The sequence below is a fragment of the Oncorhynchus clarkii genome, chromosome 7 (genome assembly GCF_045791955.1).
Source record: "Oncorhynchus clarkii lewisi isolate Uvic-CL-2024 chromosome 7, UVic_Ocla_1.0, whole genome shotgun sequence".
NCBI lineage: Eukaryota > Metazoa > Chordata > Actinopteri > Salmoniformes > Salmonidae > Oncorhynchus > Oncorhynchus clarkii.
The window spans coordinates 87345637-87417725 of record NC_092153.1 but is presented as its reverse complement, the minus strand read 5'-3'; the positions used below and the strand labels follow the sequence as shown (position 1 = coordinate 87417725).

At 43.7% G+C, this 72089-nt stretch overlaps 1 protein-coding gene across 2 annotated transcripts; it reads left to right on the top strand.

The window, feature by feature from the left end:
- Positions 1 to 34029: 34029 nt before the first annotated feature.
- LOC139413954 (histone deacetylase 11) lies at positions 34030 to 70652 on the top strand. 2 transcript variants are annotated; one of them, XM_071161846.1, is made up of 10 exons: positions 34030 to 34210; positions 39993 to 40138; positions 40522 to 40622; positions 47011 to 47127; positions 57064 to 57106; positions 59627 to 59703; positions 60256 to 60318; positions 62297 to 62393; positions 68778 to 68956; positions 70038 to 70652. In XM_071161846.1, the coding sequence occupies exons 1-10, from the start codon at positions 34197 to 34199 to the stop codon at positions 70302 to 70304; spliced, it is 1104 nt and encodes a 367-aa protein (XP_071017947.1). In that variant the 5' UTR covers positions 34030 to 34196; the 3' UTR covers positions 70305 to 70652. The 2 variants fall into 2 exon arrangements, with proteins under 2 accessions (XP_071017947.1, XP_071017946.1); XM_071161845.1 differs by having other exon boundaries at positions 39990 to 40138.
- The last annotated feature ends 1437 nt before the right edge of the window (positions 70653 to 72089 follow it).

Below are 72089 nucleotides of genomic sequence, written 5' to 3'. Positions count from 1 at the left end.
TTTGACATTTCACATTATTAAAATAAAGTGGTGATCCTAACTGACCTAAAACAGGGAATTTGTACTAGGATTAAATGTCAGGAATAGTGAAAAACTGAGTTTAAATGTAAACTTCCAACTTCAACAGTATATACACACACACACACACACACACACACACACAACATACATAACCAGTCAAAAGTTTGGATACCTACTCATTTCAGGGTTTCTTTAGTTTTACTATTTTCCACATTGTAGAATAATAGTGAAGACATCAAACTATTAAATACCCTATGAAATCATGTATTTTTCTTAAATGCATTAAGAATTAAAGAGATTCCACAAATGAACTTTAAAACAAGGCACACCGGTTAATTGAAATGCATTCCAGGTGACTACCTCATGAAGGCAGTTGAGAGAATGCCAAGAGTCTGCTAAGCTGTCATCAAGGAAAAGGGTGGCTACTTTAAAGAATCTCAAACACTTTTGTTTACTACATGATTCCATATGTGTAATTTCATAGTTTTGATGTCTACACTATTATTCTACAATGTAGAAAATAGTCAAAAGAAAAGAAAACCCTTGAATGGGTAGGTGTGTCCAAACTTGACTGGTACTGTATTTTGATATTAAGCACTATTATTAAAATCAGCAAGGGATTCCTGCATAGCTATAAAATCTGACTGAAGTTTTGACAGCCAGAATAACAGTCAGGGTAATAGCATACGTAATATTATCATCCACATATAGATGAAGTTTACAATTTAACACCAATATGTTTATATAAATAGTGAAGAGAACATGTCCCAAAATCTACCTTTATGTATGTCAAGACATTCTGACTTAACCCCATCAATCACAATGGCCTGAGTTCTGTCACTAAGATGATCATGAAATCAAGAAGGGCCTCCAGAGCTCAGGCTTATCGAGGACAACTTATTCAATAAAATAGCATTATCAACAGTATCAAAAACTTTTGAAAGGCCCACAAACATAGCAGCACATTTTATTTTAGTGTCTAATGCATTGACAAGATCAATAACCACTAAAGTGGTTGCTCTAATAGTGCTATGCCCAGGCCGAAACCCTGATGGAATGCCCAGGCCGAGACCCTGATGGGAATGCCCAGGCCGAGACCCTGATGGGAATGCCCAGGCCGAGACCCTGATGGGAATGCCCAGGCCGAGACCCTGATGGGAATGCCCAGGCCGAGACCCTGATGGGAATGCCCAGGCCGAGACCCTGATGGGAATGCCCAGGCCGAGACCCTGATGGGAATGCCCAGGCCGAGACCCTGATGGGAATGCCCAGGCCGAAACCCTGATGGGAATACCCAGGCCGAAACCCTGATGGGAATACCCAGGCCGAAACCCTGATGGGAATACCCAGGCCGAAACCCTGATGGGAATGCCCAGGCCGAAACCCTGGTGGGAATGCCCAGGCCGAAACCCTGGTGGGAATGCCCAGGCCGAAACCCTGGTGGGAATGCCCAGGCCGAAACCCTGGTGGGAATGCCCAGGCCGAAACCCTGATGGGAATGCCCAGGCATTCCAGGAATGCCTACTCAGGCCGAAACCCTGACTGTTGAACATTCAACATACATCTCAGATTTTTTTTTAAAGAACAAAGTTGTACATTTACCAAGAATCTTAACTAGAAAAGAAAGCCCTGAAATAACATCACTTCTATCCCACCCTTATGGAGGGGCAGCACATACCTTTGAAATATTTACTGATAAAGTTAAATAAATGTAAAAAAATTTGGTTTTCTTTGAGCCAACAATGATGGGCACTGCACACTTGACAGACTAGGAGCCAATTGGCCAATCCTTGTGGATTTCTTGTTGTCAACTGCTAGCAAAGCATCCAGGACCTCTTTCTCTGTAAATATCTATACTTTCATCCTTCAGCAAGTTTTCCCCTGTCAGCATCCAGCCCAATTTCATTGTAAATAGAATTAGTTCTTTCAAAGAGATAAATAAAATGGTAATTAAACTCATCAACGATGCATTTTTCCCATAATGAGGCCAGTGTTTGAATTAATTTGTTGTTGCAGATAGTAGGAAGTAGAACCATTCAGGGATTTGACAGTTTTCCAGAATTTTGCCAGGTTTCCATTACAAGCAGTTACATAATCAGATTCAGGCCTTTCTGATTTGTCTTCCACAATGTTTTTTATATCACCTTTATTTAAGCAGGTAGGCCAGTTGAGAACAAGTTCTCATTTACAACTGCAACCTAGCCAAGATAAAGCAAAGCTGTGTGACACAAACAACCACAGAGTTACACATGGAATAAACAAACAGTCAATAACACAAAATAAAAATCTATATACAGTGTGTGCAAATGTAGTAAGATTAGGGAGGTAAGGCATAGTGGCAATAGTGCTGAAATAATTACAATTTAGCATTAACACTGGGGTGGTAGACGTGCAGAAGATGAATGTGCAAGTAGAGATACTGGTGTGCAAAGGAGCAAGAGGAGAGTTTACAGTCCAACCAGACACCTAGGTATTTGTAGTTGTCCACATATTCTAAGTCAGAACCGTCCAGAGTAGTGACGCAAGACGGGCAGGCGGGCAGCGACCGGTTGAAGAGCATGCATTTAGTTTTACTTACATTCAAGAGCAGTTGGAGGCCACGGAAGGAGTGTTGTATGGCATTGAAACACCCCATAGAGACTGCCAGAGGTCCGGACAACAGGCCCTCCGATGACACACTGAACTCTATTTGAGAAGTAGTTAGTGAACCAGCGAGGCAGTCATTTGAGAAACCAAGGCTGTTGAGTCTGCCGATAAGAATGCGGTGATTGACAGAGTCGAAAGCCTTGGCCAGGTCGATGAAGACGGCTGCACAGTATTGTCTTGTATCGATGGTGGTTATGATGTCTTTTAGGACCTTGAGCGTGGCTGAGGTGCACCCATGACCAGCTCGGAAACCAGATTGCATAGCAGAGATGGTAAGGTGGGATTCGAAATGGCTTTCGAAGACTTTAGAAAGGCAGGGTAGGATAGATTTAGGTCTGTAGTAGTTTGGGTCTAGAGTGTCTCCCCCTTTGAAGAGGGGGATGACCGCGGCAGCTTCCCAATCTTTAGGGATCTCAGACGATACGAAAGAGAGGTTGAACAGGCTGGTAATAGGGGTTGCAACAATTGGGGCAGATAATTTTAGAGAGGGTCCAGATTGTCTGGCGCAGCTGATTTGTAGGGGTCCAGATTAGAGGTCGACCGATTATGATTTTTTCAACACCAATACCGATTATTAGAGGACCAAAAAAGCCGATACCGATTAATCGGCTGATTTTTTTATTTGTAATAATGACAATTACAACAATACTGAATTAACACTTACTTTAACTTAATATAAACATCAATAAAATCAATTTAGCCTCAAATAAATAATGAAACATGTTCAATTTGGTTTAAATAATGCAAAAACAAAGTGTTGGAGAAGAAAGTAATATGTGCCATGTAAAATGTGTGCCATGTAAGAAAGCTAACGTTTCAGTTCCTTGCTCAGAACATGAGAACATATGAAAGCTGGTGGTTCATTTTAACATGAATCTTCAATATTCCCAGTTAAGAAGTTTTAGGTTGTAGTTATTATAGGAATTATAGGACTATTTCCCTCTATACCATTTGTATTTCATTAACCTTTGACTATTGGATGTTCTTATAGGCACTTTAGTATTGCCAGTGTAACAGTATAGCTTCCATCCCCCTCCTTGCCCCTACCTGGGCTCGAACCAGGAACACATCGACAACAGCCACACTCAAAGCATCGTTACCCATCGCTCCACAAAAGCCGTGGCCCTTGCAGCGCAAGGGGAATAACTACTCCAAATCTAAAAGCGAGTGACGTTTGAAACAGTATTAGCGCACACCCAGCTAACCATTTCACATTGGTTACACCAGCCATTAGGCTGATAGGCTTGAAGTCATAAACAGTGCTGCGCTTGCGAAGAGCTGCTGGCAAAACACACGAAAGTGCTGTTTGAATGAATGATTACGGGCCTGCTGCTGCTCAGTCAAATCAGCTCAATCAAATCAGACTTAATTATAACATAATATAACATAATAACACACAGAAATACGAGCTTTTGGTCATTAACATCATACCAGAAACTATCATTTCGAAAACGTTTATTATTTCAGTGAAATGAGAAGAGGACTGGCCACCCCACATAGCCTGGTTCCTCTCTAGGTTTCTTCCTAGGTTTTGGCCTTTCTAGGGAGTTTTTCCTAGCCACCGTGCTTCTACACCTGCATTGCTTGCTGTTTGGGGTTTTAGGCTGGGTTTCTGTACAGCACTTTGAGATATCAGCTGATGTACGAAGGGCTATATAAATAAATTTGATTTGATTTGATTTGAAATGCGGAACTGTTCGGTATTTTATCTAACGGGTGGCATCCCTAATTCGAACTATTCTTGTTACATTGCAACCTTCAATGTATGTCATAATTACGTAAAATTCTGGCAAATTAGTTCGCAATGAGCCAGGCAGCCCAAACCGTTGCATATACCCTGACTCTGCATGCAATGAACGCAAGAGAAATGACACAATTTTACCTGGTTAATATTGCCTGCTTAACTGGATTAGTAGTTATAACTAGTGATTATGATTGATTGTTTTTTGTAAGATAAGTTTAATGCTACCTAGCAATTTAACATGGCTTCTACTGCATTCGCGTAACAGGCAGGCTACTCGTGGAGTGCAATGGTTAGAGCGTTGGACTAGTTAACTGTGCGGTTGCAAGATTGGAACCCCTGAGCTGACAAGGTGAAAATCTGTCGTTCTGCCCTTGAACAAGGCAGTTAACCCACAGTTCCTAGGCAGTCATTGAAAATAAGAGTGTGTTCTTAACTGACTTGCCTAGTTAAATAAAAGGTATACAATTTTTATTTTTTTTAAATAATCAGAGCCCAAAAATACCGATTTCCGATTGTTATGAAAACTTGAAATCGGCCCTAATTAAAATCGGCCATTCTGATTAATCGGTCGACCTCTAGTCCAGATTTTGCAGCTCTTTCAGAACATCAGCTATCTGGATTTGGGTGAAGGAGAAATGGGGAGGCTTGGGCAAGTTGCTGTGGGGTTTGCAGAGCTGTTCACCGAGTTAGGGGTAGCCAGGTGGAAAGAATGGCCAGCAGTAGAAAAATGCTTATTGAAATCTCAGATTATCGTAGATTTATTGGTGGCGAGTGTTTCCTAGCCTCAGTGCAGTGGGCAGCTGGGAGGAGGTGCTCTTATTCTCCATGGACTTTACAGTGTCCCAGAACTTTTTGAAGTTTGTGCTACAGGATGCAAATTTCTGTTTGAAAAAGCTAGCCCTTGCTTTCTTAACTGCCTGTGTATATTGGTTACTAACTTCCCTAAAAAGTTGCATATCGCGAGGTCTATTGGATGCTAATGCAGTATGCCACAGGATTTTTTTGTGCTGGTCAATGGCAGTCAAGTCTGGAGTGAACCAAGGGTTATATCCGTTCTTAGTTCTACATTTTTTGAATGGGGTATACTTATTTAAGATGGTGAGGAAAGCACTTGCTTTTTAAAATCAATGATTCCTCAGTTGCTTAAAAAGCTTGACAGTCCGGGCCTAAGCCTGTGTTCCTGGCTTTGACCCAAGCATCATATTTTTTATGAAAGACTTCTGATAATTCCAGAGTATACCAGACATTCAATCTACCTTTAACCCTTAGTTTTTTGAAGGGAGCATGATTATTCACAATAGTATTGAAGACGTCTGCAAAGAGGCTGAAAGCTAAATCAGCTTCAGGGATAGCTGAAATACAATCAAGAGCACTAAAATAAAGATCATGTAAAAAAAAAAAGCCTGTTCACTGAAGTTTTTTTTTTTTTTTTTTTTTGAATTTTACCCCTTTTTTCACCCCAATTTCGTGGTATCCAATTGTTGTAGTAGCTACTATCTTGTCTCATCGCTACAACTCCCGTACGGGCTCGGGAGAGACGAAGGCTGAATGTCATGCGTCCTCCGATACACAACCCAACCAAGCCGCACTGCTTCTTAACACAGCACGCATCCAACCCGGATGCCAGCCGCACCAATGCGCCGGAGGAAACACCGTGCACCTGGCCACCTTGGTTAGCGCACACTGCGCCCAGCCCGCCACAGGAGTCGCTGGTGCGCGATGAGACAAGGACACCCCTACCGACCAAGCCCTCCCTAACCCGGGCGACGCTAGGCCAATTGTGCGTCGCCCCACGGACCTCCCGGTCGCGGCCGGTTACGACAGCGAACCCAGGGACTCTGATGGCACAGCTGGCGTTGCAGTACAGCGCCCTTAACCACTGCGCCACCCGGGAGGCCCCACTGAAGTTTTTAAAGGTGACAACACAAGGACAAGATGTATTCTCACATCTCTTACACAAGCAACTGGGCAAGGGTCACTAATGTTTTGGGCAAAGACATCAGTAGAAACATTTCTGTGCTGTGTTCGTTAAAATTAGATCAGAGTTTAGTTTGAAGAATCTCTAGAGTTGGGCCGTGTAGGCTTAGTCACCAGCTGGGTTAGGGTTAGATCATTACACATTTTTTCGAGTTAGAAACATAGGCTTCAGACAATCATAATGTAGGTCACCCAGGATAATAACTTTTGATTTAGTAAAAGAAAAACAACTAGTTAATTCCTTGAGTTAGCCGAAGGGACGACGGTAGACCCCTCTAACAGTTATGGATACATTGCTCCCCAGACAAATGCTTAAAGATAGAAGCTCAAATGTGGATTTCAGTAAAGAGAAATCATTTTTTTATAAAAATGGCCACTCCACTACCCTGTCTGTCAGGTCTGAACACATTATAACCCTCAATATTAAATATCTGAGTCCAGAATGTCCCCTGAGATCCAAGTTTCAGTCAATACCAGATTCGTCTGCATAGCCCAGACCTTGATGTAATCAAGTTTAGGAAGTAAGCTCCTAATGTTCAGATGAATCAAGTCCTTTACGAAATCACATGGTGAGTCACATGGCGTCTCCAACTCAAACAAGCTACGTTCAATAAGCGGTTGCAGGCCCTGTCTGATGGTTGATATTGATATAGCTGGTATGTCCATAAGATTGCATAGAACTGCACCATTTGGTCTGTCCCTATTAGTAAAAGAAGGAGTAGAAATTGGAATGACTTTTCCAAGCTTAGCACCATAGGGTCTGAGGGTGCTGCCGATGTCAATATGGGAAACTCAGAGTAAACAGTGCTGGAATGTTATAAACGGACTTATATGAGCTTTGGTTGCCATCGTGCAACAGCCCTCAATGCGATTTGAAAACCGAGGGGGTATTTAAGTTTATGGAATTCAAATTTGAACTAATATTATTGGGTGAGCAGACCACAGAGGCTTTCCCTTTTGAGCTAACAATAGCAGATCTAAGAGTGGAGTTCAAACAAATGGGTAGAAGATCACAACTGACAACAACCCCGGTAGTATAGACAACAGTACGACAATAACGCTTAGAGGATGGGAGGGATTACCTGAGAGGAGCTTGGTCCATCTGAGTCAATATCTTAACGCAGCCTTGAAATGTGAAGAGAAGGTCCAGGCTCCTAGATGGTTTGGGTGGACTCCATCATCTCTGTAGAGCACTGCACTCTGCATACTGATCTGAGATCTGTTACCCTGAGTGGAGCAGTGTAATATTCCATTATCCTACCCCTCAACGACCAGGTAAACAACGTAGATATACAGAACGTCAACAACACCAAGAAAGATTTAACAATATATAAGATACAGGTCAAACATACAGTGCCTTCAGAAAGTACTCACCCCTTCACTTTTTCCACATTGTGTGTTAAACGGATTTAAAATTGATTCAAATGTAGATTGTTTTTGTCACTGGCCAACACACACGTCAAAGTGAAATTATGTTTGACATTTTTACAAATTAATAAAAAATGAAATGATTACATTTCTTGAGTCAATAAGTATTCAACCCCTTTGTTATGTCGAAATAAGTTCAGGAGTAAAAATGTGCTTAACAAATTACATAATAAGTTGCATGGACTCACTCTGTGCAATAGTGTTTAACCTGATTTTTCAATGACTACCTCATCTCTGTACTCCACACAAACAATTATCTGTAAGGTCCCTCAGTCGTGCAGTGAATTTCTAACACAGATTCAACCACAAAGACCAGGGAGGTAATTCCAATACCTCGCAAAGAAGCACACCTATTGGTAGATGGGTACAAATGTAAAAGTAAGACATTCAATGTCCCTTTGAGCATTGTGAAGTTATTAATTACCCTTTAGATGGCGTATCAATACAACCAGTTGCCGGAGAGTAAGGAAACTGCTCAGGGATTTCACCATGAGGCCAATGGTAACTTTAAAACAGTTAGAGTTTAATGACTGTGATACATTGTACACTAAAAATATAAACATGTAAAGTGTCGGTCCCATGTTTCATGAGCTAAAATAAAAAGATCACAGAAATACGCATACGCACAACAAGCTTATTTCGCTTCAATTTTGTACACAAATGTGTTTACATCCCTGTTAGTGAGCATTTGTCCTTTGCCAAGATAATCCATCCACCTGACAGGTGTGGCATATCAATAAGCTGATTAAACAGCATGGTCATTACAGGTACTCTTTGTGCTGGGGACAATCAAAGAGAAAGGGAGATATCTAGTCAGTTGTCCAACTGAATGTATTCAACTGAAATGTGTCTTCTGCATTTAACCCAACGCCTTGGAATCAGAGAGGTGCGGGATAAAAAGGCCACTGAAATGCACAATTTTGTCACAAAACGCAATGCCACATCAGGAATGTCCACCAGAGACTTTGATGTTAATTTCTTTACCATAAGCTAACGTCGTTTTAGAGAACAGACCACATCATTGGCATTGTGTGGGCGAGTGGTTTGCGGATGTCAACGTTGTGAACGGAGTGTCTCATGGTGGCAGTGGAGTTATGGTATGGGCAGGCATAAACTACGGACAACGAACACAATTGCATTTTATCAATGGCAATTTGAACAGAGATATTTTATTGGGGGGTGGGGGAGGGACTTTTCCCCCCTTTCGCTGCAACTCCCATACAGACTCGGGAGAGGCGAAGATCGAGAGCCATGCGCCCTCCAAAACACGACCCTGCCAAACCACACTGCTTCTTGACACTGCTCGCTTAACCCGGAAGACAGCCGCACTAATGTGTCATAGGAAACACTGTACAACTGGCGACCCAAGTCAGCCCGGCTCTCCAAAAAGGAGACGCTAGAGCGCGATGGGACAAGAACATCCCGGCCGGCCAAACCCTCCCCTAACTCGGACGACGCTGGGCCAATTGTGCGCTGCCTCATGGGTCTCCTGGTTGCGGCCAGCTGCGACAGCCTGGGATCGAACCCGGGTCTGTAGTGATGCCTCACCTTAGACTGCTGTAGTGTTGCAGTACCTTAGTCTGCTGCGCTACTCGGGAGGCCCGAATGCACAGAGATACAATGATGAGATCCTGAGGCCCATTGTCATGGTATTCACTTGCGACATCACATGTTTCAGCATGATAATGCATGGCCCCATGTCACAAGGATCTGCACACAATTCCTGGAAGCTGAAAATGTCACAGTTATCGCCAACTTCACACAGCCATTGAAGATGAGTGGGACAACATTCCACAGGCGACAATCAACAGCCTGATCAACTCTACTGTCACACCCTGATCTGTTTCACCCATCCTCGTTATTACCTCCACCCCCTCCAGGTGTCGCTTGTTTTCCCCAGTGTATTTATCCCTGTGTTTCCTGTCTCTCTGTGCCAGTTTGTCTTGTATGTTCCAAGTCAACCAGCTCCTGCCTTTTTCGATTCTCTTTTACTAGTCCTCTCAGTTTTGACTGTTTTCTGGACTCTGGTTAGGCAGGCGGGTACATTCTGCCCTCGAGCCTGCCTGCCACTCTGTACCTCCTGGACTTTTGCCTGTCAACGACCATTCTTTTGCCTACCCCTTTTGAATGTAATAAATATCAAAGACTCAAACCATCTTCTTCCCATGTCTGCATCTGGGTCTCACCTTGTGCCTTATACTCTACAGTTTGTGAAGGAGATGTGCCGCACTGCATGAGGCAAATGGTGGTCACAACAGATACCGACTGGTTTTCTGATCCACACCACTATACCTTTTTTTAAGGTATCTGTGACCAACAGATGCATATCTGTATTCCCAGTAATGTGAAATCCATAGATGACGGCCTAATGAATTTATTCAAATGGACTGATTCCTTATATGAACTATAACTCAGTCAAATCTTTGAAGTTGTTGCATGTTGCGTTTATATTTTTGGTCAGTCTAGGTACTCCACAATAACAACCTAATTGACAGAGTGAAAAGGAAGCCTGTATAGAATAAAATTGTGGCAAAGCAATTAACTTTTTGTCCTGTGTCGTGTTTGGGACAAATCCAATACGTCACATTACTGAGTACCGCTACATATCTTCAAGCATAGTGGTCGCTGCATCATGTTATGGGTATGCTTGTCATCGGCAAGGGCTAGGGAGTTTTTTTAGGATAAAAATAAATGGAAGAGAGATAAGCACAGGCAATATCCTAGAGGAAAAACTGGTTCAGTCTGCTTTCCACCAAATACTGGGAGATGAAGAAGTCACCCTTCAATAGGACAATAACCTAAAACATACACAAGTTGCTTACCAAGATGACATTGAATGCTCCTGAGAGGCGTAGTCACAGTTTTATTTATTTTTTTTAGCCCTTTTTTCTCCCCAATTTCATGGTATCCAATTGTTAGTAGCTACTATCTTGTCTCATCGCTACAACTCCCATACAGGCTCGGGAGACACAAAGGTTGACAGTCATGCGTTCTCCGATACACAACCCAACTAAGCCGCACTGCTTCTTAACACAGCGCGCATCCAACCCGGAAGCCAGCCGCACCAATGTGTCGGAGGAAACACCGTGCACCTGGCAACCTTGGTTAGCGTGCACCGCGCCCGGCCCGCCACAGGAGTCGCTGGTGCGCGATGAGACAAGGACATCCCTACCAGCCTCTCTAACCCGGACGACGCTGAGCATATCGTGCGTCGCCCCACTGACCTCCCGGTCACGGCCGGTTACGACAGAGCCTGGGCGCGGACCCAGAGTCTCTGGTGGCACAGCTGGCACTGCAGTACAGCACCCTTAACCACTGCGCCTCCCGGGAGGCCCTCCTAGTTACAGTTTTGACTTTAATCAAATTGAAAGTCTATGGCAAAACCTGACCTCTATATGTGACCGTTATGAAAAATATATTTACTTGCCAGTGGTTACTTAAACTGCATTACCGAAGCAAAACTGCAGGAGCAGTGAAAACCGTGCTTCTAGACCAGAACCCTGGCCCTCGGGGTTTAATGGAATACAGTTAAAAACCCTCTCCATGTTTGTGGAGGAACATTTCTGATCTGGTTGTCATGATCTGATGTTTTTTATTATTATTTATGGTCGTCTAGCAATGATCAACAACCAATTTGACAGAGCTTGAAGAGTTTCAAGAATAAATGGGTAAATATGGTACAATCCAGGTTTGCAAAGCTCTTAGAGACTTTCTTAGAAAGACTGTAATCGCTGTCAAAAGTGATTCTAACATGTATTGACCTAGGGGTGTGAATATTTATGTACGTTTTTCAATAAATGTGCAAATTTTCTGAAACCGTGTTTATACTGTCATGAAGGGGTATTGTGTGTAGAAATTAAACCCATTTTGAATTCAGGCTGTAACAACAGAATAAGTCCAGGGGTCTGAATACTGTCTGAAGGCTCTGTATATTTTACCTCTCATCTAAATTATGCCTAGAAAGACTGGATGATAGGACTCTGCATGCCTTACAAAACTATCCCAGATTAATACTCTATCTCTGCACTTAATCTCCTTAAAAGCCTTTATCCACCAAGGCAATTGATACATCCCAAATGGCAGGATATTCCCTATGTAGAGCACTACATTAGACCAGAGGTATATTGGACTATATAGGGACTAGGGTGCCAGAGCTCTATGGGACTATATAGGGAATAGGGTGCTATTTGAGAAACAAACAATGCTATGAACCCAGCCTAATACAATCAGAGGATAACTAACGTTGGGTATTAGAGCAACATCTGGATGGCATTGCATGTCAGGTAGTAGAGAAACATCCGGTTGGCATTGCATGTCAGGTAGTAGAACGATGTCCTGTTAATATTGCATGTCAAGTAGTAGAACGATGTCCTGTTGGCATTGCATGTCAGGTAGCAGAACGATGTCCTGTTGGCATTGCATGTCAGGTAGCAGAACGATGTCCTGTTGGCATTGCATGTCAGGTAGTAGAGAAACATCCGGATGGCATTGCATGTCAGGTAGTAGAACGATGTCCTGTTGGCATTGCATGTCAGGTAGTAGAGAAACATCCAGTTGGCATTGCATGTTACGTAGTAGAACGATGTCCTGTTGGCATTCTATGCACCATTAACAACTTCAACTAAATTAAAACAGATGAAATGTATTTAGAATTAGCAGGTCGAATGCTGAGCTTTGCCATCTAACCTAGTCATTTGTGAATGTGGTTGTGAACAGGATTCAGGAACTACAGTTATTCCAGAGGAACAGGGTAATAGAGACTGTGTGCAAGATGTCTGACCGTTGTTTAAGGTAATCTACTCACGTTGCCCTATTCGTCTAGAGCCGTGTTGCAGCTGGTTTATACGGACCAACGTCACATGCACACTAGCAGTCACAACCTTATCAGGTCATACAAAAACACGTCAGACAGTGGAGTCATATAAAATTGTAATATCTTTGGCTCTGAGTGCAAAATAATATATATATAATTTGCCTCATCAACTATTTGAATGATTCTATGGATGTTTTGTGCACAAAGGTGATGACTAAAGTGTTTTATTAGGAATTTTCAAATCTGACTTCTATATGGCCATCATGGAAAACATATTTATTTGCCAATGGTTACTTAAACTGCATTACCGAAGCAAAACTGCAGGAGCAGTGAAAACCGTGCTTCTAGACCAGAACCCTGGGTTTAATAGCTGGAATACAGTTAAAAACCATCTCAAAAGGTTTGTGGAGGAACATTTCTGATCTGGTTGTCATGATCTGATGTTTAATATACTATGAATAATACAAATAAACAAGGCAAGTCAGTTAAGAACAAATTCTTATTTACAAAGACGGCGTACACCGGTCAAACTCGGACGATGCTGGGCCAATTGTGCGCCACCCTATGGCCTCCCAATCACGGCCGGATGTGATACAGCCTGGGTGCATTAATTCAGGGGTTTTAAAACTGGGGTAGGCGGACCACTAGAAAACCCCTGAATTAATGCACCTAAGTTCACGAGGTACTGCAGGGGGTCCAGAATGTTGAGGGTGAAAAATTATTATTATGAAAATAGCTAGCTGCAACAGCATACCATAATGCTTACCATTTGTATGTCTCCTCGTCCAGTATGAAGGAAGTTGAGGTAGTTTCATGAGCCAATGCTAACTAGCATTAGCGCAATGACTGGAAGTCTACAGGAATAGTAGGCTTGCCAGCTGTTCCTGTTCATCTAACTCTAGGGAAGTAGATAAATGGCTTCAATGCCAACATCTCAAACTATTCCTTTAATATGGAGGAAATTCATCATCTGCACTAATTAGTTTTTTTCCCTGTATAGAAAACTGTTCAGCAGCTGTCTAAGTGGTAATTTTCAGATGAAAAACTAACAATCAAATAGAACGCTAGACAGTCAGGGAGAATCAAATAGAACGCTAGACAGTCAGGGAGAATCAAATAGAACGCTAGACAGTCAGGGAGAATCAAATAGAACGCTAGACAGTCAGGGAGAATCAAATAGAACGCTAGACAGTCAGGGAGAATCAAATAGAACGCTAGTCAGTCAGGGAGAATCAAATAGAACGCTAGTCAGTCAGGGAGAATCAAATAGAACGCTAGTCAGTCAGGGAGAATCAAATAGAACGCTAGACAGTCAGGGAGAATCAAATAGAACGCTAGACAGTCAGGGAGAATCAAATAGAACGCTAGTCAGTCAGGGAGAATCAAATAGAACGCTAGACAGTCAGGGAGAATCAAATAGAACGCTAGACAGTCAGGGAGAATCAAATAGAACGCTAGACAGTCAGGGAGAATCAAATAGAACGCTAGACAGTCAGGGAGAATCAAATAGAACGCTAGACAGTCAGGGAGAATCAAATAGAACGCTAGACAGTCAGGGAGAATCAAATAGAACGCTAGACAGTCAGGGAGAATCAAATTCCAAAAACCGAGATTCAGGGCACATGCCCATTTGATTCATGCCTAGGAAATTAGCTTTAAACTGCAAAATTGTCTCTCAACTCAATGCCAAACTGGGTAGCATTGCAGGAAATGAACTTCAAACTGGAAAATGAACTCCGCTCAATGCCAAAATGTTTACTGAAGTAAAGTTGGTTTATATTCACACATTCAACAGATATTTGCCGAAAGCCATTTAAAATTGCAAAAATCAATAACTAATTAATCGATTGTCAAAGAAACATAAAAATAGATATGATTTATTCTATAAATGTCTAGCATACTTTTACAACCTTTGTTTTGAACAAAAATTCCAGTTTTGAAAACATGGAAATACATAAAATCTTTAAAATGCTATTTAAATCTGTACAAATCAATAACTAATTCACTGTGTCACAGAAACATCAAACTAGATATGGTTTATTCTATAAATGTCTAGCATACTTTAAAACTCGTTTTGAGTAAAAATTCCAGTGTTGATTTGATAGAGGGCATGTAGTCCGTCTAGAGGGTGTGTGGTCAAAGTTCAAATGAGTCTGTTATACCCTATTAGAAGGCGTAAAATTCTGCATCTTCAGTCATATTAAATTAGATATTAAATTAGTCAGGCCTGGCTAACAAAGAACACAGGTGGATGGATCAAGATAACCAAGACGATCAACATGGACATTCCACAGTGGCGATAAGGAAAACTAAGACTGAACCATAACATAGACTACCGTTCAAAAGTTTGGGGTCACTTAGAAATGTCCTTGTTTTAGAAAGAAAAGCAAATATAGCTGATATAGCTTTTTCTTTGCAACTCTGCTAGAAGGGCAGCACCCCGGAGTCGCCTCTTCACGGTTGACGTTGAGACTGGTGTTTTGCAAGGTACTATTTAATGAAGCTGCCGGTTGAGGACAGTTGAGGACTCAAACTAGACACTCAAATGTACTTGTCCTCTTGCTCAGTTGTGGAACGGGGCCTCCCACTCCTCTTTCTATTCTGGTTAGAGCCAGTTTGCTCTGTTCTGTGAAGGGATAAGTACACTGCGTTGTACGAGATCTTCAGTTTCTTGGAAATTTCTAACATGGAATAGCCTTCATTTTTCAGAGCAAGGATAGACTGACGAGTTTCAGAAGAAATGTCTTTGTTTCGGGCCATTTTGAGTCTGTAAATCGAACCCACAAATGCTGATGCTCCAGATACACAACTAGTCTAAAGAAGGCAGATTTTATTGCTTCTTTAAAATCAGCACAACAGTTTTCAGCTGTGCTAATATAATTGCCAAAGGGTTTTCTAATGATCCATTAGCCTTTTAAAATGCTAAACTTGGATTAGCTTACACAACGTACCATTGGAACACAGGAGTGATGGTTGCTGATAATGGGCCTCTGTATGCCTATGTAGATATTCCATTTTAAAAAATCTGCCGCTTCCAGCTACAATAGTAATTTACAACATTAACAATGTCTACACTGTATTTCTGATCAATTTGATGTTATTTTAAATGGACCAAAAATATATATACATTTCAAAAACATGAACATTTCTAAGTGACCCCAAACTTTTTAATATATTATATTAGCATGGAAATATCCAGAGGGGGGATAACAAAAAAAATCACTAAAATAAAGAAGTGGTTTGGTTTTGGGCTGAATGTTTACATTATGATTTGCCTCTGAACTGTATGTGAACCCCTCGGGAATTAAGTTGTTTTATTTAACTAGGCAAGTCAGTTAAGAACAAATTCGTATTCACAATGACGGCCTAGGAACAGTGCCTTGTTCATGGGCAGAACGACCTTGTCAGCTCTGAGATTCGATCTAGAAACCTTTCGGTTACCACGCTCGAACCACTAGGCTGCCTGCCGCCGCAATCTACTGGCACTAACCATTAAAACTAGGACTTCAACCAGGCTGTCCCTATGCTATTTACCCTCTTTCACTCTTAAACTGCTAGCACAAAGCATAGATGAAAATGTGGTTATTCACAAAAGACCATGAAAAAAATTATAAACTGGCCCAAATCAGCTCTACATAATTCAGCAAGGAGGTGTGCAACTATCACACATTATACCCATTATATCAGTGGAGAAAATATGTCACCTACATTACCATATCCCTTTCAATTCACAATCTTTGCAGAAAGAACTATTCGCAAACCTTTTAAAACATCCAGAAAGATAGTGGTCTTAGAAGGGTATTTATACTTTAAGACATATTTTATGTGAATGGATGTGGATGAAATAATTCTGCCAGTGTTTTAATGTCCTAGTTCCATATTTTCTCCTTTACCTCCAACTCTATATATCCAAGTGAGCCTATGAGGACCTCGGGGATCAGATTTACCATTATACCCATTGAGCAAACGTGTAACAGACACAGCTCAAAATGAGTTGTTTGTCATATCTACACAGTCAGTTGCCACTTTATGTCATCAACTAACTGGTGCCCCCACACATTGACTCTATACCGGCACCCCCCTGTATATATTGTTATTTTACTGCTCCTCTTTAAAATTACTTGTTACTTTTATTTCTTATTCTTATCCATATTTTGTTTAACTGCATGGTTGGATAGGGGCTCGTAAGTAAGCATTTCACTGTAAGGTCTACTACACCTGTTGTATTCGGCATTTCACTGTAAGGTCTACTACACCTGTTGTATTCAGCATTTCACTGTAAGGTCTACCTACACCTGTTGTATTCATCATTTCACTGTAAGGTCTACTATACCTGTTGTATTCAGCATTTCACTGTAAGGTCTACTACACCTGTTGTATTCAGCATTTCATCTGTAAGGTCTACTACACCTGTTGTAGTCAGCATTTCACTGTGAGGTCTACTACACCTGTTGTATTCAGCATTTCACTGTAAGGTCTACTACACCTGTTGTATTCAGCATTTCACTGTGAGGTCTACTACACCTGTTGTATTCAGCATTTCACTGTAAGGTCTACTACACCTGTTGTATTCAGCATTTCACTGTAAGGTCTACTACACCTGTTGTAGTCAGCATTTCACTGTAAGGTCTACTACACCTGTTGTATTCAGCATTTCACTGTAAGGTCTACTACACCTGTTGTATTCAGCATTTCACTGTAAGGTCTACTACACCTGTTGTATTCAGCATTTCACTGTAAGGTCTACTACACCTGTTGTAGTCAGCATTTCACTGTAAGGTCTACTACACCTGTTGTAGTCAGCATTTCACTGTAAGGTCTACTACACCTGTTGTATTCAGCATTTCACTGTAAGGTCTACTACACCTGTTGTATTCAGCATTTCACTGTAAGGTCTACTACACCTGTTGTATTCAGCATTTCACTGTGAGGTCTACTACACCTGTTGTATTCAGCATTTCACTGTGAGGTCTACTACACCTGTTGTATTCGGCGCATGTGACTAAGAAGATTTGATTCGGTTCACCACCCTATTCTTGAAAATAAATTGCTCCATAGAGGGTATGTATTTTATCAAATCAGAACTGGAATTTTTATTCAAAGCAAAGGTTGTAAAAGTATAGTATATATTTATAGAATAAATCATAGCTAGTTTGATGATTGTGACAAAAGGTGAATTAGTTATTGAGTTTTACATTTGTAAATGGCTTTTGGCGAATGTCTCTTGAATGTCCGAATGTGTGACCATAAAACCAACCTCGGGAAACTCTAGCAGTGTACCTTCACCATTCTAGATAATAGAGTTTACACTTCTTCCAACTCACTGTGGAGGTCAAAATCATTTAAAATCTATTCATTTTAAAATGTTTAATTACTTCTATTTGCAATCATTCACCTGATAATACCAGACATTACTTTTTTTTTGCTAACATAAATGGGGGTCCCTGGATCGGGGTCCCTGTGCATGAAGTTTGAAAACCCCTGCATTCATTTACTACAACGACCTTATGCCCAATCATCATTACCCAAACAATGGATAGAAGAATGTATGAACATTGGTTCTAAAAAAAAGCAACAGGGATTAAATTCAATAATCTAACAGATGGACACTGAGCAAGATATGCCCGAAGGCTCTTTCATGTTTCCTCGGAAAGTATATTTGCTTCATCAACTGAAACTGGATTTGGCGCGCGCCAGGGTTCCTTCTGTCATTACGCAAAGCTGTATATCCAAATCCACACCATTTCTAAATGTGAAACTGTTTTAACAAATACTATGTGAAACTATCCATACAAATCCTTAATAAGGATTGGATGGGGGTATAGACTCGCTATATTCAAACCGACCCGGCAGCGGATTATGACGGAGTTTCCATCTGGGGTTTATTCCCCCACAGCCCTGTGAGAAAATAACACGGTTAGGCGCTACACTTTCCCATGTCTAACACGGCGACTGTCTTGTTGTGTAGCCTACATGCAGAAATATTCTCTAGATACAAACTTTAACCCAACGTGGTAGAATGGTCCTTACCACCAATTACATTATTTCGCCGCCTAAATCAGCATACAGTGCTATGACTGGAAAGGAAACGCAGAACTTACTTCTCTTGTATGACATTCTCCTTGATGGCCCCATACGTAAGCGCCGGGAGGCCGTTGCACTGTTGGAGGCGGCAGGTGGCCCGGTTCCCTTTGCGTTGGTCTTTCAAACAGGCGTTCTCAGAACATAAATCCGTTACTTGCTGTTCCAAGTCCTCGATACGAACCCTCTGCATCTCCAGCAGCTCCTGTTGGGTGTCTATGATCTTGTTGAGTTCCGTCAGGTACTCCGTCGCCTTGCTGGGGTTCTCCGTTACTGGGTTCGGCTGCTCCATCTCCCCGTAGCGCTGCTTCTCTCCTCACGCGTCAAATGGTAGATCGAGCGCTGTCACACTCATGTTCAGTGTAAGGTTATCCCGTGGCTCCGCCATTGTTTGTTACCGGGTGACTGGAGAAGTTGAGTGATTGTCGGTTGTAGCGAGACGTCGTCGTAGTACACCAGCTCTGCGCTACGAGATCTATCCACCGATTACCGCTACCGCTCTGAGGACAGAAAGCCATTTAACCCTTTGCGGGATGTGACGAGCTGTACCCACGTTTACAATGTAGCAACGTCCTCCTCCCTGTATCAATCTCTGACATCGGCTACATAACGGATTGGAGTGTTGAAAAGGCTCGAACTGTGTGGTCTATTTTCTCTCATTTGTTTTCTATCATGAGCTGAGGACATTCTTCCACAGGTGATTTGCCCAAATGCCAACCCTGAAGCAGGCTGTACCAGTTAATTAATGAACAAGTAAACCACATGTGATATTCACGTGCATCTATGACCAATATAATTGAGCACATTCATATTCAGCCACATGGTAGAAGCTTACGTGCTCTTTCCATCTTTAAAAGACATGTAAAACAGGCCACACCCACAATGACCATATAATGGAACAGGCCACACCCATCATGACCATAGAAGGGAACAGGCCACACCCATACTGACCAGAGAGGGAACAGGCCACACCCATACTGACCAGAGAGGGAACAGGCCACACCCTACTGACCAGAGAAGGGGGCGGCAGGGTAGCCTAGTGGTTAGAGTGTTGGACTAGTTGCGAGTTCAAACCCCCGAGGTGACAAGGTACAAATCTGTCGTTCTGCTCCTGAACAGGCAGTTAACCCACTGTTCCTAGGCCGTCATTGAAAATAAGAATTTGTTCTTAACTGACTTGCCTGGTTAAATAAAAAAATAAAATAAAACTGAGAAGGGAACAGGCCACACCCATACTGACCAGAGAGGGAACAGGCCACACCCATACTGACCAAAGAAGGAAACAGGCCAGCCACACTCTACTGACCAGAGAAGGGAACAGGCCACACCCATACTGACCAAAGAAGGAAACAGGCCACACTCTACTGACCAGAGAAGGGAACAGACCGCACCCATACTGACCAAAGAAGGAAACAGGCCACACCCATACTGACCAAAGAAGGGAACAGGCCACACCCATACTGACCAGAGAAGGAAACAGGCCAGCCACACTCTACTGACCAGAGAAGGGGACAGGCCACACCCATACTGACCAAAGAAGGAAACAGGCCACACTCTACTGACCAGAGAAGGGAACAGACCGCACCCATACTGACCAAAGAAGGAAACAGGCCACACCCATACTGACCAAAGAAGGAAACAGGCCACACCCATACTGACCAAAGAAGGAAACAGGCCACACCCATACTGACCAAAGAAGGAAACAGGCAACACCCATACTGACCAAAGAAGGAAACAGGCCAGCCACACTCTACTGACCAGAGAAGGGAACAGGCCACACCCATACTGACCAAAGAAGGAAACAGGCCACACTCTACTGACCAGAGAAGGGAACAGGCCACACCCATACTGACCAGAGAAGGAAACAGGCCACACCCATAAGTAGGCCTTGAAATACATCCACAGGTACACCCCTAATTTACTCAAATGATGTCAATTAGCCTATCAGAAGCTTCTAAAGCTGTTTAAATTCAGTCACCTTAGTGTATGTAAACTTCTGACCCACTGGAATTGTGATACAGTGAATTATAAGTGAAATAATCTGTCTGTTAACAGTTGTTGGAAAAATTACTTGTGTCATGCACAAAGTAGATTGCCAAACCAACTTGCCAAAACTATAGTTTGTTAACAAGAAATTTGTGGAGTGGTTAAAAAACTAGTTTTAATGACCTCTGAAGTGAACCAGGTGCTCATCCACTGTTACTTCAGGCCCAGGGTTGTAGAGGTATGGCAGACGCTCCACCCACTTCTCCCAGACCTCTCCTATGGCTCCACCCACTTCTCCCAGACCTCTCCTATGGTTCCACCCACTTCTCCCAGACCTCTCCTATGGCCACCAGTTTGTCTCTCACACGTCTTGCAGGCCTTGACTCACGCTTAGCAAATCGTAGCGTTCTTGAGAAAGTGTGAAAGACTTCCAGTGGCATCATGGCACGGAAAACACCCTTCCACTCTCTGTGTCCCAGAGACTACATGTAGCCTCGCCTCGGGACCTATACACACCCGCTAAGATTAGCAGCCCTATGTAGGCACACAGGTCAATCTCATCCATCCTTTTCCAGTTGTCTCCATGTATACGGAAACCCTCCAAATTTGTAATCTCCAGGATGATTTTTTCGATGGCTGGTGTGATGAACATGTAGAATGTTGAGGCGATGTCCTGGCTAACGGCATGTCTGGTGGGCCCTGGGGTTTTCCTTTTGACATTTTGTGCTGCCATCCTGCCCTGCTGGATGTGGATATGGTGAGAAGGACCATGTTATTTATCTCTCTTTCAGCTTGGGGGATTTATTCTTCTTCTGAAGATGATGCATCGTGCTCTCGGTTGTATTCTTCCCCATCTTCTTCTTCAGATACCTCCTCCTCTTCTAAATCATTGTTCTCTTGTTCTTCCTGGACATCTGATAAAATCAGATCTACGACTTGTTGGGCACTGAAACGTGCCCTCATGACTTCAGAAAAGAGAGAACTGGGGGACTGTCATCTGCAGCATCTTTATAGCCTCTGACTGCATTCAAGAAATGCTTTCAAGAAATGTTTATTTTGTCTGAAATTGTTTTAATTTTGTCTGTGAACTTGAGTCATGTGTGGGGGGGAGATGCTGCACATGCACAAGAACGTTTTAGTTTTGTCTGAGATCAATCAATAGCACAAATAATCTGTTTCACATTGTGTGTGTGTGCGTGTGCGTGTGCGTGTGCGTGTGTGTGTGTGTGTGTCTTAGTGTTTTTTTGTGGTGTGTAAATCATTTTATAATTGCCGGGTCTAGAATGACCCTAAAACAATCTTTGTACCATGGTGGTGTACAGCTTTCATGGAAATATGAACAAAGGCGTTGTTTCACTTTTTATAATGTTGTGGTAACTCTGGGAAAAGTCATCAAATTTCAAGTTGAAAAAATATCATTTAGGGGGTTTTCTCTGCTGTTAAACATAGTGGTGGATCATTTTAGACCCTTAAGACAACACAAGGGTTAAATTAAATGTTTGCTCCCCTAAATAGAGGACCTTGATACAGTATACATGTTTTACTAAATGTTTTCTAAAATGAGAATGGTAGCCCTTAACCGTGAACAAAGAGTGTCTTTTGAAAGCTGGGGATCTTGGCTTTCCAGCCATATCATAAAATATTTAGTGTTACTTAGTACCATATATGGGCATACGGCCAAAAAAGGTCAAGCCACACCCATAAGCTTATTCCAAGATCCGATAACAGATAGTTATACAGAGTACGTGAATAGAGCTATATTTACTCCCTATTCTACATGACAGCTCTTTTCATGTACTCTGTATACGTATCTGTCATGTAGAATAGGGAGTAAATATAGCTCTTTTCATGTACTCTGTATACGTATCTGTCATTTAGAATAGGGAGTAAATATAGCTCTATTCATGACATTTAAATCGGCAATGTTCTGAATGTTTCATCTCCCTAAGCACCTTGATGAGGACCACCAGCAAATGAGCGGGTGGATCCAGTATTACATCATCAGAGGACCCCTAGCCAATGAATAGGCAGATTCAGATTTACATCATCAATGCAAATAGTCCGGGTAGCCATTTGATTAGCTGTTCAGGAGTCTTATTGCTTGGTGGTAGAAGCTGTTAAGAAGCCTTTTTGACCTAGACTTGGCGCTCTGGTACCGCTTGCCGTGCGGTAGCAGAGAGAACAGTCTATGACTAGACTTGGTGCTCCGGTACCGCTTGCCGTGCGGTAGCAGAGAGAACAGTCTATGACTAGACTTGGTGCTCCGGTACCGCTTGCCGTGCGGTAGCAGAGAGAACAGTCTATGACTAGACTTGGTGCTACGGTACCGCTTGCCGTGCGGTAGCAGAGAGAAGAGACTATGACTAGACTTGGTGCTCCGTTACCGCTTGCCGTGCGGTAGCAGAGAGAACAGTCTATGACTAGACTTGGTGCTACAGTACCGCTTGCCGTGCGGTAGCAGAGAGAAGAGACTATGACTAGACTTGGTGCTACAGTACCGCTTGCCGTGCGGTAGCAGAGAGAAGAGACTATGACTAGACTTGGTGCTCCGGTACCGCTTGCCGTGCGGTAGCAGAGAGAACAGTCTATGACTAGGGTGGCTGGCTTTGTATTATTTAATCTTAGTCCTGTTTCAACGCTTTGCCTGTTTGATGGTTCATCGTAGGGCATAGAGGGATTTCTTATCATCTTCCGGGTTAGAGTCTACCCTTTAGCCCAGTGGGGATTTTGCCTGTAATTCATGGCTTCTGGTTGGGGTATGTACGTACGGTCACTGTGGGGACGACATCATCAATGCACTTATTGATGAAGCCTGTGACTGATGTGGTGTACTCTTCAATGCCATCGGGAAGAATCCCGGATCATAATCCAGTCTGTGCTAGCAAAACAGGCCTGTAGTTTAGCATCTGCGTCATCTGACCACTTCTTTATTGACAGAGTCATTGGTGCTTCCTGCTTTAGATTTGGCTTTTAAACAGGAATCAGGAGGATAGAATTATGGTCAGATTTGCCAAATGGAGGGCGAGGGAGAACTTTGTACACATCTCTGTGTGTGGAGTACAGGTGGTTCAGAGTTCGTTTTTTTCCCTCTAGGTGCACATTATAATTATAATTTAGGTTAAACTGATTTAAGTTTCCCTGCATTAAAGTCCCCGGCCAATAGGAGTGCCGCCTCTGGATGAACTTCTTCCTGTTTGCTTATGGCCGTATACAGCTCACTGAGTGCGGTCTTAGTGCCAGCATCGGTTAGGTAGTAAATAGACAGCTACGAATAATATAGATGAAAACTCTCTTGGTAAATAGTGTGGTCTAAAGCTTATCATGAGATACTCTACCTCAGGCGCGCAAAACCTTGAGACTTCCTTACTATTCGATTTTGTGCACCAGCTGTTGTTTACAAATATACACAGACTGCCACCCCTTGTCTTAACAGAGGCAGCTGTTCTATCTTGCCGATGCAGCGTAAACCCAGCCAGTTGTATGTTATTCATGTCGTTGTTCAGCCACCACTCAGTGAAACATACAACATATAAACATATAAAACATATAAAATATTTTTATGTCCCGTTGGTAGAATATTCATGATCATAGTTTGTCTATTTTGTTATCCAATGATTGTACATTGGCTAATAGGACAGATGGTAGAGGCAGATTACCCACTTGCCGCCGGATCCTTACAAGGCACCCCGACCTACATTCCCGATATCTCCTTCTCTTTCTCATGCGAATCACGGCAATTTGTGTCTTGTTGGGCATTGAAGTAAAATCCTTTGTGTCCGACTCATTAGAGAAAAAAAACATTGTCCAGTATGAGGTGAGTAATCACTGTTCTGATATCCAGAAGCTCTTTTTGGTCATAAGAGACTGTGGCAGAAACATTATGTACAAAATAAGTTACAAGTAATGCGAAAAAACACACACAATAGCACATTTGGTTAGGAGGCCGTAAAATGGCAGCCACCTCCTCCAGGGTCATTATCAGAGAGGAAGAGTTGCAATTACTAGATCTATAAACCTCTGGAGCCATGCAGATGGTCTTGTTTGTTTGGCTGGGAGGAGGGTGGAGCCATGCAGCTGGCCTAGGGTGATTGGCTGGGAGGAGGGTGGAGCCATGCAGCTGGCCTAGTGTGATTGGCTGGGAGGAGGGTGGAGCCATGCAGCTGGCCTAGTGTGATTGGCTGGGAGGTGGGTGGAGCCATGCAGCTGGCCTAGTGTGATTGGCTGGGAGGTGGGTGGAGCCATGCAGCTGGCCTAGTGTGTTTGGCTGGGAGGAGGGTGGAGCCATGCAGCTGGCCTAGTGTGTTTGGCTGGGAGGAGGGTGGAGGGGTAGAAGGTAGAACATCTCCTGATTAATTACCACAGATACCAGATCACTCTCTGTTGTCACTGGAAGCATGGTATTTGCATATTGATAGATGATGCTTTTCAATCTGCACACTGCACACTAGCCCAGGGAGCAATAGCCCCAACCTGGGACTAGATTTCATTACATTTTGACAATGTCACAGGTTTGAGGCTATGGGAGCCAAAGGGTCTGTTGACTCCTCACGGTAGCCCACCCACTGGGCACAGACTGGTTGAATCAACATTGTTTCAACATCATTTTTCAATGTATTGTGACTTGTTTTGAGGGTGAAATTTAAACCACAGGATTATGTCTTCATGGTGACCAATTTTCAACATAGACAAACCTTGTATAAAGTATGTTGAATTTGTACCTTTGAAATAATGTCAGATGTTCAACGTTACATCCAGTATTAACAAATTAACAATAGTCTGGGCAGCACCTCCTACTGGAGAGCTGATCTACCTACAGCTATTGATGTGTTCTGTCATCCAGGGTTTTTGCCAAGCCCAGATTTCAGATTTGTCACTGAATGCTACCAATGTTCTATTATGAGAATGATTATGATGATTGATTATTGAGATAAATATATTCAGTGTTGCTATAGAAGCCATTAAAAAAAGATTTATAACAGAGTAAATGAAATGAACCACACTTTATAAGTCATATATCCTCAATGATGCTATTTAGGCCTATACAGCATTAGGGAAGTGATCAACAGCTATTGTTTCAATTCAACCCAGGGTTCAACTGAACATAGACAGTACATATAGTCCCAGGGGGTTTCTAGCTCTGGTTGATTTCAAATGGAATCTACAGGTGAATCATTACTATGTTGGATTCAGGTCTCCATCTCAACCAAAAATACAAGTTAAAGAATATGATCAAATCAAACTTCATTTAAACTTTGATTTGATTTAGTCCTATTCTTTATTAAATTGTAGACAAACTGGATATTGAATTGTGTGTTTGCTTGTCAACGCAACCAAATATCACCAAATACACGTGTTTGCATCTCAATGTGAAAAAAACAGTTTGCATGTTCTTCACAAAGAGGGCAACAGATGCCACTGAGCCAGATGTCTATGAGCCACGGGAGAAGCTCCAGGTGATATCTGATTTTAAGTACCTTGGCATCATACTTGATTCCAACCTCTCTTTTAAAAAGCATGTGAAAAAGGTCATTCAGATAACCAAATTCAACCCAGCTAATTTCCGATTTATGTGGAATTGTTTGACTACAGAGGTAGCAAACTGTACTTCAAATCTATGATACTTCCCCACTTAACATACTGCTTGACTAGTTGGGCCCAAGCTTGCTGTACAACATTAAAACCCATTCAGTCTGTCTACAAACAGGCTCTCAAAGTGCTTGATAGAGAGCCCAATAGCCATCATCACTGTTACATCCTCAGAAAGCATGAGCTCCTGAGTTGGGAAAATCTTGTGCAATACACCGACGCATGTCTTGTATTCAAGATCCTAAATGGCCTGGCTCCCCCTCCACTCAATATTTTTGTTAAACAGAAAACCCAGACATATGGCAGCAGATCCACAAGGTCTGCCATGAGAGGTGACTGTATAGTTCCCTTAAAAGGAAAAGCACCTTTAGTAAATCTGTTTTCTCTGTGAGAGCTTCCCATATCTGGAATACACTGCCATCAGTCACACAACTGCACCACATATCACACTTTCACAAGATGCATGAAGACATGGCTAAAGGTCAATCAGATTTGTGATCATAATCCCTAGCTGTGTATGGCCGCTTTCCATGTTGTCTGTTGTCTGTAGCTTGTGAGGTGTGGAAACACTTTGTTGCTTTTATGAATTTTGTCTTGCTGCTTTTTGTTCAATGTTGCTCTGTCTGTATGCTACGTCTGTCTTGTCCTATGTTGCTCTGTCTGTATGTTACGTCTGTCTTGTCCTATGTTGCTCTGTCTGTATGCTACGTCTGTCTTGTCCTATGTTGCTCTGTCTGTATGCTACGTCTGTCTTGTCCTATGTTGCTCTGTCTGTATGCTACGTCTGTCTTGTCCTATGTTGCTCTGTCTGTTTGCTACGTCTGTCTTGTCCTATGTTGCTCTGTCTGTATGCTACGTCTGTCTTGTCCTATGTTGCTCTGTCTGTATGCTACGTCTGTCTTGTCCTATGTTGCTCTGTCTGTATGCTACGTCTGTCTTGTCCTATGTTGCTCTGTCTGTATGCTACGTCTGTCTTGTCCTATGTTGCTCTGTCTGTATGCTACGTCTGTCTTGTCCTATGTTGCTCTGTCTGTATGTTACGTCTGTCTTGTCCTATGTTGCTCTGTCTGTATGCTACGTCTGTCTTGTCCTATGTTGCTCTGTCTGTATGCTACGTCTGTCTTGTCCTATGTTGCTCTGTCTGTATGCTACGTCTGTCTTGTCCTATGTTGCTCTGTCTGTTTGCTACGTCTGTCTTGTCCTATGTTGCTCTGTCTGTATGCTACGTCTGTCTTGTCCTATGTTGCTCTGTCTGTATGCTACGTCTGTCTTGTCCTATGTTGCTCTGTCTGTATGCTACGTCTGTCTTGTCCTATGTTGCTCTGTCTGTATGCTACATCTTGCTTGTCCTATGTTGCTCTGTCTGTATGCTACATCTGTCTTGTCCTATGTTGCTCTGTCTGTATGCTACGTCTGTCTTGTCCTATGTTGCTCTGTCTGTATGTTACGTCTGTCTTGTCCTATGTTGCTCTGTCTGTATGCTACGTCTGTCTTGTCCTATGTTGCTCTGTCTGTATGCTACGTCTGTCTTGTCCTATGTTGCTCTGTCTGTATGCTACGTCTGTCTTGTCCTATGTTGCTCTGTCTGTTTGCTACGTCTGTCTTGTCCTATGTTGCTCTGTCTGTATGCTACGTCTGTCTTGTCCTATGTTGCTCTGTCTGTATGCTACGTCTGTCTTGTCCTATGTTGCTCTGTCTGTATGCTACGTCTGTCTTGTCCTATGTTGCTCTGTCTGTATGCTACGTCTGTCTTGTCCTATGTTGCTCTCTCTGTATGCTACGTCTGTCTTGTCCTATGTTGCTCTGTCTGTATGCTACGTCTGTCTTGTCCTATGTTGCTCTGTCTGTATGTTACGTCTGTCTTGTCCTATGTTGCTCTGTCTGTATGCTACGTCTGTCTTGTCCTATGTTGCTCTGTCTGTATGCTAGGTCTTGCTTGTCCTATGTTGCTCTGTCTGTATGCTACGTCTGTCTTGTTCTATGTTGCTCTGTCTGTATGCTATGTCTTGCTTGTCCTATGTTGCTCTCCGTGTGCTCACTGCTCAATGATTGTCTATATTGTAATTGTTTTTAATAACCTGCCCAGGGACTGCGGTTGAAAATTAGCCAGCTGGCTAAAACCGGCACTTTTACTGAAATGTTGATTAATGTGCACTGTCCCTGTAAAAATAAACTAAACTCAAACTGCACCGCCCACAACTGCAGGGTTCTCCAGAGGGTTGCGCGGTCACAGTGGGCAAGCTACCTGCCATCCAGGACACCTACAGCACCCGATGTCACAGGAAGGCCGAAAAGATCATCAAGAACTTCAACCACCCGAGCCATGGCCTGTTCACGCCGCTATCATCCAGAAGGCGAGGTCAGTACAGGTGTATCAAAGCTGGGACCGAGAGACTGAAAAACAGCTTCTATTACAAGGCCATCAGACTGTTAAACAGTCATCACTAGCCAGGTACCACCCGGTTACTCAACCCTGCACCGTAGAGGCTGCTGCCCTATATACATAGACATGGAATCACTGGGGACTTTAATAATGTCTAAATAATGTTGACAAACTGATTTACTCATCTCATATGTAAACCACATACACTAACGATACTAAACCCAGCAAAAAAAGAAATATCCCTTTTTCAGGACCCTGTCTTTCAAAGATCATTTGTAAAAATCCAAATAACTTCACAGATCTTTATTGTAAAGGGTTTAAACACTGTTTCCTATGCTTGTTCAATGAACCATAAACAATTAATGAACATGCACCTGTGGACCGGACATTAAGACACTAACAGCTTACAGATGGTAGGCAATTAAGGTCACAGTTATGAAAACTTAGGACACTAAAGAGGCCTTTCTACTGACTCTGAAAAACACTAAAAGAAAGATGCCCAGGGTCCCTGCTCATCTGTGTGAACATGCCTTAGGCATGCTGCAAGGAGGCATGAGGACTGCAGATGTGGCCAGGGGAAAAAATTGCAATGTCCGTACTGTGAGACGCCTAAGACAGTGCTACAGGGAGACAGGATGGACAGCTGATCATCCTCACAGTGGCAGACCACGTGTAACAACACCTGCACAGGATTGGTAAATCTGAACATCACACCTGAAGGACAGGTACACTCTTCACTGACGAGTTGTGGTTTTGTTTCACCAGGGGTGATTGTCGGATTCTCATTTATCGTCGAAGGAATGAGCGTTAAAACGAGGCCTGTACTCTGGAGCAGGATTGATTTGGAGGTGGAGGGTCCGTCATGGTCTGGGGCGGTGTGTCACAGCATCATCGGACTGAGCTTGTTGTCATTGCAGGCAATCTCAACGCTGTTCGTTACAGGGAAGACATCCTCCTTCCTCATGTGGTACCCTTCCTGCAGGCTCATCCTGACATGAACCTCCAGCATGACAATGCCACCAGCCATACTGCTCGTTCTGTTTGTGATTTCCTACAAGACAGGAATGTCAGTGTTCTGCCATGGCCAGCGAAGAGCCCGGATCTCAATCCCATTGAGCATGTCTGGGACCTGTTGGATTAGAGGGTGAGGGCTAGGGCCATTCCCCCCAGAAATGTCAGGGAACTTGCATGTGCCTTGGTGGAAGAGTGGGGTAACATCTCACAGCAAGAACTGGCAAATCTGGTGCAGTCCATGAGGAGGATATGCACTGCAGTACTTAATGCAGCTGGTGGCCACACCAGATACTGACTGTTGCATTTGATTTATAACCCCCCCCCCCCCCCCCTCTTTGTTCAGGGACACATTATTCCATTTCTGTTAGTCACATGTCTGTGGAACTTGTTCAGTTTATGTCTCAGTTGTTGAATCTTATGTTCATACAAATATTTACACATGTTTATTTTGCTGAAAATAAACACAGTTGACAGTGAGAGGACGTTCCTTTTTTTGCTGAGTATATATTGTATTCTATTCTTCTGTATTTTAGTCAACGCCACTCGGACATTGCGTATTGATATTTATATATTTCTTAATTCCTTTCTTTTACTTTTAGATGTGTGTATTGTTGTAAATTGTTAAAATACTACTGCACTGTTGGAGCTCTGAACACAAGCATTTCGCAACACCAGCAACAGCATCTGCTAAATATGTGTATGTGACCGATAAAATTTGATTTGAAGTGTTACTTTTAAATGTTGATATTTGGTTGCGTTGTCAATAATCTTTTTACAATACAGTAAATAGCCTAAAGTTAAGTTTCTCATTGTAAGGTTGAATAAAGACTGTTACATTAGTTTGTAAGATATGTTATACAACTGAATGCATTCAACTGAAATGTGTTTTCCGCATTTAAGGTGTGGGGTCTGCTTTAATCGACATCCACGTCTTCAGTGCCCGGGGAACAGTGGGTTAACTGCCTTGCTCAGGGGAACAGTGGGTTAACTGCCTTGTTCAGGGGAACAGTGGGTTAACTGCCTTGTTCAGGGGAACAGTGGGTTAACTGCCTTGCTCAGGGGAACAGTGGGTTAACTGCCTTGTTCAGGGGAACAGTGGGTTAACTGCCTTGCTCAGGGGAACAGTGGGTTACTGCCTTGCTGAGGGGAACAGTGGGTTAACTGCCTTGTTCAGGGGAACAGTGGGTTACTGCCTTGCTCAGGGGAACAGTCGGTTAACTGCCTTGCTCAGGGGAACATTGGGTTAACTGCCTTGCTCAGGGGAACAGTCGGTTAACTGCCTTGCTCAGGGGAACAGTGGGTTAACTGCCTTGTTCAGGGGAACAGTGGGTTAACTGCCTTGTTCAGGGGAACAGTGGGTTAACTGCCTTGTTCAGGGGAACAGTGGGTTACTGCCTTGCTCAGGGGAACAGTCGGTTAACTGCCTTGCTCAGGGGAACAGTGGGTTACTGCCTTGCTCAGGGGAACAGTCGGTTAACTGTCTTGCTCAGGGGAACAGTGGGTTACTGCCTTGCTCAGGGGAACAGTCGGTTAACTGCCTTGCTCAGGGGAACAGTCGGTTAACTGCCTTGCTCAGGGGAACAGTGGGTTACTGCCTTGCTCAGGGGAACAGTGGGTTAACTGCCTTGCTCAGGGGAACATTGGGTTAACTGCCTTGCTCAGAGGAACAGTGGGTTAACTGCCTTGCTCAGGGGAACAGTGGGTTAACTGCTTTGCTCAGGGGAACAGTGGGTTAACTGCCTTGTTCAGGGGAACAGTGGGTTAACTGCCTTGTTCAGGGGAACAGTGGGTTACTGCCTTGCTCAGGGGAACAGTGGGTTAACTGCCTTGTTCAGAGGAACAGTGGGTTACTGCCTTGCTCAGGGGAACAGTCGGTTAACTGCCTTGCTCAGGGGAACATTGGGTTAACTGCCTTGCTCAGGGGAACAGTCGGTTAACTGCCTTGTTCAGGGAACAGTGGGTTAACTGCCTTGCTCAGGGGAACAGTGGGTTAACTGCCTTGCTCAGGGGAACAGTGGGTTACTGCCTTGCTCAGGGGAACAGTGGGTTAACTGCCTTGTTCAGGGGAACAGTGGGTTACTACCTTGCTCAGGGGAACAGTGGGTTAACTGCCTTGTTCAGGGGAACAGTGGGTTAACTGCCTTGTTCAGGGGAACAGTGGGTTACTGCGTTGCTCAGGGGAACAGTGGGTTAACTGCCTAGCTCAGGGGAACATTGGGTTAACTGCCTTGCTCAGGGGAACAGTGGGTTAACTGCCTTGTTCAGGGGAACAGTGGGTTAACTGCCTTGCTCATGGGAACAGTGGGTTACTGCCTTGCTCAGGGGAACAGTGGGTTAACTGCCTTGTTCAGGGGAACAGTGGGTTACTGCCTTGCTCAGGGGAACAGTGGGTTAACTGCCTTGTTCAGGGGAACAGTGGGTTAACTGCCTTGTTCAGGGGAACAGTGGGTTACTGCCTTGCTCAGGGGAACAGTGGGTTAACTGCCTTGTTCAGGGGAATTGTGGATTACTGCCTTGCTCAGGGGAACAGTGGGTTAACTGCATTGTTCAGGGGAACAGTGGGTTTACTGCCTTGCTCAGGGGAACAGTGGGTTAACTGCCTTGCTCAGGGGAACAGTGGGTTAACTGCCTTGCTCAGGGGAACAGTGGGTTACTGCCTTGCTCAGGGGAACAGTCGGTTAACTGCCTTGCTCAGGGGAACATTGGGTTAACTGCCTTGCTCAGGGGAACAGTCGGTTAACTGCCTTGTTCAGGGAACAGTGGGTTAACTGCCTTGCTCAGGGGAACAGTGGGTTAACTGCCTTGCTCAGGGGAACAGTGGGTTACTGCCTTGCTCAGGGGAACAGTGGGTTAACTGCCTTGTTCAGGGGAACAGTGGGTTACTACCTTGCTCAGGGGAACAGTGGGTTAACTGCCTTGTTCAGGGGAACAGTGGGTTAACTGCCTTGTTCAGGGGAACAGTGGGTTACTGCGTTGCTCAGGGGAACAGTGGGTTAACTGCCTAGCTCAGGGGAACATTGGGTTAACTGCCTTGCTCAGGGGAACAGTGGGTTAACTGCCTTGTTCAGGGGAACAGTGGGTTAACTGCCTTGCTCATGGGAACAGTGGGTTACTGCCTTGCTCAGGGGAACAGTGGGTTAACTGCCTTGTTCAGGGGAACAGTGGGTTACTGCCTTGCTCAGGGGAACAGTGGGTTAACTGCCTTGTTCAGGGGAACAGTGGGTTAACTGCCTTGTTCAGGGGAACAGTGGGTTAGCTGCCTTGTTCAGGGGAACAGTGGGTTACTGCCTTGCTCAGGGGAACAGTGGGTTAACTGCCTTGTTCAGGGGAATTGTGGATTACTGCCTTGCTCAGGGGAACAGTGGGTTAACTGCATTGTTCAGGGGAACAGTGGGTTTACTGCCTTGCTCACGGGAACAGTGGGTTAACTGCCTTGCTCAGGGGAACAGTGGGTTAACTGCCTTGCTCAGGGGAACAGTGGGTTAACTGCCTTGCTCAGGGGAACAGTGGGTTACTGCCTTGCTCAGAGGAACAGTGGGTTAACTGCCTTGCTCAGGGGAACAGTGTGTTTACTGCCTTGCTCAGGGGAACAGTGGGTTAACTGCCTTGCTCAGGGGAACAGTGGGTTAACTGCCTTGCTCAGGGGAACAGTGGGTTAACTGCCTTGCTCAGGGGAACATTGGGTTAACTGCCTTGCTCAGGGGAACAGTGGGTTAACTGCCTTGCTCAGGGGAACAGTGGGTTAACTGCCTTGCTCAGGGGAACAGTGGGTTAACTGCCTTGCTCAGGGGAACAGTGGGTTACTGCCTTGCTCAGGGGAACAGTGGATTAACTGCCTTGCTCAAGGGGCAGAACGACAGATTTGTACCTCATCAGCTCGAGGGTTAATGGCCCAACGCTCCTACCAGCCAGCTCCCATCATTCAGATGACATCTAAAACCAAAAATCAACATTGTATTTCCTTTGGAATTTGTTTGTACTTTTAGATGGTTGAAAGTCTAGTTGGGAATTCAACAAACTTCTGGCTGTCTTTTTCAGTGGGCGAATAAAGGTTGAAATCTCATTGATCAAATCGCAACCAAATATTACCCAAATGTTCATGTTGAAATGAGGTGGCTTGCCCAGTGGACATTGTAAATAAGGAGCATGAAAACGAATGCACACATTCCTTACATTTTATATAGTCGCCATGCACCACTATTATAAAAAAAGTTAAAGAAAATGTAAATGTTAGATACTGAAAATATAAAAGTTTAATCACAACTAATGCGCAGCGAAAGTAGACTACGGTAAAATGACGTAGTGGTCGAATGTTGTGAGTGCGTATTCGACGTGCGCATGGAAGGAAGCGCTGTGGGCTGCATTACAATGATCTGATCTCTTTCTGTTCTGCTAGCTGTTGGATATATGACTAACAGAATGATATCGGACAACCACAATCTAACGTTGCATTTGTGAAGATATCAAAGCATTCGAATAAAATATTTTAGCGTCAACTAATAGACCAAAGAGCGGTTATGATGTGTAACAGGTGAGTCAAGCTGATTTCACAGTTGCGTTGCAGAGCCAATGACGGCTCATTTTCTCGCTGTCACAACATTCTTCTAAATTGGTTCCAAAAGTTGTTATAATTATGTTGAATAACAATGACCACTAATACAGTCAGGGATTGTAAAACGAGACGAGAGAAATATTTCCTTATTATGCCATTTCGTCTTTGGAAATTATGTTGCGCATGTGCAACCGGTGGGGGATTGTGGTTCTTGTAGTTTCTCTTTTTCCGGCCTGTATTGTACTTCAGACCTAATCACGGTCACTTAGGCCTACAGCACATTTCTGAAATCTTTCGTTGTTTCTGACTAACCTAGTTCTGTTTGAAAAGACTCGTTTAGCTGTTACCATTCATTTAATAATATGGGCACTGAAACCATGTAATAAATCAAACCATTTAAATAACAAATTCATGAAGTTCAATAACACAATATGTTATTTTCTAGTGAAAATAAAATCAGTATGAATCTCTTTCTGATTGATGCATAGTATTACAATACACATGTTTCTAACCACTACCCACTGGGCACAAACCTGTTGAATCAACATCGTTTGTAAATGTAACTTGGAATCTGTTTTGAGGGTGACATTTTAAAGACGGGATCATGTTATAATTGTAACCAATTTTCAACATAGACAAACCTTGTAAAAAATATGTTGAATTTGTACCTTTGAAACAACATCAGGTCTTCAACATTATATCCAGTATCAGAAAGAAAAAAAACGACAGTCTGGGCAGCACTTCCTGTCTACAGCTGTTCATGTGGTTTTCCATCCAGGGTTTTAACCACTTCCTGTCTACAGCTGTTCATGTGGTCTCCCATCCAGGGTTTTAACCACTTCCTGTCTACAGCTGTTCATGTGGTCTCCCATCCAGGGTTTTAACCACTTCCTGTCTACAGCTGTTCATGTGGTCTCCCATCCAGGGTTTTAACCACTTCCTGTCTACAGCTGTTCATGTGGTCTCCCATCCAGGGTTTTAACCACTTCCTGTCTACAGCTGTTCATGTGGTCTCCCATCCAGGGTTTTAACCACTTCCTGTCTACAGCTGTTCATGTGGTCTCCCATCCAGGGTTTTAACCACTTCCTGTCTACAGCTGTTCATGTGGTCTCCCATCCAGGGTTTTAACCACTTCCTGTCTACAGCTGTTCATGTGGTCTCCCATCCAGGGTTTTAACCAATCCCAGTTTAGCCTTGATACTGTATGTATCACTGACTGCTACCAATGTGCTCTGGTGAGAATGATAGCTACATATATTTACTATTGCTATCAGTCATTCCAAAGGATAGGTTTAACAGAGTAAATTAAATGTGACCATACTTTATAAGTCATATATCCTCTATGATGCTATTTAGGCCTATATAGCATTAGGGAAGTCATCAACAAGTATTGTTTCAAATGAACCCAGGGTTCAACTGAACATACATAATATATATAGGCCCAGGGGGTTTCAAGCTTATACATGTTGGCCACGTACCATCTGTGCCACTGACTTAGTCTGGTTTTAATTCCAATTAATAAGTGATATGTTGGATTCATGTCTCCATCTCAACATAAATTCAAAGTTAAAGAATGTAATCGAATCAAACTTTAAATGTACTTGAATTAGATTTTTATTTTATTTAGTCATATTCTTTTACATCCAATTTTGGTTGAGATGGAGATGTGAATCCAACATATAAATGTTTAATTTGTAGACAAACTGGAATTAAACTCCTTTAAATGTTGATATTTGGTTGCGTTGACAACCTAACACAATTCAAAAATACTTTTTCAACACCGTAAAGAGCCTAGTAACTTGTCGACAACTTAACAAATGATATTTTCAATTTAAAGTTTCCAACTAAACTAAAAGTTAAAGAACTGGATTAAACCAGTGGCTCATATGAAACTATCCAAGCATTAGATATCCTCTAAATGTTGATATTTGGTTGCTTTGTCAACCAAACAATTCAACAATACTTTTGTAATACAGTAGATAACGTTTAGGCTATCTCACAAACTAATGTAACAGTATTTATTCAACCTTACAATGAGTAACACATCCATGGCCTCATTTTGAGATTAGCCTACTGGAACTATACATGTCTTCTTATGTAATCATAAAAAGCACGATCAAGGTAGCTTGCTAATGTCTCAGGTCTGTGAGATCATTATTTCTATAATAATCTGTGCAGAATCTTCAACAGCGTTGATATCCTATCAGCAGACTCAACAGCCTTAGTTTCTCTAATGACTGCCTCGCCTGCTTCACCAACTACTTCTCAGACAGAGTTCAGTGTGTCAAATCGGAGGGCCTGTTGTCCAGACCTCTGGCAGTCTCTATGGGGGTGCCACGGGGTTAAATTCTCGGGCCGACTATTTTCTCTGTGTACATCAATGATGTCGCTCTTGCTACTGGTGATTCTCTGATCCACCTCTACGCTGACGAAACCATTCTGTATACTTCTGGCCCTTCTTTGGACACTGGGAGGAGGTGAGGGCCCTCGGAGTGTGGGGTCAGGAAAATAACCTCACACTCAACAAAACTAAGGAGATGATTGTGGACTTCAGGAAACAGCAGAGGGAGCACTTCCCTATCCACATCGATGGGACAGTAGTGGAGAGGGTAGTACGTTTTAAGTTCCTCGGCGTACACATCACAGACAATCTGAATTGGTCCACCCACACAGACAGCATCGTGGAGAAGGCGCAGCAGCGCCTCTTCAACCTCAGGAGGCTGAAGAAATTTGGCTTGTCACCCAAAGCACTCACAAACTTCTACAGATGCACAATCGAGAGCATCCTGTCGGGCTGTATCACCGCCTGGTACGGCAACTGCTCCGCCCACAACCGTAAGGCTCTCCAGAGGGTAGTGAGGTCTGCACAACGCATCACCGGGGGCAAACTACCTGCCTTCCAGGACACCTACACCACCCGAGTTCACAGGGAGGCCATAAAGATCATCAAGGACAACAACCACCCGTGCCACTGCCTGTTCACCCCGCTATCATCCAGAAGGCGAGGTCAGTACAGGTGCATCAAAGCAGGGACCGAGAGACTGAAAAACAGCTTCTATCTCAAGGCCATCAGACTGTTAAACAGCCACCACTAACATTGAGTGGCTGCTGCCAACACACTGACTCAACTCCAGCCACTTTAATAATGGGAATGGATGGGAAATGTATGTAAAACATATCACTAGCCACTTTAAACAATGCTACTTAATATAATGTTTACATACCCTACATTACTCATCTCATATGTATATACTGTACTCGATACCATCTACTGCATCTTGCCTATGCCGCTCTGTACCATCATTCATTCATATATCTTTATGTACATATTCTTTATCCCTTTACACGTGTGTGTATGAGGTAGTAGTTTTGGAATTGTTAGGTTAGATTACTCGTTGGTTATTACTGCATTGTCGGAACTAGAAGCACAAGCATTTCGCTACACTCGCATTAACATCTGCTAACCATGTGTATGTGACAAATACATTTGATTTGATTTGTTAACTAACCTCCAGGCGAGCTTCAATGCCATACAACTCTCCTTCCGTGGACTCCAACTGCTCTTAAATGCAAGTAAAACTAAATGCAGGCTCTTCAACCGATCGCTGCCCGCACCCGCCCGCCCGTTCAGCATCACTACTCTGGACGGTTCTGACTTAGAATATGTGGACAACTATAAATACCTAGGTGTCTGGCTAGACTGTAAACTCTCCTTACAAACTCACATCAAGCATCTCCAATCCAAAATGAAATCTAGAATAGGCTTCCTATTTCACAGCAAAGCATCCTTCACTCATGCTCCTAAACATATCCTTGTAAAACTGACCATCCTACTGATCCTTGACTTTGGCGATGTCATTTACAAAATAGCCTCAAACACTCTACTCATCAAACTAGATGTAGTCTATCACAGTGCCATCCGTTTTGTCACCAAAGCCCCATATACTACCCACTACTGCGACCTGTATGCTCTCGTTGGTTGGCCCTCGCTTCATACTCGTCGCCAAATCCACTGGCTACAGGTTATCTACAAGTCTCTGCTAGGTAAAGCACCACCTTATCTCAGCTCACTGGTCACCATAGCAGAACCCACCCGTAGCACGCGCTCCAGCAGGTATATTTCACTGGTCACCCCCAAAGCCAATTCCTCCTTTGCTCGACTTTCCTTCCAGTTCTCTGCTGCCAATGACTGGAACGAACTGCAAAAATCACTGAAGCTGGAGACTCATATCTCCCTCACCAACTTTAATCACCAGCAGTCAGAGCAGCTCACAGATCACTGCACCTGTACAAAGCCCATCTGTAAATAGCCCATCCAACTACCTCATCCCCATACTGTTTTTATTTTATATTTTATATTTTTGCTCCTTTGCACCCCAGTATCTCTACTTGCACATTCATTTTCTGCACATCTATCTCTCCAGTGTTTGATTGCTAAATTTAACCACTATGGCTTATTTACTACCTTACCTCCCTTAACTTTCCTCATTTGCACACACTGTTTATATACTTTTCTTATGTATTATTGACTGTGTGTGTTTATTCCATGTGTAACTCTGTGTTGTTTGTGTCGAACTGCTTTGCTTTATCTTGGCCAGGTCGCAGTTGTAAATGAGAACTTGTTCTCAACTGGCCTACCTGGTGAAATAAAGGTGATCTGGTCTACCTGGTTAAATAAAGGTGTTCTCAACTGGCCTACCTTGTTAAATAAACAAAAATAAAGAATAAAAAACGTTTAATGTAATCTCAACTGTAGTGGTTCTGCTATTAGATGAAGTACAGTGGTCACACATTTAGTAGTTGTATAAATGCAGAGTATCTGTATTTCCATTTGAACTTTGTCATGATTTTAAATGGTTGAAAGTGTAGTGATAATTCAACAAACTTCTGGCTGTCTGAGTGGGTGAATAAAGGTTGAAATCTTTTTCATCAACGTCTCAACCAAATATGACCTAAATGTCCACATTGCAGTGGTGTGTCCAGTGTTTGTGTTGAATTCCAGATGAAAACAGTGATGCCAGGGGTGTATTCATTACGGAAACCATCGTTTAAGTTCCAAACGGAAGCAATCCGCGCAAATTGAACTAAACGGGGAGAGATCTACCTGAATTTGTCCAATAGAAACTCTTGTTTGTGTTTTCCATTTGGAGTAAACAGTTTCTGTTGAACAGTTTTGCAAATGGTGACACAGTTTGCTACAGAATTGTAATAATGTTGACTCCCCTGAACAACATGTCTCACACAGAAGATAAGGGGAAAGTAGGTAGTTGCCAAATAACTGATATTGAGGCTGATAAACTGCACCAAAGTTGGGGGTTGGCTGTATCTTCCCCACGTCATAAGAGGTGGTTTAGTATTGAATATTTTTTTGTTTTACCTTTATTTAACAAGTCAGTTAAGAACAAATTCTTATTTTTGATGACGGCCTAGGAACAGTGGGTTAACTGCCTTGTTCAGGGGCAGAACGACAGATTTTTACCTTGTCAGCTCGGTGATTCTATCTTGCAACCTTTCGGTTACTAGTCCAACGCTCTAACCACTAGGCTACGCTGCCTCCACATGGTAGTTGCATCATACATTTACAGTGTAATGACCGTGCCAAATGAAACAACGGATAAGTTATTAATAAATAGGAGAGTTTAGAGTTGGATGCATCTATTCCACCTTAATTACAGTGTAATGACAGTGCACATTTTATTAAGAAAGTTTACAGGTGACCATAAAGTTTGTATTATATCTGTTGTTTGTTATTCCCAGTAGTCACGGCACCCAGCTATACCTGGAGGTGCCGTCGTCATGTCTGCCTATCGTCTACTCTCCAGTATACAACATCACCTTCATGGGCCTAGAGAAACTACACCCCTTCGACAGTGGGAAGTGGGGGAAAGTCATCCACTTCCTAAAAGGTACAGGGGTAATCAATCAATCACATTTAGAATGTTTTACATGAGCACTTAGGGTCAGGGAGTGTAGCCTGGTGGTATACTGAACAGGAAGGAGGAAACGGTAGTGTAGCCTGGTAGCATACTGAACAGGAAGGAGGAAAAGGTAGTGTAGCCTGGTTGTATGCTGAAGAGGAAGGAGGAAAAGGTTTTATTCACTACTTGTATGGTTTGTAGGGTGGACACTGAGTCCTCCTTACTAACCTAGCAGGTCTAACCTGTTGTTTCTCTCTCACGCTCTCACTATTTCCCTCTATCTCTCTCACTCTCTCTCTCTCGTCTCTATCTCTCGATCTCTCTCTCTATCGATCTCTCTTGCTCCTCTGTCTTACCTCTGTCTTTCTCAGAGGAGAAGTTGATCAGTGATGGGAGCATCGTTGAGGCACGGGAGGCTACAGAGGAAGACCTGCTGGTGGTTCACACAAAACGCTACCTCAACAGACTCAAGGTGGGTTGACATTAAACCTTACCTCAACAGACTCAAGGTGAATTGACACCAAACGCTACCTCATGACTCGGTGGGTTGACACCAAACGCTACCTCATGACTCGGTGGGTTGACACCAAACGCTACCTCATGACTCGGTGGGTTGACACCAAACGCTTCCTCATGACTCGAGGTGGTTGACACCAAACGCTACCTCATGACTCGAGGTGGGTTGACACCAAACGCTACCTCATGACTCGAGGTGGTTGACACCAAACGCTACCTCATGACTCGAGGTGGTTGACACCAAACGCTACCTCATGACTTGAGGTGGTTGACACCAAACGCTACCTCATGACTCGGTGGGTTGACACCAAACGCTACCTCATGACTCGAGGTGGTTGACACCAAACGCTACCTCATGACTCGAGGCTGGTTGACACCAAACGCTACCTCATGACTCGGTGGGTTGACTACAAATGCTACCTCATGACTCGGTGGGTTGACACCAAAAGCTACCTCATGACTCGAGGTGGTTACACCAAACGCTACCTCATGACTCGAGGTGGTTGACACCAAACGCTACCTCATGACTCGGGTGGGTTGACACCAAACGCTACCTCATGACTCGAGGTGGGTTGACACCAAACGCTACCTCATGACTCGAGGTGGTTGACACCAAACGCTACCTCATGACTCGGGTGGGTTGACACCAAATGCTACCTCATGACTCGAGATGGTTGACACCAAACGCTACCTCATGACTTGGTGGGTTGACACCAAACGCTACCTCATGACTCGGGTGGGTTGACACCAAATGCTACCTCATGACTCGAGGTGGGTTGACACCAAACACTACCTCATGACTCGGTGGGTTGACACCAAACGCTACCTCATGACCCTGTGGGTTGACACCAAACGCTACCTCATGACTCGAGGTGGGTTGACACCAAACGCTACCTCATGACTCGAGATGGGTTGACACCAAACGCTACCTCATGACTCGAGGTGGGTTGACACCAAACGCTACCTCATGACTCGAGGTGGGTTGACACCAAACGCTACCTCATGACTCGAGGTGGGTTGACACCAAACGCTACCTCATGACTCGAGATGGGTTGACACCAAACGCTACCTCATGACTCGAGGTGGTTGACACCAAACGCTACCTCATGACTCGAGGTGGGTTGACACCAAACGCTACCTCATGACTTGCTGGGTTGACACCAAACGCTACCTCATGACTCGGGTGGGTTGACACCAAATGCTACCTCATGACTCGAGGTGGGTTGACACCAAACACTACCTCATGACTCGGTGGGTTGACACCAAACGCTACCTCATGACTCGGTGGGTTGACACCAAACGCTACCTCATGACTCGAGGTGGGTTGACACCAAACGCTACCTCATGACTCGAGATGGGTTGACACCAAACGCTACCTCATGACTCGAGGTGGGTTGACACCAAACGCTACCTCATGACTCGAGATGGGTTGACACCAAACGCTACCTCATGACTCGAGGTGGGTTGACACCAAACGCTACCTCATGACTCGAGATGGGTTGACACCAAACGCTACCTCATGACTCGAGGTGGGTTGACACCAAACGCTACCTCATGACTCGAGGTGGGTTGACACCAATCGCTACCTCAACAGACTGTATTGCTTCTCTCTGGTTCTCCTTTGAGTCAACATGGCATTGTGTACAGTACACCAAACCCTAACCCTACTCCTCCTCTTTCCTCCACCTTCTTATTCTTTTCCCCTTTTCTACTTTGTATCTTCTCTCTCCTCCGAGCTCTTCCTCGTTCTCCTCTCAGCACTCAAACTACTCAAAAGCTTGGTTATTATTTAGGTTCATGTGGAAAATCATGTTTAAACTTCGTCTGTTTGTTGCTGTTTACTTTATTAAATTACACAGAATAGATAGCCCAGATATGTTTGTTGGTGTTTACACAATCAATTGCACAGAATAGGGGCCCAGATACAGTTGAAGTCGGAAGTTTACATACACTTAGGTTGGAGTAATTAAAACTCATTTTTCAACCACTCTACAAATTTCTTGTTTACAAACTATAGTTTTGGCAAGTCAGTTAGGACTTTTTCCAACAATTGTCTAAGGACAGATTATTTCACTTATAATTCACTGTCTCACTATTCCAGTGGGTCAGAAGTTTACATACACTAAGTTGACTGTACCTTTAAACAGCTTGGAAAATTCCAGAAAATTATGTCATGACATTAGAAGCTTCTAATTGACATCATTTGAGTCAATAGGAGGTGTACCTGTGGATGTATTTCAAGGCCTACCTTCAAACTCAGTGCCTCTTTGCTTGACATCATGGGGAAATCAAAAGAAATCAGACCTCAGAAAGACCTCAGAAAAAACATTGTAGACCTCCACAAGTCTGGTTCATCCTTGGGAGCAATTTCCAAACGCCTGAAGGTACCATGTTCAGCTGTACAAACAATAGTACTCATTTTGTCTCCTAGAGATGAACCTACTTTGGTGTGAAAAGTAAATCAATCCCAGAACAACAGAAAATAACCTTGTGAAGATGCTGGTGGAAACAGGTACAAAAATGACTTTTTTGCCCGCTTTGAGGACAATACAGTGCCACTGACACGGCCCGCAACCAAAACCTGCGGACTCTCCTCCTTCTCCTGAGCTAAACGACTACCGCCCCGTAGCACTCACTTCCGTCATCGTGAAGTGCTTTGAGAGACTAATCAAGGACCATATCACCTCCACCCTACCTGACACCCTAGACCCACTCCAATTTGCTTACCGCCCAAATAGGTCCACAGACGACGCAATCGCAACCACACTGCACACTGCCCTAACCCATCTGGACAAGAGGAATACCTATGTGAGAATGCTGTTCATCGACTACAGCTCAGCATTTAACACCATAGTACCCTCCAAACTCGTCATCAAGCTCGAGACCCTGGGTCTCGACCCCGTCCTGTGCAACTGGGTACTGGACTTCCTGACGGGCCGCCCCCAAGTGGTGAGGGTAGGTAACAACATCTCCACCCCGCTGATCCTCAACACTGGGGCCCCACAAGGGTGTGTTCTGAGCCCTCTCCTGTACTCCCTGTTCACCCACAACTGCGTGGCCATGCGCGCCTCCAACTCAATCATCAAGTTTGCGGATGACACTACAGTGCTAGGCTTGATTACCAACAACGATGAGACGACCTACAGGGAGGAGGTGAGGGCCCTCGGAGTGTGGTGTCAGGAAAATAACCTCCGACTCAATGCCAACAAAACAAAGGAGATGATTGTGGACTTCAGGAAACAGCAGATGGTGTTGGAGTATCATGAGTGAAAAGGGAGTACAGGAGGGGACTGAGCACACACCCCTGAGGAGCCCCTGTGTTGAGGATCAGCGTGGAGGATGTGTTGGGCACAGGGACTATGGTGGTCTGCTTGAAACATGTTGGCGATACAGACTCAGACAGGGAAGGTTGAAAATGTCAGTGAATACACATGCCAATTAGTCAGCGCATGCTCGCAGTACACATACTGGTAATCTGTCATACTGGTAATCTGCCCTGCGGCCTTGTGAATGTTTACCTGTTTAAAGGTCTTACTTACATCAGCTTTGGAGAGCATGATCACACAGTCTTCCAGAAGAGCTGCTGCTCTAATGCATGTTTCGGTCTTATTTGCTTCGAGCATAGAATTAGTTTAGCTCGTCAGGTAGGCTTGTGTCACTGGGCAGCTCTCGTCTGTGCTTCCCTTTGTAGTCTGTAATGGTTTGCTAGCCCTGCCACTTCCGACGAGCATCAGAACCATTGTAGTAGAATTCGGTCTTAGTCCTGTATTGACGCTTTGCCTGTTTGATGGTTCGTTGGAGGGCATAGCGAGATTTCTTATAAGCTTCCGTGTTAGAGTCCCGGTCCTTGAAAGCTGCAGCTCTAGCCTTTAGCTCAGTACGGATGTTGCCTGTAATCCATGGCTTCTGGTTGGGGTATGTACGTACGGTCACTGTAGGGATGACATCATCGATGCACTTATTGATGAATCCAATGACTGATGTGGTGTACTCCTCAATGCCATCGGAGGAATCCCGGAACATATTCCATTCTGTGCTAGAAAAACAGTTCTGTAGCTTAGCATCTGCTTCCTCTGACCACTTTTTTTTATTGATCAAGTCACTGGTGCTTTATAGCAGGGATCAGGAGGATGGAATTATGGTAATTTGCCAAATGTAGGGCAAGGAGAGCTTTGTATGCGTCCCTGTGTGGAGTAAAGGTGGTCCATCGTTTTTTTCCCTTCTCTGGTTGCACATTTAACATGCTGATAGAAATTAGGTTCAACTGATTTAAGTTTCCCTGCATTAAAGTCCCGGCCACTAGGAGCGCCGCCTCTGGGGAGCGTTTTCCTGTTTGCATATGGTGGAACACAGTTCATTGAGTGTGGTTCTAGTGCCAGCATCAGTCTGTGGTGGTATGTAGACAGGTATGAAAAATACAGATGAAAACTCTAGGTAGATAGTGTGGGCTTCAGCTTATCATGAGATACTCTTCCTCAGGTGAGCAAATCCTTGAGACTTCCTTAGATATCGTGTACCAGCTGTTATTTACAAAAATACACAGTCCACCGTCGCTTACCAGACGCTGCCCTTCTATCCTGCTGATACAGCGTATAACCAGCCAACTGTATGTTGATAATGTGGTCGTTCAGACACTACTCGGTGAAGCATAAGATAATAGAGTCTTCAGTGTCCTGTTGATAGTTTAATCTTCCGCGTAGGTCATCTATTTTATTTTCCAAAGATTGCACGTTTGCTAGCAGAATGGAAGGCAGTGGGGGTTTATTCGATCGCCTACGAATTCTCAGAAGGATTCCCGCCGTCCAGCTTTGTCTTCGCCCTCTCTTCACACAAATGACGGGGATCTGGGCCTGTTCCCGGGAAAGCAGTATTTCCTTCACATCGGACTCGTTAAAGAAAAAAAAAGGATTCTGCCAGTGATTGTAGAGAGTGCAACAGGTCAGCTCCTCAGGAGTAAATGTCAATTGGTTTTTCATAGCCAAGCATTCATTGGTCGGGACAAGCATTTCAGGGTCCATAGGCACAGGCAGAACAGCAGAAACTAGATCAGCAGCATGACCAGGTAGACCGGGGACAGCCAGGAGTCATCAGGCCGGATAGTCCTGAAGCATGGTCCTAGGGCTCAGGTCCTCCAGGAGGGGAGAGATGAGAGAATTAAAGGGAGCATACTTAAGTTCACACAGGACACCAGATAGGACAGACAGCACTACGGCACATATTGCAGCATAGATACTAGAGGCTGAGACAGTGGGGGTAAGGGGACACTGTAGCCCCATCAGACAATAACTCCAGATAGGGCCAACCATGCAGCCAACCATGCAGGAGATAACCCCATCCACTTTGCCAAAGCACACCCCCCACATCAAGATGGCTCCGACAGACATGGCAGCTGTGCTTCTAGCTTCTCAGCAACTTTGCAGTAATCATTTTTTTTAAACTTTTGGATATCAGAGCGGCGGTAACTCACCAGCATTACGATCAGGAATATGACTTTCCCGAATTGGATCCTTTGTTTGTACCCCCCAGGGCAATTACACTTGTCCCAGAAGCTGCTCCAAGAGGTATTCAGAGTGGACTTCTAGTCCGACACCATCCACTGCTTCCGAGTATATTACTCGCTAATGTTCAATCTCTGGACAATGAAGTAGACGAGCTCAGGGCGAGGATCTTCTTCTAGAGAGACATTAGGGACTGTAACATACTCTGTTTCATGGAATCATGGTTTTCTCTGGATATACTGTCCCCGTCCATACAGCCAGCTGGGTTCTCAGTACATCTCGTAGACAGGAATAAACAACTTTCCATCCAGGAAGAAGAATGGCGGGGATGTTTCATGATTAACTACTCATGGTGTGATTGTGATAACATACAGAAACTCAAGTCCTTTTGTCCCCTGACCGTATGCTGAGCGTATTAGCAAGAGAATTCTCTCCGGTTATAGTCACAGCCGTGTATATTCCCCCTTAAGCCGATACCACGACGGCCATCAAGGAACTACACTGGACTTTATGCAAACTGGAAACCACATATCCCTCAGAGCTGTTTGGTGGAGGGCTGTAGATAGGTACCGTACCTACCTCAGTATTCTGTTGCATTCACTTAATGCTTTATTTTATGACATATGTATGTGTATGATTATTTATTGTGTATATGTATTATAATATGTATTATATTCCAGTGTAAGTTAGTTGAGACTGTTGTTAATAACGCCATGCCATTTTGCCAGCAGTAATCAATCCCATTCAGAAATCATCTTCCTAAACCTAGATGTACATCGGAATTTCCCATAGTGTGTGTTCTGCGTGTGTGTGAGGATGATGTGTTGTTTTCTTTGTCCAATCCAGTGGTCCCTGGTTGTAGCGACCATCACAGAGATCCCTCCCCTCCTATGCCTACCTAACTTCCTGGTTCAGAGACGGGTCCTGAGACCACTCAGAACGCAGACCGGAGGCACCATCATGGTAGGTTGGATGATGTCTGCCATAGTGTAAGCTTGTCAGCTTTGTTCTCATCAGCCTCTGTATTAGCAACTACTGTAACGTGAGGAATCTGTTGTCATAGTGCAGTCTGGAGTTTTGTGTTCAGGAAATAGATTCACAGGGTGCTATTGAATGTTTTATTCAAAACCAGTTCTATTTGGTTGTTTTTGGTGTATCCTGGGAGAGACAGGCTTCTTAGAGTTTGAACAGCTGTGATGGAGATCCTTGTCCTAGGGCCTTCACAGGTATCAGAGCCTCTGAGGGGAAAGACTCTTCTCAAATTAGTATTGGAATAAATTCATTTATTTTTTTCTTCTTTACGGATAGAGAAGAATGCGTTTCTTTTTCTGTCCTACTAACCTTCCCTGAGACCCATGAACTCAGAGAGCAGCCTTACTATGTTCTGATGACCTTTGTTGAAACCCAGTCAGTCTCACTAATGTGCTTGTTTTATTTGGTTCAAGGCCATGAGGCAGGGTTCGTTTGCTGCAGTATCAAACCCTTGGTTGGGGTCATCCCTCTTAGCGTCGGATACTGCCTATTCAGCCAAACATGAGCTCTCTCTGTGTCTCTCTGTGTTTCTGTCTGTGGCACATTATGTAAAATACCCTTTTATATAAATATTGAGTCAGCAGCTTCAACGTCTGTGTGTCGCCAAGTGAGAACTGAGTGGTTCACTCCACAGCTGTGTGTCTGTGTGTCGCCAAGGGAGAACTTAGTGGTTCACTCCACAGCTGTGTGTCGCCAAGGGAGAACTGAGTGGTTCACTCCACAGCTGTGTGTCTGTGTGTCGCCAAGGGAGAACTGAGTGGTTCACTCCACAGCTGTGTGTCGCCAAGGGAGAACTGAGTGGTTCACTCCACAGCTGTGTGTCGCCAAGGGAGAACTGAGTGGTTCACTCCACAGCTGTGTGTCGCCAAGGGAGAACTGAGTGGTTCACTCCACAGCTGTGTGTCGCCAAGGGAGAACTGAGTGGTTCACTCCACAGCTGTGTGTCGCCAAGGGAGAACTGAGTGGTTCACTCCAAAGCTGTGTGTCTGTGTGTAAATGCTAATACGTGTTATTACTATACCATCAGTTGTCTGGCTGACTGGCTGGTTAACTGGCTGACTGGCTGGCTGACTGGCTGGTTAACTGGCTGGCTGGCTGACTGGCTGGCTGGTTAACTTGCTGGCTGGTTAACTAACTAACTGGCTGGCTGGCATCTGACTGGTTGACTGACATCTGGCTGGCTGGCTGACTGGCTGGCTGACTGGCTGACTGGCTGGCTGACTGGCTGGTTAACTGGCTGACTGGCTGACTGGCTGGCTGACTGGCTGGCTGACTGGCATCTGGTTGGCTGACTGGCATCTGGCTGGCTGACTGGCATCTGGCTGGCTGGCTGACTGGCCAGAAGACTGGCTGGCTGGTTGACAGGCTGTCTAGCTTGCTGGCTGGTTGAGTGGCTGGCTGAATGGCTGGCTAGCGAGCTGGCTGACTGGTCTGGTTGACTGGCTGGCTGACTGTCTAGCTGAATGGTTGGCTGGGTGGCTGGGTGGCTGGGGGATATTATTTGTATATTTTTATGGATACGTTTATAGATTCATGTTTATTCATCTCAAGGACTCAGCCTCTGTTGTGTTGTATTAGTGTTATATTGTAATGTGTTGTGTTGTTTCTAATGTATTGTGTTGTTTCTAATGTATTGTGTTGTTTCTAATCTAATGTGTTTTGTCTAATATATTGTATTTTTTCTAATCTGGTGTGTTTCTATTCTAGTGTGGTGTTTTTAATCTAATGTATTGTTGTTTCTAATCTAATTTATTGTGTTGTTTCTAATCTAATGTACTGTGTTTCTAATATAATGTATTGTGTTGTTTCTAATCTAATTTATTGTGTTGTTTCTAATCTAATGTACTGTGTTGTTTCTAATCTAATGTATTGTGTTGTTTCTAATCTAATGTACTGTGTTTCTAATCTAATGTATTGTGTTGTTTCTAATCTAATGTATTGTGTTGTTTCTAATCTAATGTATTGTGTTGTTTCTAATCTAATGTACTGTGTTTCTAATCTAGTGTATTGTGTTGTTTCTAATCTAATGTACTGTGTTTCTAATCTAATGTATTGTGTTGTTTCTAATCTAATGTACTGTGTTTCTAATCTAATGTATTGTGTTGTTTCTAATCTAATGTACTGTGTTTCTAATCTAATGTATTGTGTTGTTTCTAATCTAATGTACTGTGTTTCTAATCTAATGTATTGTGTTGTTTCTAATCTAATTTATTGTGTTGTTTCTAATCTAATGTACTGTGTTGTTTCTAATCTAATGTATTGTGTTGTTTCTAATCTAATGTACTGTGTTTCTAATCTAATGTATTGTGTTGTTTCTAATCTAATGTATTGTGTTGTTTCTAATCTAATGTATTGTGTTGTTTCTAATCTAATGTACTGTGTTTCTAATCTAGTGTATTGTGTTGTTTCTAATCTAATGTACTGTGTTTCTAATCTAATGTATTGTGTTGTTTCTAATCTAATGTACTGTGTTTCTAATCTAATGTATTGTGTTGTTTCTAATCTAATGTACTGTGTTTCTAATCTAATGTATTGTGTTGTTTCTAATCTAATGTACTGTGTTTCTAATCTAATGTATTGTGTTGTTTCTAATCTAATTTATTGTGTTGTTTCTAATCTAATGTACTGTGTTTCTAATCTAATTTATTGTGTTGTTTCTAATCTAATGTACTGTGTTTCTAATCTAATTTATTGTGTTGTTTCTAATCTAATTTATTGTGTTGTTTCTAATCTAATGTACTGTGTTTCTAATCTAATGTGTTTGTTTCTAATCTAATTTATTGTGTTGTTTCTAATCTAATGTACTGTGTTTCTAATCTAATGTATTGTGTTGTTTCTAATCTAATGTACTGTGTTTCTAATCTAATGTACTGTGTTTCTAATCTAATGTATTGTGTTGTTTCTAATCTAATGTACTGTGTTTCTAATCTAATGTACTGTGTTTCTAATCTAATTTATTGTGTTGTTTCTAATCTAATGTACTGTGTTTCTAATCTAATTTATTGTGTTGTTTCTAATCTAATGTACTGTGTTTCTAATCTAATGTATTGTGTTGTTTCTAATCTAATTTATTGTGTTGTTTCTAATCTAATGTACTGTGTTGTTTCTAATCTAATGTATTGTGTTGTTTCTAATCTAATGTACTGTGTTTCTAATCTAATTTATTGTGTTGTTTCTAATCTAATTTATTGTGTTGTTTCTAATCTAATGTACTGTGTTTCTAATCTAATGTATTGTGTTGTTTCTAATCTAATGTACTGTGTTTCTAATCTAATGTACTGTGTTTCTAATCTAATGTACTGTGTTTCTAATCTAATGTATTGTGTTGTTTCTAATCTAATGTACTGTGTTTCTAATCTAATGTACTGTGTTTCTAATCTAATTTATTGTGTTGTTTCTAATCTAATGTACTGTGTTTCTAATCTAATGTATTGTGTTGTTTCTAATCTAATGTATTGTGTTGTTTCTAATCTAATGTATTGTGTTGTTTCTAATCTAATGTACTGTGTTGTTTCTAATCTAATGTACTGTGTTTCTAATCTAATGTATTGTGTTGTTTCTAATCTAATGTATTGTGTTGTTTCTAATCTAATGTATTGTGTTTCTAATCTAATGTACTGTGTTTCTAATCTAATGTATTGTGTTGTTTCTAATCTAATGTACTGTGTTTCTAATCTAATGTATTGTGTTGTTTCTAATCTAATGTACTGTGTTTCTAATCTAATGTACTGTGTTTCTAATCTAATTTATTGTGTTGTTTCTAATCTAATGTACTGTGTTTCTAATCTAATGTATTGTGTTGTTTCTAATCTAATGTACTGTGTTTCTAATCTAATGTATTGTGTTGTTTCTAATCTAATTTATTGTGTTGTTTCTAATCTAATGTACTGTGTTTCTAATCTAATGTATTGTGTTGTTTCTAATCTAATGTATTGTGTTGTTTCTAATCTAATGTATTGTGTTGTTTCTAATCTAATGTACTGTGTTGTTTCTAATCTAATGTACTGTGTTTCTAATCTAATGTATTGTGTTGTTTCTAATCTAATGTATTGTGTTGTTTCTAATCTAATGTATTGTGTTTCTAATCTAATGTACTGTGTTTCTAATCTAATGTATTGTGTTGTTTCTAATCTAATGTACTGTGTTTCTAATCTAATGTACTGTGTTTCTAATCTAATGTATTGTGTTGTTTCTAATCTAATGTACTGTGTTTCTAATCTAATGTACTGTGTTTCTAATCTAATTTATTGTGTTGTTTCTAATCTAATGTACTGTGTTTCTAATCTAATGTATTGTGTTGTTTCTAATCTAATGTACTGTGTTTCTAATCTAATGTATTGTGTTGTTTCTAATCTAATGTATTGTGTTTCTTTTATTTTTTTTATTTTTTTATTTTGTTGAATTTTACCCCTTTTTCTCCCCAATTTCGTAGTATCCAATTGTTGTAGTAGCTACTATCTTGTCTCATCGCTACAACTCCCGTACGGGCTCGGGAGAGACGAAGGTTGAAAGTCATGCGTCCTCCGATACACAACCAACCAAGCCGCTGCTTCTTTAACACAGCGCACATCCAACCCGGAAGCCAGCCGCACCAATGCGCCGGAGGAAACACCGTGCACCTGGCCACCTTGCGCCCAGCCCGCCACAGGAGTCGCTGGTGCGCGCTGAGACAAGGACACCCCTACCGACCAAGCCCTCCCTAACCCGGGCGACGCTAGGCCAATTGTGCGTCGCCCCACGGACCTCCCGGTCGCGGCCGGTTACGACAGAGCCTGGGCGCGAACCCAGGACTCTGATGGCACAGCTGGCGCTGCAGTACAGCGCCCTTAACCACTGCGCCACCCGGGAGGCCCTTGTATTGTGTTTCTAATCTAATGTATTGTGTTGTTTCTAATCTAATGTATTGTTTTTGTTTCTAATTTGTTGTTTCTAATCTAATGTAATGTGTTGTTTCTAATCTAATGTAATGTGTTGTTTCTAATCTAATGTATTGTGTTGTTTCTAATGTGTTGTTTCTAATCTAATGTAAAGTGTTGTTTCTAATGTGTTGTTTCTAACGTATTGTGTTGTTTCTAATCTAATGTAATGTGTTGCTTCTAATGTGTTGTTTCTAATGTATTGTGTTGTTTCTAATGTGTTGTTTCTAATCTAATGTAATGTGTTGTTTCTAATGTGTTGTTTCTAACGTATTGTGTTGTTTCTAATCTAATGTAATGTGTTGTTTCTAATGTGTTGTTTCTAATGTATTGTGTTGTTTCTAATGTGTTGTTTCTAATCTAATGTAGTATGTTGTTTCTAATCTAATATATAGTGTTTCTAATCTAAAATATTGTGTTGTTTCTAATCTATTGTATTGTGTTGTTTCTAATCTAATGTATTGTGTTGTTTCTAATCTAATGTGTTTTTCTAATATATTGTATTGTTTCTAATCTGTTGTTTCTAATCTAATGTGTTTTTCTAATATATTGTATTGTTTCTAATCTGTTGTTTCTAATCTAATGTGTTTTTCTAATATATTGTATTGTTTCGTTTCTAATCTAATGTGTTGTGTTGTTTCTATTCTAATGTATTGTTTCTGATTGTGTTGTTTCTAATCTAATGTGTGGTTTCTAATCTAATGTGTTTTTCATGTGTTGTTTCTAATGTATTGTGTTGTTTCTAATCTGATCTATTGTGTTGTTTCTAGTCTAGTGTGTTGTTTCTAATCTAGTGTGTTGTTTCTAATCTAGTGTGTTGTTTCTAATCTAGTGTGTTGTTTCTAATCTAGTGTGTTGTTTCTAATGTATTGTTGTTACGGTTTTCTTCTGGTGATAGAGAGGAGGATCAAAATGCAGCGTGGTTATTCATAAACATCTTTAATGAAAGATGAAAATACGAACAATATACAAAAACAAGAAACGTGAAAAACCGAAACAGCCCTATCTGGTACAACAAACACAGAGACAGGAACAAACACCCACCAAATACCCAAGGAATATGGCTGCCTAAATATGGTTCCCAATCAGAGACAACGATAAACACCTGCCTCTGATTGAGAACCACTCTAGGCAACCATAGACTTTCCTAGACTACTATACTAAACACAACCCCATCAATCTACAAAACCCCTAGACAAGACAAACACATAATCACCCATGTCACACCCTGGCCTAACCACAATAACAAACACACTTCCGGCGCCGACAGAGATGGCCGCCTCGCTTCGCGTTCCTAGGAAACTATGCAGTTTTTTGTTTTTTTACGTGTTATTTCTTACATTAGTACCCCAGGTCATCTTAGGTTTCATCACATACAGTCGAGAAGAACTACTGAATATAAGATCAGCGTCAACTCACCATCAGTACGACCAAGAATACGCTTTTCGCGACGCGGATCCTGTGCTCTGCCTTACAAACAGGACAACGGAGTGGATCCCATGCAGCGACCCAAAAAAACGACTCCGAAAAAGAAGGAAACGAGGCGGTCTTCTGGTCAGACTCCGGAGACGGGCACACCGTGCACCATTCCCTAGCATTCTTCTTGCCAATGTCCAGTCTCTTGACAACAAGGTTGATGAAATCCGAGCAAGGGTAGCATTCCAGAGGGACATCAGAGACTGTAACGTTCTTTGCTTCACGGAAACGTGGCTTACTGGAGAGACGCTATCCGAAGCGGTGCAGCCAACAGGTTTCTCCACGCATCGCGCAGACAGGAAAAAACATCTTTCTGGTAAAAAGTATGCCTTATGACTAACGTGACATGGTGTGATGAAAGAAACATACAAGAACTCAAATCCTTCTGTTCACCTGATTTAGAATTCCTCACAATCAAATGTAGACCGCATTATCTACCAAGAGAATTCTCTTCGATTATAATCACAGCCGTATATATCCCCCCCAAGCAGACACATCGTTGGCTCTGAATGAACTTTATTTGACTCTTTGCAAACTGGAAACCATTTATCCGGAGGCTGCATTCATTGTAGCTGGGGATTTTAACAAGGCTAATCTGAAAACAAGACTCCCCAAATTTTATCAGCATATCGATTGCGCAACCAGGGGTGGAAAGACTTTGGATCATTGTTACTCTAACTTCCGCGACGCATATAAGGCCCTGCCCCGCCCCCCTTTCGGAAAAGCTGACCACGACTCCATTCTGTTGATCCCTGCCTACAGACAGAAACTAAAACAAGAGGCTCCCACGCTGAGGTCTGTCCAACGCTGGTCCGACCAAGCTGACTCCACACTCCAAGACTGCTTCCATCACGTGGACTGGGACATGTTTCGTATTGCGTCAGACAACAACATTGACGAATACGCTGATTCGGTGTGCGAGTTCAGTAGAACGTGCGTTGAAGATGTCGTTCCCATAGCAACGATTAAAACATTCCCTAACCAGAAACCGTGGATTGATGGCAGCATTCGTGTGAAACTGAAAGCGCGAACCACTGCTTTTAATCAGGGCAAGGTGTCTGGTAACATGACCGAATACAAACAGTGCAGCTATTCCCTCCGCAAGGCTATCAAACAAGCTAAGCGTCAGTACAGAGACAAAGTAGAATCTCAATTCAACGGCTCAGACACAAGAGGCAGGGTCTACAGTCAATCACGGACTACAGGAAGAAATCCAGCCCAGTCACGGACCAGGATGTCCTGCTCCCAGGCAGACTAAATCACTTTTTTGCCTGCTTTGAGGACAATACAGTGCCACTGACACGGCCTGCAACGAAAACATGCGGTCTCTCCTTCACTGCAGCCGAGGTGAGTAAGACATTTAAACGTGTTAACCCTCGCAAGGCTGCAGGCCCAGACGGCATCCCCAGCCGCGCCCTCAGAGCATGCGCAGACCAGCTGGCCGGTGTGTTTACGGACATATTCAATCAATCCCTATACCAGTCTGCTGTTCCCACATGCTTCAAGAGGGCCACCATTGTTCCTGTTCCCAAGAAAGCTAAGGTAACTGAGCTAAACGACTACCGCCCCGTAGCACTCACTTCCGTCATCATGAAGTGCTTTGAGAGACTAGTCAAGGACCATATCACCTCCACCCTACCTGACACCCTAGACCCACTCCAATTTGCTTACCGCCCAAATAGGTCCACAGACGATGCAATCTCAACCACACTGCACACTACCCTAACCCATCTGGACAAGAGGAATACCTATGTGAGAATGCTGTTCATTGACTACAGCTCGGCATTCAACACCATAGTACCCTCCAAGCTCGTCATCAAGCTCGAGACCCTGGGTCTCGACCCCGCCCTGTGCAACTGGGTACTGGACTTCCTGACGGGCCGCCCCCAGGTGGTGAGGGTAGGCAACAACATCTCCTCCCCGCTGATCCTCAACACTGGGGCCCCACAAGGGTGCGTTCTGAGCCCTCTCCTGTACTCCCTGTTCACCCACGACTGCGTGGCCACGCACGCCTCCAACTCAATCATCAAGTTTGCGGACGACACAACAGTGGTAGGCTTGATTACCAACAACGACGAGACGGCCTACAGGGAGGAGGTGAGGGCCCTCGGAGTGTGGTGTCAGGAAAATAACCTCACACTCAACGTCAACAAAACTAAGGAGATGATTGTGGACTTCAGGAAACAGCAGAGGGAACACCCCCCTATCCACATCGATGGAACAGTAGTGGAGAGGGTAGCAAGTTTTAAGTTCCTCGGCATACACATCACAGACAAACTGAATTGGTCCACTCACACAGACAGCATTGTGAAGAAGGCGCAGCAGCGCCTCTTCAACCTCAGGAGGCTGAAGAAATTCGGCTTGTCACCAAAAGCACTCACAAACTTCTACAGATGCACAATCGAGAGCATCCTGGCGGGCTGTATCACCGCCTGGTACGGCAACTGCTCCGCCCTCAACCGTAAGGCTCTCCAGAGGGTAGTGAGGTCTGCACAACGCATCACCGGGGGCAAACTACCTGCCCTCCAGGACACCTACACCACCCGATGTCACAGGAAGGCCATAAAGATCATCAAGGACATCAACCACCCGAGCCACTGCCTGTTCACCCCGCTGTCATCCAGAAGGCGAGGTCAGTACAGGTGCATCAAAGCTGGGACCGAGAGACTGAAAAACAGCTTCTATCTCAAGGCTATCAGACTGTTAAACAGCCACCACTAACATTGAGTGGCTGCTGCCAACACACTGACACTGACTCAACTCCAGCCACTTTAATAATGGGAATTGATGGGAAATGATGTAAATATATCACTAGCCACTTTAAACAATGCTACCTTATATAATGTTACTTACCCTACATTATTCATCTCATATGCATACGTATATACTGTACTCTATATCATCGACTGTATCCTTATGTAATACATGTATCACTAGCCACTTTAACTATGCCACTTTGTTTACATACTCATCTCATATGTATATACTGTACTCGATACCATCTACTGTATCTGCCTATGCTGCTCTGTACCATCACTCATTCATATATCCTTATGTACATATTCTTTATCCCCTCACACTGTGTACAAGACAGTAGTTTTGGAATTGTTAGTTAGATTACTTGTTGGTTATTACTGCATTGTCGGAACTAGAAGCACAAGCATTTCGCTACACTCGCATTAACATCTGCTAACCATGTGTATGTGACAAATAAAATTTGATTTGATTTGATTTAATAAAGAAAACACAAAATATTAAGGCCAGGGCGTGACAATTGTGTTGTTTTTAGTCTATTGTGTTGTTTATAATCTAACGTGTTATTTCTAATCTAATCCTTTTATTTACAATGACTGGGTAGTCCGTCATTGTAAGTAAGAATTTGTTCTTAACTGACTTGCCTAGTTATATAAAGGTTAAATAAAGTTAAAAAATGATTGTGTTGTTTTTAATCTAATGTATTGTGTGTCGTCTGTAGGCAGGGAAACTGGCTGTAGACCGAGGCTGGGCCATCAATGTAGGTGAGTTCTGTCTCCTCTCTTTCTCATGGCTTCTCAGTTTCACTGCCAATTCAACTCTTATGAATTGACTCAGACAGTGAGTTGGAGGTTGGACAGAGAGAGAGAGTGTGTTGTAGAATCAACTATTAAAGACTACTAGAACCCACTGGATTCTCCAATTACATTGAGTGAACTACAGGACAAAATTCAATCCCTCCAACCCACAAAGGCCTGTGGTGTTGATGGTATCCTAAATGAAATGATAAAATATACAATATATAAATATATATATATTCCAATTGGCTATACTTAAACTCTTTAACATCATCCTCAATTCTGGCATCTTTCCCAATATTTGAAACCAAGGACTGATCACCCCAATCCACAAAAGTGGAGACAAACTTGACCATAATAACTAACGTGGGATATGCGTCAACAGCAACCTTGGGAAAATCCTCTGCATTATCATTAACAGTAGACTTGTGCTTTTCCTCAGTAGAAACAAAGTACTGAGCAAATGTCAAATAGGCTTTTTACCAAATTAACATACGACAGAACACGTATTCACCCTGCACACCCTAATTGACAAACAATGTGAGGTATCACAATCTCTTTCAATAATGACAGGAATGGAGGAGGTTGTTATTCTCCAGCTAGGATGGAGTCCGTCACTCCTCAGCAGGTCAGGCGTGGTCCTGTTTGTGGGTGAGTCCCAGAAAGAAGGCCAATTATCTACAAATTATATATTTTGGGAGGGGTAGAAAACAGTTTTCAACTATCGATTGAGTTGTGAGACTCTGCTGTAGAGCTCATCACTCCCCGTAACTGGGTGGGGGCCAGAGACAATTACTCGATGCCGACACATCTTTCTAGCTGATTTACACGCTGAAGCTATGTTACACTTGGTGACCTCTGACTGTTTCATCCAAACATTGTTGGTGCCGACGTGGATAACAATATCCCTATACTCTCTATACACTCGCCAGTTTTAGCCTTAGCCAGCACCATCTTCAGATTAGCCTTAACGTCGGTAGCCCTGCCCCCTGGTAAACAGTGTATGATCGCTGGATGATTCGTTTTAAGTCTAATACTGCAGGTAATGTAGTCGCCAATGACCATAGTTTTCAGTTTGTCAGAGCTAACGGTGGGAGGCTTTGGCGTCTCAGACCCCGTAACGGGAGGAGTAGAGACCAGAGAAGGCTCGGCCTCTGACTCCGATCCGCTGCTTAATGGGGAAAACCGGTTGAAAGTTTCTGTCGGCTGAATGAGCGACACCGGTTGAGCGTTCCTACAGCATTTCCTTCCAGAAACCGTGAGAAAGTTGTCCGGCTGCGGGGACTGTGCCAGGGGATTTATACTACTATCTGTACTTACTGGTGGCACAGACGCTGTTTCATTCTTTCCTACACTGAAATTACCCTTGCCTAACGATTGCGTCTGAAGCTGGGCTTGTAGCACAGCTATCCTCGCCGTAAGGCGATCGTTCTCCTGTATATTATGAGTACAGCGACTGCAATTAGAAGGCATCATGTTAATGTTACTACTTAGCTTCGGCTGTTGGAGGTCCTGACGAACCATGGCCAGATAAAGTGAAACCTTAAAGTTGTCAGGTAGCAAAGTAAGATTAGCAACAAAATGCACAGCAGCACTTAAACAAGTCTACAAGTTGTGACCGGAAATTACTTGATTTGATCAGACTCACTCAGGATGGGGCAGTCGTCGCAGAGAGAGAGCTTTTCCTACTGTGCTCTCTCTTTGATCCCATAAAAGTCCTGCTGGAACTGCATGAGGATGCCCTGCACCATCACTGTCCCAGACTTGTACACGTTGACAGAGGTTGTTTCAATTTCCTCAATGTCTAGTATTCTGAGTTTCCATCCTGGGCCAATACCCTCTCTCTTGACATAGGGGTAGTGTACTCTTATAACACTGTGCCATGCCAGGGGATGGTCTGTGTGGAAAATTAAGTTGCTTGTGTTCCCCTCTTTGTGGCAGTCAGCAAATAGTGTCTCTGGATTGTCCTTGAGGAGCTTAGTTGTTGTTGTACTTATTCCTTGCAGTGTTATTTTTTATATCCATGGGGTGTATTGTAATGACCCCTGGACAGGGATAAGCCATTGGGGCTTCAAAGGCCTCTGCATTTGGGTGGGGGGCTATGAAAATATGCTGCCATTGTTGGTCTCAAAAGTGTGTGTCTCTGTCTCTCTTTCTCTCTCTCTGTCTCTCTCTCTGTCTCTCTCTCTCTGTCTCTCTCTCGCTCTGTCTCTCTGTCTCTCTGTCTCTTTCTCTGTCTCTCTTTCTTTCTCTCTCTCTCTCTCTCTCTGTCTTTCTCTCGCTCTGTCTGTCTGTCTGTCTCTCTCTCTCAATTCAATTTCAATTCAAGGGCTTTATTCTCTCTCTCTCTGTCCCTCTCTCTCTGTCCCTCTCTCTCTCCCTCTCTCTCTGTCTCTCTCTCTGTCTCTCTGTCTGTCTGTCTCTCTCTCTCTCTCTCTCACTTTCTCACTCACTCACTCACTCACTCACTCACTCACTCACTCTCAGGTGGAGGTTTCCATCATTGCTCCAGTGACAAAGGAGGAGGATTCTGTGCCTATGCCGACATCACCTTAGCTATCAAGGTAAGAACATTGCAACTATACTGACCAAAATATAAACACAACCTGTAAAGTGTTTGTCCCCTGTCTCTTGAGCTGAAATAAAAGATCACTGAAATGTTCCATAAGTACAAAAAGCTTATTTTTCTCAAATTTAAATGGACTGATTTCCTTATATGAACTGTAACTCAGAAAAATCATTAACATTTTTGCATGTTGCGTTTATATTTTTGTTCAGCATAGATTTGTCTACTGTTCCACAATAATGTGAATAATGGGGCGGCAGGGTAGCCTAGTGGCTAGAGCGTTGGACAAGTAACCGGAAGGTTGCAAGTTCAAATCCCCGAGCTGACAAGGTACAAATCTGTCGTTCTGCCCCTGAACAGGCAGTTAACCCACTGTTCCTAGGCCGTCATTGAAAATAAGAATTTGTTCTTAACTGACTTGCCTAGTTAAATAAAGGTTAAATAAAATACATGACAGAGACTAAGGTAAAGAGTAATATGTCTCTGTCTGTTTGTTTTTGTTTGGTTTGTTTGTTCACCTCCTGCCGGTCTGTCTGTTTGTCTGTCCTAGTTTCTGTTTGAGAGGGTGGAGGGAATCTCCAGAGCCACCATCATAGATCTGGATGCACACCAGGTGAGTTGTCACTGTAACTGAGATGGTCACTGTAGCTGTCTCAGCATCCCAAATAGCATCTTGTTCACTGGGCCCACTCACCAGCGTCACTGTAACTGTCTCAGCCTCCCAAATAGCATCTTGTTCACTGGGCCCACTCACCAGCGTCACTGTAAATGTCTCAGCATCCCAAATAGCATCTTGTTCACTGGGCCCACTCACCAGCGTCACTGTAAATGTCTCAGCATCCCAAATAGCATCTTGTTCACTGGGCCCACTCACCAGCGTCACTGTAACTGTCTCAGCCTCCCAAGTAGCATCTTGTTCACTAGGCCCACTCACCAGCGTCACTGTAAATGTCTCAGCCTCCCAAGTAGCATCTTGTTCACTGGGCCCACTCACCAGCGTCACTGTAAATGTCTCAGCATCCCAAATAGCATCTTGTTCACTGGGCCCACTCACCAGCGTCACTGTAAATGTCTCAGCCTCCCAAATAGCATCTTGTTCACTGGGCCCACTCACCAGCGTCATTGTAAATGTCTCAGCCTCCCAAATAGCATCTTGTTCACTGGGCCCACTCACCACTGTATAAGTAGTCCCTCAGTAAAGATAAGTCAGTCCAGTTGATATTGAGATGTACAGTCCTCTCATCTCTCTCTGAGGTGGATAATATAACATTCCAGTTGACTCTGATCGCACTTTTTTAGGAAGCCTACTAATTAGCATATTTAGTTTGTGTTCAGATGAACCACATCCTCCCAAAACCACATCCTCCCAATTACCCCAGTAAGGTTTGTTAAGTCAAGGTTCCAGCTGTCCAGAATACATACGGCTCTATGATATTCATTCTCTGATTGTCCCAAATTGTACGCACTCATTTTGACCAGAGCCATATGGGCACTATACAGGGAATAGTGGCCCTGATGCTAGAATGGCATTCCATCAGTATATTGACCGAAGTAAAGTTGGGTATCAGAACAGATCTATACAGATGCTGCTATGTTAATGATTAATGAAAAGAACAATAGACTGAATCCTAATGAAGGAATACAAATTAGTCTTAAAACAGCCTGATCAGCACAGACCAGGGTGGGGAGGAGAGGAAGCTGATGGGGTGGGGGGAGGAGGTGGGAAAAGAGAGCACTGTGGTCTTGTTCTGAATGTAGATTACGAACTAATGAATGTGATGCTTCCATAATGATGACAGCACAACAGACTGATGAGTAGTGATGCTTCCATAGTGATGACAGCACAACAGACTGATGAGTAGTGATGCTTCCATAGTGATGACAGCACAACAGACTGATGAGTAGTGATGCTTCCATATTGATTATTGATGACAGCACAACAGACTGATGAGTAGTGATGCTTCCATAGTGATGACAGCACAACAGACTGATGAGTAGTGATGCTTCCATAGTGATGACAGCACAACAGACTGATGAGTAGTGATGCTTCCATAGTGATGACAGCACAACAGACTGATGAGTAGAGATGCTTCCATAGTGATGACAGCACAACAGACTGATGAGTAGTGATGCTTCCATAGTGATGACAGCACAACAGACTGATGAGTAGTGATGCTTCCATAGTGATGACAGCACAACAGACTGATGAGTAGTCATGCTTCCCTAGGGATGACAGCACAACAGACTGAGTAGTGATGCTTCCATGGTGATGACAGCACAACAGACTGATGAGTAGTGATGCTTCCCTAGGGATGACAGCACAACAGACTGAGTAGTGATGCTTCCATGCTTCCATGACAGCTTCCAGACACTAGTGGACAGATCGAGAAACAGAAGGATATGAAGAGTGATGGAGATGCGTTGACTTTTGGATGAGTGTCATTTTAACCGGAACGTCTTTGGACGGACAGCAACATTATTTAGCCCTCATCTCACCCTGTCACTCTGTCAGAAGGTAACATCATAATATCAGGGTTGCTAAAGGGTCTCTGTGTAGAATGGCTCTGACATCACTTCCTCTTTCTGCCTAGGGGAACGGTCATGAGCGTGACTTCCTGGATGACAGACGTGTTTTCATCATGGATGTCTACAACCGATACATCTACCCTGGAGACGCATACGCAAAGAGTAAGATACCTCTAACCCTCTATAACCGATACATCTACCCTGGAGACGGATACGCAAAGAGTAAGATACCACTAACCTATGACCCCTAACCCTCTACAACCGATACATCTACTCTGGAGACGGATACGCAAAGAGTAAGATACCCCTAACCCTCTACAACCGATACATCTACCCTAGAGACGGATACGCAAAGAGTAAGATACCACTAACCTATGACCCCTAACCCTCTACAACCGATACATCTACCCTAGAGACGGATACGCAAAGAATAAGATACCCCTAACCCTCTACAACCGATACATCTACCCTAGAGACGGATACGCAAAGAGTAAGATACCTCTAACCCTCTACAACCGATACATCTACCCTAGAGACGGATACGCAAAGAGTAAGATACCACTAACCTATGACCCCTAACCCTCTATAACCGATACATCTACCCTAGAGACGGATACGCAAAGAGTAAGATTCCACTAACCTATGACCCCTAACCCTCTATAACCGATACATCTACCCTAGAGACGGATACGCAAAGAGTAAGATACCACTAACCTATGACCCCTAACCCTCTATAACCGATACATCTACCCTAGAGACGGATACGCAAAGAGTAAGATACCACTAACCTATGACCCCTAACCCTCTATAACCGATACATCTACCCTGGAGACGGATACGCAAAGAGTAAGATACCCCTAACCCTCTATAACCGATACATCTACCCTAGAGACAGATACGCAAAGAGTAAGATACCACTAACCTATGACCCTCTATAACCGATACATCTACCCTGGAGACGGATACATCTACCCTAGAGACGGATACGCAAAGAGTAAGATACCACTAACCTATGACCCCTAACCCTCTATAACCGATACATCTACCCTAGAGACGGATACGCAAAGAGTAAGATTCCACTAACCTATGACCCCTAACCCTCTATAACCGATACATCTACCCTAGAGACGGATACGCAAAGAGTAAGATACCACTAACCTATGACCCCTAACCCTCTATAACCGATACATCTACCCTAGAGACGGATACGCAAAGAGTAAGATACCACTAACCTATGACCCCTAACCCTCTATAACCGATACATCTACCCTGGAGACGGATACGCAAAGAGTAAGATACCCCTAACCCTCTATAACCGATACATCTACCCTAGAGACAGATACGCAAAGAGTAAGATACCACTAACCTATGACCCTCTATAACCGATACATCTACCCTGGAGACGGATACGCAAAGAGTAAGATACCTCTAACCCTCTATAACCGATACATCTACCCTAGAGACGGATACGCAAAGAGTAAGATACCTCTAACCCTCTACAACCGATACATCTACCCTGGAGACGGATACGCAAAGAGTAAGATACCTCTAACCCTCTACAACCGATACATCTACCCTAGAGACGGATACGCAAAGAGTAAGATACCACTAACCTATGACCCCTAACCCTCTATAACCGATACATCTACCCTGGAGACGGATACGCAAAGAGTAAGATACCTCTAACCCTCTACAACCGATACATCTACCCTAGAGACGGATACGCAAAGAGTAAGATACCTCTAACCCTCTACAACCGATACATCTACCCTGGAGACGGATACGCAAAGAGTAAGATACCCCTAACCCTCTACAACCGATACATCTACCCTAGAGACAGATACGCATAGAGTAAGATACCTCTAACCCTCTACAACCGATACATCTACCCTAGAGACGGATACGCAAAGAGTAAGATACCCCTAACCCTCTACAACCGATACATCTACCCTAGAGACGGATACGCAAAGAGTAAGATACCACTAACCTATGACCCCTAACCCTCTACAACCAATACATCTACTCTAGAGACTGATACGCAAAGAGTAAGATACCACTAACCTATGAACCCTAACCCTCTATAACCGATACATCTACCCTAGAGACGGATACGCAAAGAGTAAGATACCACTAACCTATGACCCCTAACCCTCTATAACCGATACATCTACCCTGGAGACGGATACGCAAAGAGTAAGATACCTCTAACCCTCTACAACCGATACATCTACCCTAGAGACGGATACGCAAAGAGTAAGATACCTCTAACCCTCTACAACCGATACATCTACCCTGGAGACGGATACGCAAAGAGTAAGATACCCCTAACCCTCTACAACCGATACATCTACCCTAGAGACAGATACGCATATAGTAAGATACCTCTAACCCTCTACAACCGATACATCTACCCTAGAGACGGATACGCAAAGAGTAAGATACCCCTAACCCTCTACAACCGATACATCTACCCTAGAGACGGATACGCAAAGAGTAAGATACCACTAACCTATGACCCCTAACCCTCTACAACCGATACATCTACCCTAGAGACGGATACGCAAAGAGTAAGATACCTCTAACCCTCTACAACCGATACATCTACCCTGGAGACGGATACGCAAAGAGTAAGATACCCCTAACCCTCTAACAACCGATACATCTACCCTAGAGACGGATACGCAAAGAGTAAGATCCCTCTACAACCGATATATCTACCCTGGAGACGGATACGCAAAGAGTAAGATACCCCTAACCCTCTACAACCGATACATCTACCCTGGAGACGGATACGCAAAGAGTAAGATACCCCTAACCCTCTACAACCGATACATCTACCCTGGAGACGGATACGCAAAGAGTAAGATACCTCTAACCCTCTACAACCGATACATCTACCCTAGAGACGGATACGCAAAGAGTAAGATACCCCTAACCCTCTATAACCGATACATCTACCCTAGAGACGGATACGCAAAGAGTAAGATACCTCTAACCCTCTACAACCGATACATCTACCCTGGAGACGGATACGCAAAGAGTAAGATACCCCTAACCCTCTATAACCGATACATCTACCCTAGAGACGGATACGCAAAGAGTAAGATTCCACTAACCTATGACCCCTAACCCTCTATAACCGATACATCTACCCTAGAGACGGATACGCAAAGAGTAAGATACCACTAACCTATGACCCCTAACCCTCTATAACCGATACATCTACCCTAGAGACGGATACGCAAAGAGTAAGATACCACTAACCTATGACCCCTAACCCTCTATAACCGATACATCTACCCTGGAGACGGATACGCAAAGAGTAAGATACCCCTAACCCTCTATAACCGATACATCTACCCTAGAGACAGATACGCAAAGAGTAAGATACCACTAACCTATGACCCTCTATAACCGATACATCTACCCTGGAGACGGATACATCTACCCTAGAGACGGATACGCAAAGAGTAAGATACCACTAACCTATGACCCCTAACCCTCTATAACCGATACATCTACCCTAGAGACGGATACGCAAAGAGTAAGATTCCACTAACCTATGACCCCTAACCCTCTATAACCGATACATCTACCCTAGAGACGGATACGCAAAGAGTAAGATACCACTAACCTATGACCCCTAACCCTCTATAACCGATACATCTACCCTAGAGACGGATACGCAAAGAGTAAGATACCACTAACCTATGACCCCTAACCCTCTATAACCGATACATCTACCCTGGAGACGGATACGCAAAGAGTAAGATACCTCTAACCCTCTATAACCGATACATCTACCCTAGAGACGGATACGCAAAGAGTAAGATACCTCTAACCCTCTACAACCGATACATCTACCCTGGAGACGGATACGCAAAGAGTAAGATACCTCTAACCCTCTACAACCGATACATCTACCCTAGAGACGGATACGCAAAGAGTAAGATACCACTAACCTATGACCCCTAACCCTCTATAACCGATACATCTACCCTAGAGACGGATACGCAAAGAGTAAGATTCCACTAACCTATGACCCCTAACCCTCTATAACCGATACATCTACCCTAGAGACGGATACGCAAAGAGTAAGATACCACTAACCTATGACCCCTAACCCTCTATAACCGATACATCTACCCTAGAGACGGATACGCAAAGAGTAAGATACCACTAACCTATGACCCCTAACCCTCTATAACCGATACATCTACCCTGGAGACGGATACGCAAAGAGTAAGATACCTCTAACCCTCTATAACCGATACATCTACCCTAGAGACGGATACGCAAAGAGTAAGATACCTCTAACCCTCTACAACCGATACATCTACCCTGGAGACGGATACGCAAAGAGTAAGATACCTCTAACCCTCTACAACCGATACATCTACCCTAGAGACGGATACGCAAAGAGTAAGATACCACTAACCTATGACCCCTAACCCTCTATAACCGATACATCTACCCTGGAGACGGATACGCAAAGAGTAAGATACCTCTAACCCTCTACAACCGATACATCTACCCTAGAGACGGATACGCAAAGAGTAAGATACCTCTAACCCTCTACAACCGATACATCTACCCTGGAGACGGATACGCAAAGAGTAAGATACCCCTAACCCTCTACAACCGATACATCTACCCTAGAGACAGATACGCATAGAGTAAGATACCTCTAACCCTCTACAACCGATACATCTACCCTAGAGACGGATACGCAAAGAGTAAGATACCCCTAACCCTCTACAACCGATACATCTACCCTAGAGACGGATACGCAAAGAGTAAGATACCACTAACCTATGACCCCTAACCCTCTACAACCGATACATCTACCCTAGAGACGGATACGCAAAGAGTAAGATACCACTAACCTATGACTCCTAACCCTCTACAATCGATACATCTACCCTAGAGACGGATACGCAAAGAGTAAGATACCACTAACCTATGACCCCTAACCCTCTACAACCGATACATCTACCCTGGAGACGGATACGCAAAGAGTAAGATACCACTAACCTATGACCCCTAACCCTCTACAACCGATACATCTACTCTGGAGACGGATACGCAAAGAGTAAGATACCTCTAACCTTCTATAACCGATACATCTACCCTAGAGACGGATACGCAAAGAGTAAGATACCTCTAACCCTCTACAACCGATACATCTACCCTGGAGACGGATACGCAAAGAGTAAGATACCCCTAACCCTCTACAACCGATACATCTACCCTGGAGACGGATACGCAAAGAGTAAGATACCCCTAACCCTCTACAACCGATACATCTACCCTGGAGACGGATACACAAAGAGTAAGATACCTCTAACCCTCTACAACCGATACATCTACCCTAGAGACGGATACGCAAAGAGTAAGATACCCCTAACCCTCTACAACCGATACATCTACCCTAGAGACGGATACGCAAAGAGTAAGATACCCCTAACCCTCTATAACCGATACATCTACCCTAGAGACGGATACGCAAAGAGTAAGATACCTCTACAACCGATACATCTACCCTGGAGACGGATACGCAAAGAGTAAGATACCTCTAACCCTCTATAACCGATACATCTACCCTAGAGACGGATACGCAAAGAGAAAGATAGCCCTAACCCTCTACAACCGATACATCTACCCTAGAGACGGATACGCAAAGAGTAAGATACCACTAACCTATGACTCCTAACCCTCTACAACCGATACATCTACCCTAGAGACGGATACGCAAAGAGTAAGATACCACTAACCTATGACCCCTAACCCTCTATAACCAATACATCTACCCTAGAGACGGATACGCAAAATGATCTCCATATTGTTTTTTTGGGGTACTAAATTGGATATTGTGTTTTGATATGTGGACGAGGCCACTGGACCATGAAATCAATAGTGGTTCGATAATATTCTTATAGTTTGTTGCTGTATAGAGAAGTGGTTTTATTTTTGTGTCCCACAGGGGGCAGACTCTGACCTGTCCCACTCTGCTGCCTAAAGAGATTTCTCTGCTCTGACTCTCTACCCCTCTACCTGAAGACTATTCTCATTCTGTCCCTCTCAAACAAACCCTCTCCATACCTGCTGGAAAAGTGTGTGTATGTGTGTGTGTCGGTGCAAAAAGTGTGTGTGTGTTGGACCTGTACAGTTGATTTATTTCAGGAGGTTAAATCAGTGTCTCATTATTCTGTTGTACTTTCAAAACAAATGTAAAATAGTTTAATTCATAACACATTTAAAGTAGTCTAATTCATAACACATTTAAAATATAAATAAGTATAACAGGCATGAAATGACTTGGGTTCTTGGGCACTATGGGTTCTATAGGCACTATGGGCTCTATCAATGGAAACAGGATGCACCTGAGCTCAATTTCGAATCTCATAGCAAGGGGTCTGAATACAATACTTTCCGAATGCACTGTACATTGTTGTGTTTCCCGGGGCGATTAAATGTAAGGTACTAGGGGACGGAGGACCTGTCTGTCTACCTGTCTGTCTACCTGTCTGTCTATGCCTCTCTCAGGAGCCATAAAGCGTAAGGTGGAGCTGGACTGGGGGACAGAGGATGATGAGTACCTCCAGAAGGTAGAGCTCCACTCGGAGGGTGCTCTCAATGAGGTCCGGCCTGACATCATAGTATACAACGCCGGGACAGACATCCTAGACGGAGACCCCCTGGGAGGGCTGGCTATCTCACCACAGGTAGGGTTGGTAGGGGACTGGCTATCTCACCACTGGTAGGGTTGGTAGGGGACTGGCTATTTCACCACATGTAGGGTTGGTAGGGGACTGGCTATCTCACCACAGGTAGGGTTGGTAGGGGATTGGCTATCTCACCACAGGTAGGGTTGGTAGGGGACTGGCTATGTCACCATGTAGTGTTGGTAGGGGACTGGCTATCCCACCACTGGTAGGGGACTGGCTATGTCACCACAGGTAAGGTTGGTAGGGGACTGGCTATCTCACCACAGGTAGGGTTGGTAGGGGACTGGCTATGTCACCATGTAGTGTTGGTAGGGGACTGGCTATCCCACCACTGATAGGGGACTGGCTATGTCAACACTGGTAGGGTTGGTAGGGGACTGGCTATCTCACCACTGGTAGGGTTGGTAGGGGATTGGCTATCTCACCACTGGTAGGGGACTGGCTATCTCACCACAGGTAGGGTTGGTAGGGGACTGGCTATCTCACCACTGGTAGGGGACTGGCTATCTCACCACATGTAGGTTTGGTAGGGGACTGGCTATCTCACCACAGGTAGGGTTGGTAGGGGACTGGCTATTTCACCACATGTAGGTTTGGTAGGGGACTGGCTATCTCACCACATGTAGGTTTGGTAGTGGACTGGCTATCTCACCACATGTAGGTTTGGTAGGGGAGTCAGTCTTTCCATTCCCTGAGATGGTAATCACTTGTTCTTTAAACCCTCCAGTCCAGCTGTCCTCATTGTCATGTCTCCACCTCTCCCCCCTGAGGGGGGTGTGTATTTGGGGGGACTGTCCAGATGTCTCCTTCCACCTGGCAACGCTGGGGTTAATGTCTGTGAATGGAGGGGAAAGGGAAGCATGGGGGCAGAGAGGAGTAGAAACACAGAGCTCCAGTCCCTCAGGGGAAAGGGTGTGGAATGATTCTACCATAATATGACGTCATGGAGCGTTTCCTCATCCTCATAGCTTTGGGTTGTTATTGTGCACTAAGATTAAATGTCAAAGACAAAATGATGAAACCGTTTTCTAGAGGCTGTCTAGACTCAAACTGAGGCTTAAATGCTCCTCTCTTCTAGGGCATCATAAAGAGGGATGAAATAGTGTTCCGGGCAGCACGAAGGAGAGGGATTCCCATCCTGATGGTGACATCTGGTGGATACCAGAAGAAGACTGCTCGCATCATCGCTGACTCCATCATCAACTTGCGACGCCAGGGCCTGATTGGAGGGAATGAGGATGGGGAGGTGGCAGAGGAGTGTGTGGGCGGAGTCCCCCTCGTGATGAGCAGCTCTGACTCCTCCCCTTCCTCTGTGTCAACAGGACCAGCCCCCAACACCATCTGACTGGAACTGAACATGAGTTGGATCTTAGGGTCCAGAGATTCTCCTGGAACCGTAGGACACTAGAGGAAAAATATTATGCTCGGGAATAGAGTGCCTTTTCAGACTTCCCCACGATCTTACTGATGCCCAAGGTGACTGTGGCAGGGGTCGGTAATGGTACAAGGTTGGTCGGGTAGCCTAGTGGTTAAGAGTGTTTGGCCAGTAATTTGAATCCCTGAGCCGGCTAGGTGAAAAATCTACCGATGTGCCCTTGAGCAAAGCACTTAACACTAGTTGCTCCTGTAAGTCTATGGATAACAGTGTCTGTTAAATTACTAAAATGTAAATGTCTGAGACATTCTGTAGTGGTACGGGTTGGTCTGAGACATTCTGTAGTGGTACGGGGTTGGACTGAGACATTCTGTAGTGGTACGGGGTTGGACTGAGACATTCTGTAGTGGTACGGGGTTGGACTGAGACATTCTGTAGTGGTATGGGGTTGGACTGAGACATTCTGTAGTGGTTCGGGGTTGGACTGAGACATTCTGTAGTGGTACAGGGTTGGACTGAGACATTCTGTAGTGGTACGGGGTTGGACTGAGACATTCTGTAGTGGTACGGGGTTGGACTGAGACATTCTGTAGTGGTTTGGGGTTGGACTGAGACATTCTGTAGTGGTACAGGGTTGGACTGAGACATTCTGTAGTGGTTCGGGGTTGGACTGAGACATTCTGTAGTGGTACGGGGTTGGTCTGAGACATTCTGTTGTGCTATGGGGTTGGTCTGAGACATTCTGTAGTGGTACGGGGTTGGTCTGAGACATTCTGTAGTGGTTCGGGGTTGGTCTGAAACATTCTTTAGTGGTACAGGGTTGGTCTGAGACATTCTGTAGTGCTACGGGGTTGGTCTGAGACATTCTGTAGTGCTTCGGGGTTGGTCTGAGACATTCTGTAGTGCTTCAGGGTTGGTCTGAGACATTCTGTAGTGGTTCGGGGTTGGTCTGAGACATTCTGTAGTGGTTCGGGGTTGGTCTGAGACATTCTGTAGTAGTTCGGGGTTGGTCTGAGACATTCGGTAGTGGTTCGGGGTTGGTCTGAGACATTCTTTAGTGGTACAGGGTTGGTCTGAGACATTCCGTAGTGCTACGGGGTTGGTCTGAGACATTCTGTTGTGGTTCGGGGTTGGTCTGAGACATTCTGTAGTGGTTCGGGGTTGGTCTGAGACATTCTGTAGTGGTTCGGGGTTGGACTGAGACATTCTGTAGTGGTTTGGGGTTGGTCTGAGACATTCTGTATTGTTTCGGGGTTGGACTGAGACATTCTGTAGTGGTACAGGGTTGGACTGAGACATTCTGTAGTGGTTCGGGGTTGGACTGAGACATTCTGTAGTGGTACGGGGTTGGTCTGAGACATTCTGTTGTGCTATGGGGTTGGTCTGAGACATTCTGTAGTGGTACGGGGTTGGTCTGAGACATTCTGTAGTGGTTCGGGGTTGGTCTGAAACATTCTTTAGTGGTACAGGGTTGGTCTGAGACATTCTGTAGTGCTACGGGGTTGGTCTGAGACATTCTGTAGTGCTTCGGGGTTGGTCTGAGACATTCTGTAGTGGTTCGGGGTTGGTCTGAGACATTCTGTAGTGGTTCGGGGTTGGTCTGAGACATTCTGTAGTGGTTCGGGGTTGGTCTGAGACATTCTGTAGTGGTTCGGGGTTGGTCTGAGACATTCTGTAGTGGTTCGGGGTTGGTCTGAGACATTCTGTAGTGGTTTGGGGTTGGTCTGAGACATTCGGTAGTGGTTCGGGGTTGGT

Coding starts and splice junctions, on each gene's coding strand:
- LOC139413954 (XM_071161845.1), top strand. Junction 40,623..47,010: donor GCTACCTCAACAGACTCAAG/GTGGGTTGACAT, acceptor TGTCCAATCCAG/TGGTCCCTGGTTGTAGCGAC. Junction 47,128..57,063: donor AGACCGGAGGCACCATCATG/GTAGGTTGGATG, acceptor TGTCGTCTGTAG/GCAGGGAAACTGGCTGTAGA.